Genomic DNA, 72,089 nt, shown 5'->3' with positions numbered 1-72,089 from the left:
AGAGAATTTTTGCCAAGATCCTTAAGTGGGAAAGGAGTGGGACAATTGTCAGCCTGAGATACAAACTAACGAAGTTCCAAAGATTCTTAAGATTATATCCTGTTTCACTACAGATGCAAAATTAGACAGTATGTAGACAAAAAAATTCCCAGAGTCAAATTCTTCCCCAGAAGGAAGAAGGTGACTTCTACCATCTTCTGGATGATAAGAACCGGATCCTCAGATTTTCATACTTGGCTGGAAAAAAAAATGCAAACAAGAGAAACCTTATATTTAGATTGCATCCAAGGCCCCATCGTTTTTCTTGTATGGCCCTGCTCCTGCAATGGCAAGGCACAGTGTATCTCTGTGCCCACACAGAGAGCTCTTGAAGTCATTCTGCCCAGGTGCCATCAATGGTATATCTGTTCCTTAGGTCCTCAGAGCAATTACTCTATCTTCCAGTGTGTTTGCCCAACTCCTAGCACAATGGAATTCTGTGGCACTGAGCTCTGCCACAGTAACACTTATTGTTTCCCCACATCTTTCCTGTCTGAAAGAAATATGCTTGTCCTTATAACAAACTAGATTACTTATAACTAGCTCAAAGCTAGAGAAGCAAAATCATAGAAACTAGGAAAAGGATGCAGATAAACATGACTATAAGGATGACATTTAAAAAAACCCCAAGAATGCGTAAACCTTATCTTTGCAAGGAGTCTCTGATTGTCCAGTTGAGCTATAAAGTGGCACATACGTTCCATTTCGGGGATATATACCATGTCAGAACACTAAACAGACTGTGTCCTACACCTAGCTCCAGAAGAACCTATCTAAGGGCTTTTTAGTAAATCCACTTCACCAGCTGGGGTGCCATTCCTTTTCATTAAAAAAAGATGGAAGCCTCTAATTGGCTACGTCTACACTACAGCGATCTTTCAAAAGAAGCTGTTCCGGAAGATCTCTTCTGAAAGAACTTCTTTCAAAGGATTGCATCCACACACAAAAAAGCAGATCAAAAGAGTGATCTGTTCTTTCGAAAGAGAGCAGCCACACAGCCCCCACTCTTTCGAAAGAATGGGACAAGAATTGAAGACTCAGGAGCCATGAGGAATGCTTTTTCAAAAGAAGGGCCTTGAAGAGTATCTACATACATTTTCTTTCAAAAGAATCTTTCGAAAGGGGTTGCTCTTCCTGAAGTGGGAGTGGAAGAGTGTTTTCGAAAGAGGCGCCTCATTCTTTCAATTTACCTGCGAAAGAACGCTTTTTGTGTGCAGATGTTCTGTGGGATCTTTCGAAAGAGGTCCCTTCTTTTTAAAAATCTTTCAAAAGAACTTGCTAGTATAGCCGCAGCCATTATGTGTGGAGTATTGAGCCCTGCATCAAGCCACCATTAGAAATTAATGTCCTTGCCACTAATCTCTCAGCTAATGGATTGCAATGAGCAATTCCCAGGTATGCACAAAGCTAAACTGAAGGGAGGAATATTGCTTAATACATGTTAGAGCTGTGGATCAATGGAAGACTTCCTTTCAAATATGTTACCATCACCTTGAATATCTCATACTGCCTTTTGGTTTTACAAATGAGCCTATGACAGTCCATCATTTTATTAATGAAGTAAGCCAAGACATTCTGGACAAATACACATTAGCTTACCTGGATGACATACTGATTTTTTTGGACGATGCCAAACACCACACCATGTATGTCTGTTTTGTCCTAAAGAGCGTATGTCAACATGGCCTGTATGCTAAGTTAGCAAAAATATACCTTTGCTTAGTCATCCATACAAATCATAGAGTTTATTCTGTCTACTAATGGTAGTGGGATCAACGCAGCCAAAGTAAGGGCAGTCCTCAAGCAGGCGGAGCCATGGAATGTTCATGACCTACATTTCCTGGAGTTCATGAGCTTCTGTTAGTGATTCATCCTGAAGTTCTTGGAGCAATCATCCCTCTCACCGTCCCGCCCCTCAAAAACATTAAGTTCCTCTGGTGTCCGGAGACCCAGCAGGCCTTCAGGGAATTGAAACGCATTTTTACTACCACTTCCATATTGGTTCACTCCAACACTTCCCATGTCTTCATCACTGAAATGAATGTGTCCAGCTTGGCATTTGGACTAGTGCTACCCCAAAGATAAGATCCTCAACAACTGTTAACATTCATGTGCTTTCTTTTCCAGGAAACTCACCCACTTTAGAGTAAATATGGCACTCACCTAAATGACTCAGAATTGAACACTTCCAGAGCCTTTAAGTGTCAGAATTTTTTAAGTACCACTCCCTGCCAAGATCTTCTTACCCCTACCCATGGCCCACAAGATCCCTCCAGTTGAGCAGGAAGCTGTAACTTAGGAATCCGATGATATTCAAGTTGTGGTAACCTATATGAAAGGGCATACAGGTGGTCCCACAGAATCTCTGAGGACAATAGCCTTACACATATGTATGAGTCTCCTCTCACAGGACATTTTGAATGCTTTAAAACTCAGCACCTCATTTCTGTGGGGGGGCAGGTCTTGCATATGGGCCAAAGTACAGACCTCATATATGCACCTGCTCCAAGGTGCTGCACAATAAACCAATAGGATTCCTTTGACCCCTCAAGACTCCATGTAGACCCTGGACAGTCATCTCCTTAGATTTTGTAGCAGAATTATGCAACCACAATGAATTCATGACCATTCTAATGGTAGTGGACCACCTCACAAAGATGGCACAGTTCATCCCCTACACTCCTCCTAGGAAAGAGCCTTCCCTGTGTGGACCATATTGTCCGTCTTCATGGCCTCAGAGAGCACATTGTCTATGACTATGGTGCACAATTTGTCTCCTGCTTGTGGCAAGATGCCTTCTGGATTTTGGGCATTGGTTCCCGCCTCTCCTCCATCTACCACCCTCAGATAAATGATCAAGATGAGAGGATCAACCAGATCCTGGAACAGTGTCTTTGATGATACATGAAATTCTATCTACAAGAAGGATTGATTGCTCCTCACTGTTACCTCAGCTACAGGTTCCATACAATAACGAAGAACAAGCATCTAAAGGGCAACACTTTAAAAAAAATGGGGTCCTACCCTCAGTTTTCCCCACAACTTCCCACAACTCAATAGCCCTGGACTGGATACAACACATATGCTAAAATCAGGAAGACCTAAAAGTTCACCTTGCCAAGAAGAGGCACAAACAATATATGGACCATTAATGATACGAGGAATCCACCATTTTGGTAGGCCAGGAAGTATAGCTCTTTACAAAAAGCCTACATATAATCAGGACATTTGGCAAATTAGACTACCAGCTCCTTGGCCTCCCCTGTGTTCCCTGGCGAATTAACCCATTCACACTCGAACTTGACTTCTCCATTCCATTTTCTCTGAATACATTCAGTTTTCTACATACTGATCCTGAATCCCTGCACTGGGGGTCCATTCTCTCACTGCTCCCAACCACATGCTTCTACCCCTTGGGTATGTGTTCAAGACCATTCATGAGCTCCTTGATGTCAGAATCAGACAGGGTAGACTCTGATATCTTGTGAATTGGGAAGGCTATAGTCCTGAAGAGCATTCTTGGAAACTCAGAGAGAATGTCCATGATCCTGGCCTGGTCAATGCCTTCCACAAAATCCTCCCTGGAAAACCTGGCCTACCACCAACTGGAGGGGGCCTTAGTGTATAGGGTGATATGAAGAACTGGGGGCCTTGAATGTGGAATGCAGGGCAGTAGCCCCAGACCCTGAACCACTGCTGCATAAGTCCAGCTGGTGATTCTGGACCCTCAGTCCCTGAATCTGTAGAGCTGTGAGGCAGCCCACACCCCAACCCTGCTGTATAGTGCTGAACCTGGATTTTCTGGACAGATCTTTGGGTGGGAGACAGTGAGCATAGGGTGTTTGGGGGATTACTCGGGGGAGGGAGACTGTGGTTCTCAACCTGAGGCCCGGGTAACACATTGTGGGCCACATATAAATAAATTAAGAACTACTGAACTAAAGGAATCTTTGGCTGTCTGCCACCAGGCACCCTGCCTACTTATCTGACTCTTGAGCCCTGTCTTCTCGCCTTTTTCAGGTTCCTGCCTCCCAGCCTATTCCCGGTTCCTGCTTTCTTGCCTTGTTCCAAATCCCTGTTCTATGCCTGCCCTGGATGCTGACCTTTGGCTTCGACCCCTAGCTCCTGACTGTGGCTCCAGCTATGACTTTTGGCTTGGCACCTGATGCTGACCCCAGCTCTGGTCCCAGCTGTCTGACTCTGACCACTAGCCATGATTGCCCCTACCCCTTTACCTATTGGGGAAGCTTCAAGGGAATCCCAAGGAAGCGGAACAAGACTTTTGCCTGGGAGGCAGCAGTCCTCACCCCAGGGATGGGAGGGAGGGAGAGTTGCCCTAAGTAAAGCTCTTTCTGTGGTACACTGGTCCATTTTGAAGAATGAGTTGCAAACTGTTTGTTCCTACGTTGGCCTCACCAGCTGTGAACTTGTATATCAGCACCCCATTTTTATTTTGGGTTTCCTACTTGCATTCTGGGATGAAAAATGACAAATGGCTGAAATCTAAACAAGCATGTGAAATCTCAGTCTCTCTTGACCTATATCACATTGCCTCCAAGCCAGGCTGCCAAACAATGCCTCCGAGATAAAAAGCTGTCAGTGAATCAACAGCATGAGCTGGTGCATACAAGGAGTTTCCTTGACAGGTGAAATTGCTGCTCGTGTTCTGCCCAGTGGGTCACACCCAGATGACATGTTGCAAACTTTGAACGCAGTGTGTGTGAGTGAGAGATCACGTTTTTAGGTTAACGAGGTGAAAGAAATTCTAGATGACAGGCTCATCCTAGCAAGGCACTCCTGTGTATTTACTCCATCTGGAGCTAAATTGGGTCACACTTGAATAAGGAAAAGGTAAGTAGCTAAAACCTGATCTTGCCTACAGTGAAAGAAGGATAAAATGACTATTGCCATGTACAGTTGAACATGGCAGCAATATGTTTGTACAGGTTGAACCTCTCCAGCACCCTGAGGACCTGACCAGTGCTGGACAAGAGACTCTGCCAGACCACAGGAGGTCATATTATCCAGCAGTATTACCAACACTTCCACTTTTTACTGGGCTCTTAGTGACATTAAGGGGTAAATTACAGCGAAATAACAGCACAGAACATGGAGAGCCAGGAGTGGTGGCTGGAAACAAACTTTATGGGACATGGGAAACATGGCCACCCCCATGCTAAGGTTCATCCAGCGAATTAAAATCATGCTGGATTATGGAGTTTGCTGACTGAGAGTTCTGGATTAGAGAGGTTTAACTTGTATATGGAAGAGGCAGAGCATTACATTCTGAAGTGATGGGTAAGTTTTATGAATTGATTTATGGGTGGGAGGAAGTCGAGGTGACTGTAAGGATTCAAGATTGGTGTAACTTACCTGTTGTGGGGCTGATGGAAGGTATAAACTAAAGGAAAGAGGGGGCACTAACAATGCGGAGAAAAGGTTGTACGATAATTGAGAAACAATATGAGCCCATAAGTAAATACTGTTGTGCAATGTGAACAGGCAGGTGGCTGGAGTCAGCATACTCAGCCTTAACTTGGGTATTTCTTATTTTGTAATGTCCATGTGTGTGCCAGACACTTCGTTTACATTAAAAACCCTTAGTCCCTGCTCCAAGAGAGCATACAGTTTATGTACAGAGAAGAGAGGGAGGAAGGGCAAAATACAAAGGGGAAGAGGGGTATAGGAAGAAGATCATGGTCCTTGACCCTCACCCCCACTGAGCCCTCTCCCTCCTAGCCCTATCCAAGCTAACGCTCCCTGTCTCCCCAAAACAGTGCCCTGCTCAGTGTCTCATATCCTCCCCCTCACAAGAGCTACACCTACATTCCCCCCTCAGTTGCCCTCATGCCACCCAACTCTGGAGCTCAACACTGGGCCAGACGGCTCGGGGTGGCCAGTCACTTGGAGACGCGTGTGCTGGCCCAGTGTCAGGACCCAGGGGACATGGAAGAGTTCCTTACTGCCTTTGAGCGAGCCTGTGAGTTGCACAAGGTTCCCCCAGCTGAGTGGCTCCGGCATGTCACCCCCTTGCTGGGCCAGAAGGCCGCAGTGGTGCTCAGCCAGCTGGAGGGGCTACAGCCTGGGGACTATGAACAGTTCAAACAGGCCCTACTGCATAAGTTCGGGCTGACTCTGGAGATGTACAAGAAGAAGTTCCAGGAGGCGCAGAAGAGGCCAGAGGAAACCTATGTAGATACAACCTCCCGCCTGAGGCAATACTACCGGAAGTGGGTGTTCGGGATGGGAGTCCAGTCCTTAGAAGACCTGATCGAGCTGGCGGTCCTGGAGCGATTCTACGAGATGTGCTCACCTGACCTGAGGGTGTGGCTTGTGGACCGGAGGCCAGGGGATTCACACAATGCAGGGAAACTGGCAGATGACTTCACAAACAGCCAGGCCAGGTTTGAAAGTGAGCCCCACAAAGAGAGGGAGTCCCGGAGGGAGAGGGAGTCCCGGAGGGACCGAGAATCTCAGAGAGACCGGTTCCTGACCGTACGACAGAGGGGACCACCTCTTGGGCGAGCCCAGGAAAGAGAGGCCAGCCACCCACCCCCCAGAGAGCCAAGCAGAGCCTAGACAGAGCAGCCGGCCCGAGGGACACAACAAGATCCAGGCTGTTATCACTGTGGGTGAAAGGGGCATAGAGCAGCCCAGTACCCCAAGCTCCCAGACAGGTTGAGCAGGCTGGGGGGTCATGGAGTCAACTGGGTGGAGTCCCAGAAGCCAGAGGGGCTGGCAGCCAAGGCGGGTGGTGCTGACAGTGGGCACTCGGATTGAGCCGAGTCCGCCCCACAGACCAGCTCCTCAGGGAGACCAAATGCTCAGAGGTCAGTTTACAGAGTGGGGGCGGCACTGCCTCTGCGGAGCAAGTGTCTCAAACACCTCGAGGTAGACGGGAAAAAAGTCACAGGGTTCTGGGACACAGGCGCTGACGTGACGCTGGCCCGACCCGGGATGGTGGCACCGGGCCGCATGATACCCAATTCCCACCTGACGATAACAGGAATTGATGGGACCCCTTTCAAGGTGCCCATGGCAAGGGTGCACCTGAAATGGGGGAACAAGGAAGGCCCCAAGGAGGTGGGCGTGCACAGCCATTTGCCGGCGGATGTACTGATGGGGGGTGACCTGGAGAACTGGCCAGGTGAATGCCCTCGTGCCCTGGTCCTGACCCATAGCCAAAGAAAACGAGGGGTGCGTTCCCCAGATTCAGGGGCACAGGCCCAGCCAAAGTCACAGGAGCCACAGGGGCCAACCCTGAGAGAAAGGGGCCCCCCAAAAACCAGATCTCACAGGCCAGGGGTGCCAGCCTGTCTCCCTAAAGTGACAAGCTGGGTGAGGTAACATCTTTTATTGGACCAGCTGCTGTTGACAAGAGAGACAAGTTTTGAGTTTCCGGAGCTCTTCTTCAGATTTCTCAGACCAGAGGGAGAGTTTTATGTAAGTTTGAAAGCTTGTTTCTCCTCCTCAACAGAAGCTGGTGCAATAACAGACTGCCTCACCTACCTTGTGTCCCTGATATTCTGGGACCAACGTGGCCATAGCATCCCTTCACTAGTCAAGGGTAGAGAAGTTTTGTTAAGCTTTGATGAAAACAAAAGTCAAATGAAAATGATAAATGTTAACTGCTCATGTTGCGCATGAAGTGAAGAAAGCAGGCTGGCAGCATCCAAAACTAAAAGTAGTTGATGGAGCTGAGTGGTGCCATTTGTTAAACTTGGCAAATCTCCATTGGTTTGTGGCTAAGTAAGAGAATAGCACTGTTTGAGCTTGACTGTGCCTTTGAGGTAATTGTGCAGCTGCACCGTAACAGGAACATCTCCAGAAAGGCACCATGCTTCAGAGACACTTCTGGACTGCCTCTTGTGAGTGTATCACAGCCACCGAGCAGCATGTTTGCCCTGATCATGTCCAGCCACCGTGACAGAAACTGGGAGTTGTGGATAACCCTAGTTCCCATCCTTCCCCTGTCCATTTCCTTACAATAAGAAGTATTGGACCCACAATTCACAGCTCTCCTTCCTGCATCGAGAGACACGTTTGAAGACTTGCCTGCCTGGTGCGAAGGTTGCGGATCTCTCGAGGCATCTAGACAGACTTATGGGCAGTGCTGGGGAGGAGCCGGTCGTCGTGGTACATGTTGGTACCAATGACATAGGGAAGGGTAGAAGAGATGTTCTGGAGGCCAAATTTAGGTTACTAGGAAGGAGACTGAAATCCAGAACATCTTTGGTGGCATTCTCTGAAATGCTTCCAGTTCCACGCGCAGGGCCAGATAGACAGGCAGAACTTCAGAGTCTCAATGCGTGGATGAGACGATGGTGTAGGGAAGAGGGGTTTAGATTTATTAGGAACTGGGGACACTTTTGGGGTAGGGGGAGCCTATACAGGAAGGATGGGCTCCACCTAAATCAAGGTGGATCCAGACTGCTGGCATTAAACATTAAAAAGGACATAGAGCAGTTTTTAAACTAAGAGGTGGGGGAAAGCCGATTGGTGCGGGGGAGCACCTGGATCGGACGGAGACTTCTCTTACACGAGGCTCCATAGACAGGGATTCCCTAGAAGTTAGTCAGATAGGGAACGTGGGAAATAATATATGGGCAAGATCAGATGTGAAACAATCGTGCATAAAAAAATCCACCACGTCTGTGAAAGGCGGACATATAAATAGTGGTAGTTTTCTAACATGCTTTTACACTAATGCTAGGAGTCTGTCTAATAAGATGGGTGAACTGGAGTACCTCATATCAAAGGAGGAAGTTGACATAATAGGCATCTCAGAAACATGGTGGAATGAGGACAATCAGTGGGACACTATCATACCGGGATATAAATTATATCGGAAAGACAGAACAGGTCGTGCGGGTGGCGGAGTGGTACTATATGTGAAGGATAATATAGAATCAAATGAAGTAAAAATCCTAAAGGAATCAAAATGTTCCATAGAATCATTATGGATAACAATTCATTCCTCTAATATGAATATGGCATTAGGAATATATTACCGACCACCTAACCAGGACAGTGATAGTGATGCTGAAATGATGAGGGAGATTAGAGAGGCTATCAAAATAAAAAACACAGTAATAATAGGAGATTTCAATTATCCCCATATTGATTGGGTGCATGTCACCTCAGGACGGGATTCAGAGATTAAATTTCTTGATGCCTTAAATGACTGCTTCTTGGAGCAGCTAGTACAGGAACCCACAAGGGGAGAGTCGATTCTCGATCTAGTCTTGACTGGAACGCAGGATCTGGTCCAAGAGGTAACTGTTACTGGACCGCTTGGAAATAGTGACCACAATATAATAACTTTTAATATTCCTGTGTTGGGAAGAACACCGCAGCGGTCAAACACTCTGGCATTTAATTTCAAAAAGGGGAATTACACTAAAATGAGGAAGCTAGTTAAACAGAAACTAAAAGGTAGAGTAATTAAACTAAAATCCCTGGAAGCTGCATGGAAACTGTTTAAAGACACCATACTAGAGGCCCAACTTAAATGTATACCCCAAATAAAAAAACACAGTAAGAGACCTAACAAAGAACCACCATGGCTAAACAGCCATGTTAAAAAGGCAGTGAGAGAGAAAAGGGCAGCTTTTAAAAAGTGGAAGTCAAATCCTAGTGAGGAAAATAGAAAGGAACATAAACACTCCCAAATTAACTGTCATAATGTAGTAAGAAAAGCCAAAAAAGAGTTTGAGGAACAGCTAGCCAAAAATTCAAAAAACAATAGTAAAATGTTTTTTAAATACATTAGAAGCAGGAAGCCTGCTAAAAAAGCAGTGGGGCCCTTGGATGATAAAGATATAAAAGGAGCGATCAAGGAAGACAGTGCCATTGCGGAGCGATTAAATGATTTCTTTGCTTCAGTCTTCACGGCTGAAGATGTTACAGAGGTTCCTAAATCTGAGCCAGCCTTTTTAGGCGACAAATCTGAGGAACTCACTCAGATTGAAGTGACATTAGAGGAGGTTTTGGAATTAATTGATAAGCTGAATAGTAACAAGTCCCCAGGACCAGATGGCATTCACCCAAGGGTTCTGAAAGAACTCAAATGTGAAATTGCGGAGTTATTAACAGTGGTTTGTAACCTATCCTTTAAATCCACTTTGGTACCAAATGACTGGAAGACGGCCAATATAACACCAATATTTAAAAAAGGCTCTAGAGGAGATCCTGGCAATTATAGACCGATAAGTTTAACATCAGTACCAGGCAAATTAGTAGAAACACTAGTAAAGAGTAAAATTGCAAGGCACATAGAAGAGCACGAATTGTTGGGCAAAAGTCAGCATGGTTTCTGCAGAGGGAAGTCGTGTCTGTCTAATCTATTAGAATTCTTTGAAGGGGTTAATAAACATGCGGACAAGGGGCACCCAGTGGACATAATATACCTAGATTTCCAGAAAGCCTTTGACACGGTCCCACACCAAAGGCTTTTATGTAAATTAGGTGGTCATGGGATAGGAGGAAAGGTCCTTTCATGGATCGGGAATTGGTTAAAAGACAGAAAACAAAGGGTGGGAATAAATGGTAAATTTTCACAATGGAGGGGGGTAACTAGTGGTGTTCCCCAGGGCTCAGTCCTGGGACCGATCCTGTTCAACTTGTTCATCAATGATCTGGAAAATGAGGTAAGCAGTGAGGTGGCAAAGTTTGCAGATGACACCAAGTTGTTCAGGACAGTCAAAAGCAAAAGGGATTGTGAAGAACTACAAAAAGATCTCAGCAAACTGAGTGATTGGGCAGCAAAATGGCAAATGAAATTTAATGTGGGTAAGTGTAAGGTAATGCATGTTGGAAAAAATAACCCAAATTACACGTACTACATGATGGGGTCAAATTTAGCTACGACAGATCAGGAAAGGGATCTTGGAGTTATAGTGGATAGTTCTCTGAAGACATCCACGCAGTGTGCAGCGGCAGTTAGTAAGGCAAATAGGATGTTAGGAATTATTAAAAAAGGGATCGATAATAAGACAAAAGATATCATACTTCCCCTATATAAAACTATGGTACGCCCACATCTCGAGTACTGCGTGCAGATGTGGTCTCCTCACCTCAAAAAAGATATATTGGCATTAGAAAAGGTTCAGAAAAGGGCGACTAAGATGATTAGGGGCTTGGAAAGGGTCCCATATGGGGAGAGGCTAGAGAGACTGGGACTTTTCAGTTTGGAAAAGAGGCGATTGAGGGGCGATATGATAGAGGTATATAAAATCATGAATGGTGTGGAGAAAGTGAATATAGAAAAATTATTTACCTTTTCCCATAATACAAGAACTAGGGGACACCAAATGAAATTGATGGGTAGTGGGTTCAAAACTAATAAAAGGAAATTTTTCTTCACACAGCGCACAGTCAACCTGTGGAACTCCTTGCCCGAGGCGGCTGTGAAGGCCAGGACTCTATTAGGGTTTAAAAAAGAGCTTGATAAATTTTTGCAGGTCAGGTCCATAAATGGCTATTAGCCAGGGATAAAGTATGGTGCCCTAGCCTTCATAACAAGGGCAGGAGATGGATGGCAGGAGATAAATCACTTGTCTTCTGTTCTCCTTCTCTGGGGCGCCTGGCATTGGCCACCGTCGGCAGATGGGATGCTGGGCTTGATGGACCTTTGGTCTGACCCAGTATGGCCATTCTTATGTTCTTATGTTCTTATGACTAAATTCAATTAACGTATGAAGCAGATGTCTGTTAGTCCTGCTAGAAAAGAAATGCTCTCTTACATATGGAGTTGCTACTGTTACCACTATTTGATATGTACATTATGCGCACACACAGTAATTCCCATAAAAAAGCAATATTATCCATATGCAGTTACATTAATTATGATATTTCCCCCTGCAAGGGCAGGAAACACATAAATCCCTTGCACCAAATAAACCATGGCATAATAGGTTTTTTAAATAATTCTCACTAACAGGTATCCAGTTTCATTTGGGAAGAAAAGGCAGTATATAACGCTACAAACATGCATTATGGCAGGTGCATATTACCAAATTCATATTATTTGATGGAAAACTGTTTGTTACATGTAAAGAGATTTGGCTTATTACAATAAACAATACATCAGAAAATGAACAGAGTATAAGTTTATGTCACGTACATTTTATAGCACCCCATAGCAACATAACTTTTTGCACAAGTAAGTTGTGTACTCTCTCTCTCTCTCTCTCTCTCTCTCTCTCTCAGAGAAGAAGTGGAAGCACACAGCATGTTAGTCCTAGAATTCACATGACTTTGTGTTGACAAAAGTAAATGGATCTGTATGCTCAGTATTTGTCACCTATTGAACTGGAGTTAAATTGAATTTGCAAGACTGACACATTTAACTTGGGGCCTAACAGAGATCGCAATTATCTTACGCATTACAAGGGCAATTTCCCCACCTGGGATGTGCTCAGGAATGGCACACACCCCCACTTAATTTACTTCTTCCACCAGTCTTATTACTGACAGGTGACCCCCCCCGCCGGCCTCCTCCTCCTCCTCTTCATTCTTCTTCTTCCCCTCCCCACCCACTATATAAACCCTGGATACTTATTTTTGCTCCAGATCTGAAGAAGTTGGTCTTACCCATGAAAGCTCATTACCTAATACATACAATAGTTAGTCTTTAAGGTGCTACCTGACTGCTTGTGTTTTGTGATGCTATTCATGTTTTGGTCACTAGAGGGTACCCATGTGACTGTTCCAGAGGAACTCGTGCTGTATATACATGATGTTGAACACAACATTCTTTCAATGCAGTTTTTTTAAAAAAGATGTAAAGCAGGGTTCACAAACTTTTTGGCCTGAGGGCCACATTGGATGCAGAAATTGTACGGCAAGCTGGATGGCCCAGTTATGTTCACTTCGGAAATTTTAGCTGTCAAACTCTGTCTATACTGGCTATGTATAAATTGGAATTTTTCAGTGGTTTATAACTCAACCAGTAGATAGGGTTGCTCAGGCCCACTGATGGAGGTGTAGGGGCAAAGGGGACCATTCCCCCTGCTGCTTTGGCAGTGACAGGAGCTGGAGCTCCAGGCCCCTTTGAAATGCCACGACAGCAATGCGCCATGGCTTCATGGGGCTCTGACAGGGAGGAGGGGACAGCGCCATGGTCTCAGCGGCACTAAGGGCTGACTGCCCTAAGCCCCACCCCTTATGTATTTGGCCCCACTCGGACCACGCTGTTTGGCCTCCCCTTACACTTTTCTCCAGGGTCCATGGTGGCTCTCGGCCCTAATGGGATTGCCTACCCTCCTGGGTTCGCCTGGCTTCTCCTGCAATTGAGCTCAATCTCCTGGAGCTTAATGAACCCAATCTGGGAAATTATAGGCTGCTAAAAATCTGACGGCAGAGCAGAGTTATGGCAGGATCTCTGCCTGCCCTGGTCCTGAGCCACCCCATCTTCTGGGACTTGTCTGCAGCCACCCTTATGGGAACAAGGAGTGCACTGAGCACTCTCTGTAGCCACTCTGTGGCATGCAGCTGTCCGCACAGCACAGACAACAGCGAGGAAGAAATGCAGCCACATACCCAAGCAGTCAGCATCATGTGACCCTAAGGAAGTGGGGCCCATGATGATTAAATCATACTATACCCACTCAGCTACACGTAATGTCAGCTGGCCATACTCTGCAAAAAAACAATCTAAACAGACCAGTATTAGGCAGGTTACATTTTGACGAATCCCAGCCCACCAGCTTTCTAAACCGCCCTGCCTTCCGAGAGGTATGGGCGAAAGCAGCACTCAGAGGCTAGCTACTTGCTGGAAATGAATGAGAGACACACTTTTTTTCACAAGCTAAGCCCACAGCAAGATTTCATGTGCTTTGTACCCAGAACGCATGTTAGGATTACAAAGAAAGCTTTAACTAAATTTTAAGATGGCTAAAGAACCTATTACTCATAGTCTTAAATGTTAAGGGGGGCACTGACTGTCACACATCCCTAGTGACATTTATATGATATAGCAAAATCAAAAAAGTATCAAAACAAGCTCTAGGCAGCATTCAAAGTAACATGCCCCACAGAAGAGCAGTACACTATAGCTGCCTGAACAGTCTGCAAGCTTTTTTTCGATTGGCATTCCAATGCGGTTTGTGGAAGTTAGAACGCTTTCAAAAGTCTCCCGTGAAACAGAGTTCTTACTATGATAACACAGTCATCATTATTTTGTCTGCTCTGGCTTTGTAAAATCATTACTCTGCATTTAACACATTACAAATATCTTAAATGCATCCAGCCCTTGTGTAGACAGGTGCAATCTTACTACAGACCTAGCAGTTGCTATAAGACAAAGGTTACAGAAATTTACAGGACTTACATCTGTGTTGTGATGGACTGAGCAGAGGCTTTATAAAACAATAGGTAATCCACCCCATCTCCCAGGGAATCACCCGGCTATGATAAACCATGCCCAAATTACAGGAAGACTGGTTATGCTGAAGAATATTCGAACACTTTCAAAAGCGTGTGCAGAATACCCAAATTTTCTAATGATCAGGGAATTACTGTCTTTCTTCACAAAATGACTGGCAAAGGCTGACAAGTGTTCAATGACATGGTTGTAAATAAATCTTCAATGTATGATTGGTTGAAAAGAGCTGTATTAAAAAGGTTTCAGATTCACTCCAGCAGCATATCATCTGAAGTTCAGAAACTTCAAAATTCTTGGTCCATTAAATACAGGAACTATATACATAAAATGGGGGACTATATGAAAAAAAAATGGACAAAAAGTAAAGGAGCAGAAACTTTTGCTCAGACCCCATTCTTCAGTGTCTACTCTGATGTGGGGAAGCCAGCAGCATGGAAAAGGTGCCCAGCAACTATGGCAGGAGCAGCTACTTTGTGCCTGTGAGACCATTTATGGAGCACTGGTCCTAAAGAGAAGGGCAAAAGCCTGAGGTAAAAGAAGCTGCTTGGTCTGTTCCTGAGAAAAAAGGAGGAAGGTGAGCAGACCAACTACTCACCACCCAAGCACTGGTCACCCCTGTTAAACCTAATTATTGGACCTCAACCCCAGGGGACCAGCCACGAAAGTTCTTCTTATGTGGCTCCCTTGAACACATGCCCTAGAAACAATACCTTAGATATGGGAAGTCAAAATACAATGCCCAAGACACCCTCATTAATGCAGCTACCCCTGAGTTGGGCGAGAGCTGCACAGCAGTGTTATCCCTGAATAAACTATTGCAGAAGAAACAAGAAGTTTTGTTGTTTTTGAAGATACAGACTAACTTGGCTACCTCTCCGCTACTATTTCAGCAGAGGTATTCCAGAATAGCTTATTCCGAAATAGCACAGCTACACACAAAGGCCGTATCTACACATGCCCCTTCCTTTCAGAAGGGGCATTTAGATGACATGGATTGGAACTGTTTAATGAAGCACTGATAGGAATATTCAGCACCTCTTTAGCATAATGGTGGCCAGTTGCAGTTCAAATGTGCTGCTTTCAAAACGCAAACTGGCCATGTAGATGCGCGTGCTTTGAAATAAACCCCTGACTTCAAAATTCCCTAAACCAATTGGCAGCTATTTTGAAATAGAGCAGCTAAACACAACAGAGGCTATTTTGAAATAGAGTCCTTGGAAGCACTATGCCTTATTTCAAAATAGACTCTATTCCCTGGCTACAAAGTCTCTATTTCGAAATAGGCGCTGTTCTTCGTACAATGAGGTTTACAATTTAAAAATAAGGTATTTCAAAACAATCGCATTGTGTAGATGCTCACAAAGTTATTTCAAAATAGTGGCTGCTATTTCAAAGTAACTTTGGCTGTGCAGACATACCCTCGGGGACTTCAGAATGGCAAAAGGAGGTTCTGGTTAGTTTGATGAGGTTTGACTTCCTGGAGGTACACAAAGAGTTTAATAATAGGCTAAGATACATGATTAAGTGCACTGGGGTAAAGAGACATGATTACTGTCTCTGCCTCCTTTCACATACAGCATTCAATTGAAGGATCTTCTTTTGTAGGGATATTATTTCAGAGACGACAGAACAATAGAGCGCTGCTTCTTTTATTTCCATGGGATGCAAGAGCATGAAATAAAAAGACATTAGGTATAGAAAGCCATGACTCACCCTCTCCTATAGTGTTACAAGATATTTTGAAAATCACAAAGCAAGAAAATAACATCTTTGCTCATTGTAGCTGGGAGCATTTGTAATATTTACATAATGCCACAAGAGCGTACAAGACACTAGAGGCAAATAGAAAGGCCAGGCCCAACTTCCAGGATGGCAGGAGCACTCATGGGTGTAACTTATCTACCAAGAGGACAGAAGGGTGGAATTGTGGAAAGAGAATGACCAACAGGAGACTATAAAATAACATGCATATGGAGGAGCTGGTGAGGAACTATTTATTCTAGCAGCCCTGTTTTCAACCCCGACTGCTTATGACCAACGCGGAATTTCCATTGACATTTCTCACTGCTGAATTTAATCCCAAATCTTGTCTTGCGAGGCTTCATAACTGAAAGTTAGTCTGATAATATACTAATGCAGTACATAAGTGAAGGGACAGAAGTTAGCAGAAAGGAGGAATAGCAGCATTTTGGGGCCCTGGCTTTCCCTCAGAACTCTCAGCAGACTAGGTGGCAGCTGTCTTTTTATACTGTACTCAATCAGTAGTTTTATATATTTTGAAAAAGAAGAGTGGCATTCATTGCTTGAGTAACACTATCAAGATGGAGATGCAACATAAGGGATACTGCAAAGCCCCTTGAGCACAGATTGAGAGCAAAACAAGTGGATCCAGATAGAGATTTTATAGCATATTTGATTTCAAACGTAACCTGCTGAGAAATGTTATCAGAAAACCCTCAGTAGTGACAACAGAAGTGCAGGATAAACGGAGGGACAAAAAATGAACTAATTGTGCAGTTAGCAATATTCAAGCATTAAAGGCAGATGACATTTCTCAAAGCAGTAAATGCCATATCATCAGGATCCCCCATACCCTAGTAAGTCATTTGTAAGCCATAGAGATTCTGTCTCCATGTCTTACACTCTAACCTGTGGAGTGATCCCATTATCGAGATTTGCATTCAGGGAGGTGGCTACCTACCATCTGCTTCTGTATCTGCAATGGAGGAGAGGGGAGTGTGTCATAGCACATTATCTTCTGTGGCTGGGGAGGGACTGTGGGCACTGAGAAAAGTAAAGAGGCTATGGATCAGAAAAACAGAAAGATCTAGAAGAATATCCCTTGTTTATCAAATCAGGGCAGGTGCATAATTCGCAGTTGTTTCAAAAGAATGACAATTACTGCAAAGGGAGGTTTAGAGGGACTAGCAGGTGCAGTTTTCAGGGCTGTCTGGAATTTTTGTCAAGGTCATTGCTGGTTATGACTGCAGGCAAAAGCACATTCTTTTCCCACTGCACTCCTGCCTTCCTTGATAATAAGGGGAAATAATGATTAAATGTTACTTAGTACTGAACAGCATCATTTGTCAGCTGTTGTATGTCCTCTGGATAATGTCAGACTGTTGCCATCAGCTGTTCAACTGAAAGCCTATTGCTGCTTGCCTAAGGGGCTCTTCTCTTGTTACCAGGCAAGCTGTCCCCTTCAGAGCTGTACAGCTGCTCTGGTGGCAATGAACTCATGATGCCTCAAGCAACTGCAACAGAGGCTAAAGGAAAAGCCATGTGGCTCCCTGAAGTTCAACACAAGTTTACTAAAAACACCCACTGAAATTCTAAACGAGGCACCACAAATATTGGGGGAAAAACTTGAGGGAAACAGACTCAGATCTCAGGTCGATGCATTCTGAACTATCACACTGTGGAGTCACTGCTCATAGAATGCAATTCTGAAACTGCTCCCAGAGCAGTGCCCCGGGGGCCGGGGGGCGGGGGGGAAGACACTGCTGCAAATTAAATCACACTCCAGCCAGACTTTCTGCTGTCAGCACACTTCTCAATCCCTCTGCTGTCTTGCAGTTGCAGCCCAGCTACAAATCTGGTGACTTAAGGGGATGCTGCCTAGGGAGGAGTTATCTAGGTGTCGGAGTCATTCAGCTAAATTAAAACTTTAGGGCCCAATTCTCATTTATGCTAAGCCCCTTTACACCTCTCTGGCAATGTAAAGGGGACTTAAGGAGAACGTAAATTAAGTTTATACCTGTCTTAAGACCATGTTGTAGTGACAGTGGTGTAAAGGGGCATTTGCTATGTGAGAATTGGTCCTTAAACCGATATACAGTTCTCCCCCTCCCCCTACAATTAACTGCTTCCTGTCGATTGTGCTCGTTATGAGCACAAGCCTCGTCTTACGGGCATGAGGAGGGTCAGCACAAAGATTTTTTTAGTCCCCTGCACCTAACTTGACTCATTTGACATAAAGGGAGTATGGAAGAGGAGAGCAACAGGCCACCAGCAGTTTCCTCTGGTGCAAGAGGAGTGGAACTCAGGACGTACAGCCACCAACACTGACACTACTTCAATGACAAATTGTAATAGGGTAAGAGGGAAGGTTGTCTCACGGATCAGTAACTAGTTAAAAGATAGGAAACAAAGCATAGGAATAAATGGTCAATTATCAGAATGGAGAGGGGCAAATCGTGTTGTCCCCCAGATGTCCATACCAGGACCAATCCTATTCAACCTATTCCTAAATAATGTGGAAAAAAGGGGTAAACTGTGAGGTGGCAAAATTTGTAGGCAATACAAAACTGAACTACTCAAGATAGTTAGGTCCACAGAGGTATAAAAGGCTACAAAGGCTATGTCTACACTAGCCAAAAACTTCGAAATGGCCACGCAAATGGCCATTTCGAAGTTTACTAATGAAGCGCTGAAATACATATTCAGCGCCTCATTAGCATGCGGGCGGCCGCAGCACTTCAAAATTGACACGGCTCACCGCCACGCGGCTTGTCCAGACGGGGCTCCTTTTCGAAAGGACCCCGCCTACTTCGAAGTCCCCTTATTCCCATGAGCAGATGGGAATAAAGGGACTTCGAAGTAGACGGGCTCCTTTTGAAAAGGAGCCCTGTCGGGATGAACCACGCAGCAGCGAGCCGTGTCAATTTCGAAGCGCCACAGCCGTGCACGTGCTAATGAAGCACTAAATATGCATTTCAGCGCTTCATTAGTAAACTTCGAAATGGCCATTTGCGTGGCCATTTGGAAGTTTGGGGCTAGTGTAGACATAGCCTGCGTGGCCCTTCTTATAACAAACCTCAAAGGAGCTCAGGTGGAAGGCCCCACCTTACTTCATGCATTCTCTGTGCATCTAGTATGGGCCACATCTCTCCACGTTGCCGGTTCTCACACTATACTCTCCCATTGATCTGCCTCTCCTCTCTTCTTCCTGTGTGCATTTCACCTTTTTAGCCTAGTTCTCCTTCTTAAGCCTGGTCCTCTGATTTTAGCCTGGTCCTCCACCTCTTTCTGATACCAATGAATTTTCCTGAGAGAGGTCAACAAAACTTTCACGAAGACACTCTGTAATAGTCTTTGGCTATGTCTACACAAGTTACAGTCAGAAGAGATGTTCCAACCAAGCTTCTGTCGACAGATTGTGTCTACCCGTAAAAGTGGATCAATCTTTTGATTTGCTCTGTTGACAAAATGTACTTCGTGTGTGGAAGCTCTGCAACATCAGTTTTGTCGACAAAACTCTCTAGTGTAGATATAGCCTTTGAGGCAGCTTTATGGCAACCTTGTGCTGACCTAACTTTCTAGAATAGACACCTGAGTGTTAAGTAGCTTTCTTCATATTCACCTACAATTATTCTTGAAATACTATTAACCACAAAAGAATGAAGTTTTCCACATGGGAAAAGTAGCTTAGAGGGATACTCTTCTAGTGTATTTTACTTAGACATTGAGAAAAAACAACAAAAAACAAAAACCCCAAAACCTGAGCACTCCAATCCCTGACTCTGCAGTGCATGGCTGTGTCTACACTAGAAGCATCTATCTACAGAAGAGATGTTCCTACAAAACTTTTGTCAACAGATGGCATCTACTCATAAAAGCGGATAGACCTTTTAATCCACTCAGCGAAAAAAACGGCTCCTGGAGTGTCTACCCAGACTTTTGGGTGTAGATGCTTCACAAGTTTTGTCTACAAAGCTCCAGGTTCGTCTACAAAACTCTCTACTATAGACGTAGCCGATGAGAACAGAACTAGTAATAGGGGACCATTATAAAAAAAAAACCTTCAGAATAGTAATTTAAATTTAGCTTAGTAGGTCACTGCATTAGAACTCCGGTACCAAACACTACGCTACAAAGAATAAAACTAGACACAGTTATGTGATCAGTATCTTTTGCTTGAGAGAGAAAAATTTCTACTTCACCTTTATTAGGACTAAAATTTAAGGCCTTAATTCACTATATATTATTCACATTGTTACATTTTAATTGAGTAGAGAGGTAATCAATCAGCTCATTAGCTCTGAAAAGCATTTAACGATATACTTTGCTGTGACTTCATATAAAAATAACTGAGCTGTTACATCCTTTAATTACCAGTTCAGAAGTAACAAATCTAAGACATTGTAACTGCTGCTTTTTCCAAGACAAACCAAGAGCACTTCAACCTTTGCCACCTCCAACGGTTCTTTTGCGAGCAATGCTCAGTAAACAATTCTCCCTTATACCAAGCAGTCTGCCAGTGAGCTTCTGGAATTACATCCAGATACTGCAGGACTTTTCTTTTTTTTTTCCAGACAGCAGCCGGTGTCCAATTTGGCACTGATTCTCCTTTTTTTAACTTCACAGATGTACCTCCTTTCCCCTGCCACAGGTGGCTACCTAAAAAAATACTGTGGCTGGATTTAGAACAAGAGACACCATAACTTTATGGCCATCGTTAATTATTCTGGCAGTGCAAGTTCAGACACAGTTATATTTAAAATTCATCCTTTACAAGGTGCCATGGAGCTCAAACAGCCAAATATATGACACTGTGAATCCTAAAATGCAACTATTTGGTCTCTCCTCTGTCACTTACTGCAGGGTGGGGACCAAGCTTATCAACACATTTTTATTGCTGGTGAACTCAAAACACAAAGATGTCTCTTAATCAGGTAAGAACAATGCATACACAGGCAACTACTAGGGTTGTGTTAATTTCATTTTGATTTTTAAAAAGTATACATCAGTGTGATTTCTGAACTCCTGGCAAGCTGCCAAAGCTGGAGGCATAAAGGTTGGGCACCTTTAATTTTTACAGCATTATGCCAGTGGGACACCTGGAAGAGTCAGGAATGAATCTTCCCATTCAGAACTGTGGACGTACTTGAGAAGGGACTTCTTTTCCTTGGAATCCTCAGGTATTGATCACTGCTGGCAGCAGGATACTGGAGTGGATGGACAATTGGTCCAATTGATTATGGCAATCAGTATATTCTTATGCTTTCTTACTTTCATGGCTTAATTAATGTTTGTAACAGCCTGCAACATGAGAAAATCAACCCTGTAAAATGCACAGTATTTAAAAAGCATGTATTGACTCCTACATTTGTTCTTGCAAATACAATCCATCATTTGTTTTTAATTTGTTGTCCTCAAGGTTTCCCCAGCAATCCTTTCATGCTTCTTGTTGGGATCTGTGCTATCTCAAGTTTTCACACAATTGGAAATGAACAATTCTTAAATGAATACTTATTTAGCTTGAGAGACCAGTAGAACGTACAGGTAACACCATGGCACAAAATAAAAACTAACAGCCTCTGGAATGTACCCTTTTTGGACAGGATGGAAGGTTCTGCCAATTTAGACTCAATTCATGTGTATTATGAAAAACAGCTTTAGCTTAGTACAGCCCTTATAGCAGCTGCACAGTAGAAGCTTGACATCTTCTGCTTGCCTAGTGCATCATAAGTTTCTAGTCCTCCATAGGTAATGAGAGACTCCACATTTCCTGCTGTAAGCATCAGGTCCCCTTACACTTCACAAAGTTACTCTACAGCAAAACTGACATCTTTACAAATGCTTTACAACATTTTAAATTGCATTCTATTTGATCTTCTTTTATAGCTTATATTGTTTCCTCTTTTTCTTTGGGAAGAGGGGATAAGTGACAGTCTATATGTTGGACGACGGAGTTGCATTCACAACACAAGACTGCAATGTCATACACTGAAAACATGGGCAGTGGCTAACAGTCAAGCATCCCTAATTGCTCATGTGACAAACATTACACTGAAAAATGGAGCAAGTTCACGTGACAAATATTACACTGAAAAACGGAGCAAGATCAAAAAGCTAGAAAACAATGATACAGTACTGTTAATCTCAGTTCTGTCAGTGCTGCAGCTGGTATTCAGATGCTTTAGTTTAATCTGATAGACATGTCTTCACAGTCTCTAGGCAATCAGTTTAGCAAGAAATCTGGTTCACGATATCCAAAGAGTTTAAAGTCTCCTTCAAAGCGGGCATACAGGCGCCTTATATCTCTCTTGCTAATTCCTGAGAAATAATGCTCTACCTTTGTTTTGTTGTATACTGTTATTCCTGGTGGGATTGTGGGATATGATACCAGATGATCTATTCCTGCTTCTTTCAAGATGTATGGAGCATCATCCTCCAGGGTTTCGTGGTGTCCGATCACACTATACATTATTTCACATGGGGCACAAAGTTCTACATATGTAACCCAATGAATAATGTGATCACCAAACTGAACATCTAGCCATCGGTGGTTAGGGTCCCCCAAATAGCGCACAAAGTCCTCAAACTGCAGCCCCCGGGTCTCTGTGCGATTCTTCCTGTATTTCCGAATAATGCCAGGAGCAATTTCATGCCTGTACCAAGGTTCAAATCGAGGATTGTGGACAAACTTGTCCTTAAATGCAGAAATAAGTCTTTCAAATGGATCTCTCACAATAAAAAACTTAAAGTATAAATTCAGCCTAAAACAAAACAGAAGTGGAAGGGATTAAACAGGTAGAAAAAGTGAACTAGATAATTAAGAGGTACAAAACTGGGATAAAATACAACCTCTAAAATACCAAGAATATGACCTATGTAGCCCACTTTTCATCCATCTCTGAATATCATGCCAATACCACTTGAAATACATTTTACTTGATTTAACAGAACAGTAGGTATAAATGGTCATCAATTAAGCAGAGTTATTCATAGGTGACGAAACAGCTGAATCTATGTCCCTTAGAGCAGGTAGTGATGTTTCCATAATGGAGCTTATTGAGAATTACTCTTAGAAAGCACACATTTCCAGGGTCCTGATTCATGGACATTAAAAGCAATGGGAATCATTCCACTAACTTCCACTGAGTGTGTTTTGGAACTTGCTTCAAATGAGAGGTCAGCTTTCTGCTAAAGACCTATCCCTTCTCAAAATCAACTTTTTAAGGTGGGTTATAATAAATGCTCTTCTTATCCCCAACTAAAAGCTATACAGAACTGTGCAAATGGAAGGGACCTAGATAAAACATCAAGTCCTGTCCCCTGCACTCATGGCAAGACTAAGCACCATCCCAGTGGTTCCCACCTTTTTGAGATGGCAACCCATTCTGATAATTCAGTGAGACTTTGGCTACGTCTACACGTGAAGCCAACATCGAAATAGCTTATTTCGATGTAGCAACATCGAAATAGGCTATTTCGATGAATAACGTCTACACGTCCTCCAGGGCTGGCAACGTCGATGTTCAACTTCGACGTTGCTCAGCCCAACATCGAAATAGGCACTGCGAGGGTACGTCTACACGCCAAAGTAGCACACATCGAAATAAGGGTGCCAGGCACAGCTGCAGACAGGGTCACAGGGCGGACTCAACAGCAAGCCGCTCCCTTAAAGGGCCCCTCCCAGACACAGTTGCACTAAACAACACAAGATACACAGAGCCGACAACTGGTTGCAGACCCTGTGCCTGCAGCATGGATCCCCAGCTGCCGCAGCAGCAGGCAGAAACCCTGGGTTAAGGGCTGCTGCCCACGGTGACCATAGAGCCCTGCAGGGGCTGGAGAGAGAGCATCTCTCAACCCCTCAGCTGATGGCCACCATGGAGGACCCAGCAATTTCGACGTTGCGGGACGCGGATCGTCTACACGGTCCCTACTTCGACGTTGAACGTCGAAGTAGGGCGCTATTCCGATCCCCTCATGAGGTTAGCGACTTCGATGTCTCGCCGCCTAACGTCGAAGTTAACTTCGAAATAGCGCCCGACGCGTGTGGCCGCGATGGGTGCTATTTCGAAGTTAGCGCAGCTACTTCGAAGTAGCGTGCACGTGTAGACACAGCTTTTGTGACACAAGGCAATTCAAAAACAGAGATGAGAGCTGGGGGAAAGGGAGGCTCTCCCCTGGGATTTTTTTTTTTAAATAAACCTTGATTCCCACTGCCCCCAGGCTTAAACTCCCTGGCACCTCCGAACTGCCCCCAAGCTTAAACCCCTCACAGCCCCTAAACAAGCACTGCTGCTGCCCCCCACTGCTCCTTTGCTAGGCTGCTGTTGCTTCTCCATGTGGCTCACTGTAGCCCTTCTACTCCCTTCCCCCATCTGCAGAGTGGGCAGTTCCCTGCCCTGCCATGCTGAAATGGGACTTAATTTAATTGGTTTAATGGCTGGATCCCTCCTGTTGGCCTTTAAACCAATTAAATTGAGTTCCATTTCAGCACAGCAGGGCAGGGACCAGGAGCTGGAGGAGTGAGCGGTGGCAGCTGCAAATGGCTCCTTAAAGAGCCACATGCAGTTCGGAGCCACCCAACCAGTGACCCTTAGAAAATCTAATGGTGTTTGTGTCCCGACCCAGATGCTGGGAACGCCCGATCCAGTTCATCCCTACAGATTATGTTGAATCTCCAATGCTAGAAAATCCACAATTTCCCTAGTCAATATATTCCAATGGTTAATCACCTACAGTTAGGGATTTTTTCCTAATGTCCCACCTTGCTGTGATTTAGAAAATTGTTTTTTGCCCTATCATCAGCGATTAAGGAGAACTTTTCTCCCTCCTCCTTGTAACCCCCTTTTATGTACTTGAAAAATGTTATGTCCCCTCTCACAGTCTTCTATCTTCCAGACCAAACACACACATTTTTTTTCTAATCTTCCCTCACAGATTGTATTTTTAAACCTTTAATCATTTTTGTTGCTCTTCTCTTGACTTCTTCCAGTTTGTCCATATCTTTTCTGAAACGTGGCACCCAGAACTGGACACATTATTCCAGCTGAGGACTAAACAGCACAGAGTAGAGCAGAAGCATTACTTCCATGTCTTACAACACTCCTGATAGTACAACCCAGAATCACATTTGCTTTTTTTTGCAACAGAGCTACACCATTGCCTCATATTTAGCTTGTGTTTCACTGTGACTCCCAGATCAATTTATGCAGTACTCCTTCCTAAACAATGATTTCCCATTGTGTATGTGTGCAACTGATTGTTCCTTCCCAACTGAGGTACTTTGTATTTCGTGAATTTCATCCTATTTATCTCAGACCATTTCTCCAGATCTTTTTGAATTGAAGTCCGATCCTCCAAAGCACTTGCAACACCTCCCAGTCTGGTGTTATTCTCAAACTTTGTAAGTGTACTCCCTATGCCATTATCTAAATCACTGATGAAGATATTGAACAGAACTGGACCTAGAATTGATCTCTGAGTGAAGCCACTCATTATGACTTTCTGGCATAATTATGAACCATTTATAATTACTATCTGGGAATGATTTTCCAACCAGTTATGCACCCACCTTAGCGTAGCTCCATCTAGGTTGTATTTTCCTAGTTTGTTTATGAGATGGTCATGCAAGACTTCTCAAATGCCTTACTAAAAAGTCAAGATATACCACATCTACCACTTCCCTCTATCCATAAGGCTTGTTATCTTGTTGTATTTTCATAATCGGACAGGCACAAGCCTTATAAGTGATCACAATAATTTTGTCTCTCAGACTCCCTTTTCCTCAACCCCAACTAATTTCAGTGGCATTACTTATGGAGTAAGGCTCTTGTTGATGTGAATAAAGGTGGCACAATCTAACCCAAAGATAGCACATTTTCCTGATAAAGAAATCTTTGTTTATCTTTTATTTAAAACACTTATGTGTGTATATGCAAGTAACAGACAAACCAAAAGATATCCCTAAGCACACCCACCTATAGCCTGGGTTTGATTCTCCACTCCATTTCATCAATAATGTTGGTTTTACTTCTCTGACGTTAATACCAGCAACAATAACACCAACATCAATGGAATCAGTAGAGTGACACCAGTGGCAACTGCATTTTAATGTGAGATCCCGTTAATTTTCCTCTGTGGGTCAGAAACCTAACTATCTCCATGGGAAATCACCTCTTACCGTTTTTGAATTTCAAAATCACTGAAAGAGGATAAGCGTGGAAGGCCGTTCTTCTCATGGTCATGCACAATGTTCTCGGGGATCTCTTCTATAGAAGAAAATGCTCCTAGATAAACACCACCGAAAGAAAAGTTACTTTAAAGGGGATGGGGAAGGGTATTTGTCCCACAATGGTGTTTTTATTTGACTTTTCTCTCTTCCGTGGCATTAGCATCTATTGTTACAAGGTACAAACACTGTTAAATAAGGGAAGATTCTTACTGCAACAGTAACAGCTGTTCAATACTGAAAAGAATGCAGATTTGGAGATTTGTTACATGACAAATCTTCTCTAAATTAAACCAGCATTCAGGCACTCTCAATAGTGCATGTTAAATAAGCCTTATCAATCAGCCCTCTGAAACACTGTAAAGCATCTACCTGAACCATGCCATGACCCTGGCAAGCCTTCTTTGTTTGGGTTCTTTTTGAATGAAACAAAACACTACATTGAGAACTACCAAACCTCAAATCCTTCCGTGTTATATAAGAGAATAAAATACAAAATGGTGAGCATCTGGGTTTTAATCTACCAGAGGTTCTGTAGGCACACAAGGATGCAGGAGAGGGTAACAACTAGTTTAAGATTCCAGTCCTGCAGTGACATGCCAATAAAGAGAACCATGGAACTCAGTGGGACTCCATGTGGGTGCAAGGACAAGTGCATGGTCATCAAATCATCAAGTCTCCATGAAAGCCACCAATGCCCATCTTTGCTTGAGTGCTTCCAGCACTGGAGTCACTCTGTGCCAGGAAAAGCTAGTGTTCATAAGGCTGCAGTGACTACACACAGCTCGGGATCTTAATGTCCTTGGTCTTGTCCACTCTATAATGAATGCTTTTTTTGTCCTCCTCATTTCTTGAATGACTTTAATGCTGGCAAAAAGGTGCCAGGCTTAACAGATTAGGAGACTGAAGTCCTCTAGCTGTTCAGAGCTAAGGGCTAAGATACAGTCCATGCAATAGCAGTGTCATTTACTCCATATTGCCTTAGGAGCACATGTCAGCCCTGATCTGCAGTGGTCACCTCTTGGGCTTCACTCTATTGTTAGGCTGGTCTGCTAAGACTGCTCTCTGAGGGTGTGATTAAATCCAAGTGTGGTGGTGCTGCTTGTCAGCAGGCACTTGCCTACTGGGAACTGGGACAAATCCACCAAATGCTGCTTACATAAGCCACCCATAATCAAATGGTAACAACTTTCTGTCACTATCACTACTGCACATATCTAATTATCAACCCGGTTGCTTAGAGTCCATAAAGCTTTGTAATAAAACACATCTAAATCTAAGTCTAAGGGTCCCTTCCCATTCTCGTGTTTTAAGAGTCTATATAATTTATGTTCACTGATCAGGCTACAATTCAACACACTTAAGTATATGATAGGATTTTCTCCCCCCACAAGTTCATGCCTTGTCTACGAATAATGAATATACAAAATCCCAGTGTTACAGACCTGCAGCAGCTGCCAACTGAAAACAGAGAATTGCTGTTACAATACAAATTCCACCTTCATGCCACAAGAACCTTATAGTACTGCTGAAAAATGAAAGTTTTTCTTATGGCTAGACACTTGAAGTCACAATTGTTCCTTTTGCTATTGGGTTCAAGTGACAGGTTTTAAATTACCCCAGTTTAAGACACTGTGAGCCTTTACGATTCATCTGTTTAAAAATTCCACTCACAGGGTTCGCAGCCTGCAATGGGAATAAATCCACCAAATAAATCTTCAATGGCTCAGATACATCTTTTCTGAGGTAAAGTGACACCGACATTTATTCTAGTAGAAAGACAGTAATTTTTTATTTTTCAAAAAGGAGACTACATGGAACTAAAAAGGACTCAATGGAACTGCCCCAAATGAGTGACCGGAACTAACTATCTGTCTGTAAAGAGGAATGTAAAGAAATTAGTTTTATTGCTTCCCTAATTTTAGTGATTCTGTCCTTTCCTCCTCAAACTACAGCATTATGGTCATTAGAGCAAGTAAGTACCATTTAAAACAATCAAGACTTTTTTCCATTGAGTGTTGCCCACTTTTGGCGTCTGACAGAACAGAATCTTGTGCTTGTCACAAACAAATATTCGATCCAAAACAAACTTGGAAATGGTTGTATGGGAGAGATTTCTCAATGTTGCATCTCTGCACACATTCCTGAGAAGCTCAATCCTTTTCATATGGACCTGGGGTTGGTGCATCAGATCTTCAGAAATAACTTTTCCTGTTGGCTTTAAAATAAACAAAACAAAGAAGATAAGCAAAAGTTTAACTTCTAGATCAAATCACTCTTGGGAAATAGGAGACCAAACAATCAAATTTATTATCCAAGTATCTATTATGTTCCTGGCTCTTCTACAAATATTACTAAATTTACATCATCCCAGTTGGTTTCCTCAGTGTTGACATAGGGATGCTACAGATTTTCAATCATTATCTAGAAGGGTAAGAACCTTTACAGCATTTTGTATCATGTATAGAGAGGAACAAACCATGTTTTTACCTGAATTTAGAACCCCTTATTTAAGCGCTGAGGCAAGTGGGAAATTTTACAGGTTGGGGGAAGGTAGAGCTAAGGCATCAGTTTCAGCTGAAATTAACTTTTCACTTGAAACATATTCAAGATTTTTAGCCCTTATGGATGGGAAGGTAATTGCTTGGAGGCAAACAGATGCTGCACCTGCACACACACAGGAAGCTCCAAGCTGCATCAAAATGAAGTTGACCCAATGCTACTCAGTTTCACAAACACTCTTCAGAACCCAAGCGGCAGCAATGAAGCAAACATTAACATCCTTTCTCATTGCAGCTGCTTGGAAAAGCTGTGCACAGCAGCAGCAGACCCCAGCAGTATTCCGGGTGGGGAGGAAGATCTACTTAATCAAATGGCAACCCATCAATTGGAAAGACAAGCAGAGAGGATAGAGGAGCAGTAATGTCTTGAGAACACAACAGGGTAAATAGTTAAGCTCTGTTTTGTGGAAACGGTCATCTCTAGAATTGTTCCATTCAGTGTTCAGTGTTGGCTTTCCAGAATGCTTGCAAGGCATTCTTATTCCATTAAAATGAGATACAGGAATACTCAGGGAAATTCCTTAAAAAACCCCCACAGATCAACAGTTTAAAGTAAAGCAGCTTGAGCAGTTTATGAGTCCGAAAGCAGCTACAGCCTTAAAGAGCGTGTGGGGTAGCAAAGCTTATGGCCTTTCTTCATTAGCCTAAGAACAAGGGTACTACCCAGAGAAGACACTTAAGGTCAAGCATGGGAGAGAATCTAAACTTAAATGATTTAACCCTCAGAAGAAGGGTGTCTGCAACAAACACCCTATACCTCTTCAAGGATGAGAGAGGCCTCCATGAGCAGCTTACAGGGAAAGAGCAAAAAAAGTACCATCTAAAGCACATTCTGGCCTCTTCTTAATGCTCGTTATGCTCTCCTTCCGACAGTCTGTCCTGCTATCCAACCTACAATTTCGCCCTCCCTGATGCAACCTCACCTTTCTATTGCAGTTTCCATGGCCATCTTTCCCACTGCCCCTATAAGCTCCATGTTCACCTTACCCTACCCATCTCCACTGGGCCTCTTAAGACCCAGAGGAAAGGAGCACCTTATAAGGTCTGCAGGAAGGGAATGCTGGGGTTAGCAGGGACAATGGGTCCAACATTCAACCTCTCCTCTTGAACAGGTGAATTACGATCCCTCCATTTTAACTGCCTCCCACTTTCTGGTCCCAAGCCGGGATCTGACAGAACTATGTTGATCACTAATCTTTAAGGAAAAAAAGAGGGAGCGCATTATTTATAAATAGCTCGGCTGGTTAATTTCAGTTTTGGTGGGGTGGGAAATCTATGTTTTTCCTACTATGAAGCTTCCCTAGTGATTAATTTACACTGTGAGGCCTGACTTTTCCAGCAAAAGTGCTAGAAACTGTCACTTAAAAATGACGGCGGGGGTGGGATGGGGTGAGATTAAAAGAAAAGGAAGGAAGAAGTGTGTTTACATCTCCAGCAGTCATTTTAAGTGAATCTAACCCACAGAGCCATCTTGATAGTGTTATTTCAAATGACTTTGGAAGCTGGTGTTCAATATTTGATCCTACACACTCGAGCTCTACTCAGTGAGTCCTGAGAACTAAATTTATCTAGAGTGGTTGGATAATGAGGAAAAACAATCACAAACTAATTTCCTCTTGTTTCTGCTCCCTTTTATTTCTTGGCACAAAGTAGTAACAAGTTGGAAAGCTTTGTTGACTCTGCCGAACACCTCCATTTCTAGGCTATCAGGAACCATTAACTTCAAATGCAGGAGAAAAATGTACCTTTGCACTAGGCATCACCTATCAGCTTTTGGATTTTAGAAAGGAATGAGCCAAAATCTGATTTATAAGGAAAATTCAGTTACAATCTTACCTAGGGGTGGCTGCTCATAGCCCATGATCTCCCATATGATTGGTTCCAGCTGCATTCTATCCTTATAGATTTTTTTATTGTCACGGCCTGTCTCTGCACAAATGTTTAGAAACATTGTGAAAGAAGAGGCCCTACTCTCCTTATTCTGTTGAGTAAGTCCATTCTTCGCATTGAACTGTAGATAGCTGGTTGCCTCACAGGCATCATTCAGCAGGATTTTATTAAGGGAGCTCAGAAGCTCAAGCACTGTTATCCAAGTTAGCTGTCGAAGTGTCAAAAGCTTCAAGCAGAGTGTCTGTGAAACAGACAGAAGGAGGCTAATTAAAAGCCTTTTTGTTTTCCACCCCAAATCTCCATGGGAAAACAGGGTTCTGCTTTCAGCTGCTACTCTTCTCCAATCTCCCTCAGCCACGACTGAAAAAACCCAGCCAATTGCTCGTCTGACTGCAAACATTACCTTCACATGTATTCTGAATTAACGCACTGCCCTGCACTTCGAGCTGTCAAAGTCAAGGGGGAAGATAGTTTTGGACCCTGGGCGTTCCATTACTCTTTCCCAGATGCTCAAAGGCAGATTTTATACACTTTCAAAATTGCCAGCCTTACATCAAAGTACTGTCCGAAACCCAGGGCTTTCTCAGTTTAAGCATTCTGATAACAGCTTCAATTTCAACCTCTACATACAAAAGACCAGCCATGAAATTATTTATTAGGGACAGAGGAGAAAAATATGTTTCCCTCAGAACATCACCAGAACAGCCTCCTTCATCGAGGCTTTATTCCGTGACACAGGTTCCTGGCATATCTCTGTAAATTAGACAGTAGCAGGCTTCTTGTGCTTAATTTCCAATCAGGCTAGAAAGTTCAACTCGAAATTAAGTCTATTGGGTTTGTGTTCTGCAAAACTCAAACCTTGAAATTGTGGAGCAGAGCATGCACAATGCATGCAAAAAGGGGACTGCTGGGGAAAGGTGGAATTGGATCAGCCAGAGAAAGACAAAAACAGAGATACTACACAGAGAACTAAAGGAATCAATGGGTGGCAGGGGTAGCGGGTGGAGTAGGACGAGATGCAACACACCTTAATTAAAAAAAAATAAATGCAGTGGGCCAAATTTTGCCTGAGCAAAAGAACTGAGCAATCCAACTGAGTGCGACAGAGGGTGCCCAGAATTTGGGGTGGTACGTGTGTCACAGACGGCTAACCACTTTTGTGGCGTTATGAGACGCACAAAGGCTATTCTCTCCTGAACACACAGGACACATTTCCCTTTGCGTATAAGGGCAGTGTCACAGCCGACTCATTATTAAAAAACAATGGCATCATACCATTTGGGGAAAGAGGTTTATATCCACAAACCAATTTTGTGATCTCTGTGATAGGGCACCTGTCCCATACCAGGCCTGAAAAGGCAGAGCAGGCCAATTAACCAGATAGGCTGCATCCTGAGAAAAGCCAGGGGCTGATGAGGCCTAATAGCTGATGAAGCCCAAATGGGGGGGGAAAGCTGGGACAGACTTGTAAAGAGAGGAAGCTAATGGTAAGAGGAGCTTTGTGGGAAGAAGTACTGCAGTTAGTGACTACAGATGTAGGAAAGACCTACAGAAACAGCAATGGGGGCAGAGTTTGAGCAGAGCACGATTGCTGGGCTCAGGGTCCCTGATGTACTTTCTGGGTCTGGATTGCCCTGCCAGGTACTGGGAAAGCGGCACAAGCTTGACAGTGAATCAGAAGCCTGCTTGAAACAGCTTGTCCAGCAGAATTTTGACACCCCGAAAGGGGAGGACTAAACAACGACTGGCTGGAGGACTGAGACATGAAGAGGAAGCATCCTGACTTCTGAGACAACAGGGCAGGTCGCAAAGAGGGAGTAACTTAAGAGGAGAAAAAGAAACTGGCCAGGGGTGAGCTATCAAAGCAGGTGATACCAGACCAACATAGAACTAATCCCTAGACACAGTAATAAGGTGTCAGAGGGGTAGCCATGTTAGTCTGGATCTGTAGCAGCAACGAAGGGTCCTGTGGCACCTTATAGACTAACAGAAAAGTTTAGAGCATGAGCTTTCGTGAAAAGCTCACGAAAGCTCAAGTAATAAGGTGGTGTCCCAGCGGTGAGTGAACCCCATGACAACTCTGAGAAGAAGTGTATAAAATTCACCTAACTTTTATTCTAAATAAAAGAGAATAAGTACATATTTCTTTTCCAGCAATTCCTCATGCCCTGAAACAGGACCTCTCTTTCATTAACTCCATGTTTTCCACTCATTTTTCAGCAAACAAGTCATTTCAAAAGGCACCTGGAATTTTTCAGGCAAACATTCCTCTTCTGGCACTTGTATCTTTTCAACTTTTGTCATAGCCGTCAGCACTAATGGCTCTTGCTTGACACCATATACTAGATAAGAATGAGAGAGAGAAGATAAATTAGAAAAAAGGGCAGTTATTTCTACATTACAGCCAAACATTGCTATCAATTCTTGAATCAGCCAATCATATTTTAGGGCTGGTTTCAAAATGAGAGGTCACTGAAACAAACATAGCACAACATTGATTATAAATATTTTGCAGGATATCCTCTTCTGTGTTCTGCTTGCTATGGGCCAAATCTACCCTGCTATAATTTCAGTAGAAATACCCCAGGCATTAACATTGCCCTATTTCTTTCTTAGCTTTTTATTAACACACAGCATAAGAAAGAGCAGAGAAACACAAGAATTCATAAATTCAACACTGTAAAAAAGATTCGAGTCATTTCACATATTAATTGAGACACTAACATCTGATACTTAAATTATGCTCAGTAGACAAATGACTTCAGTAGACTATAGGGGTTTGACGGCAGGAGATTTTTACATTCAAGAAGCTCAACTAAGTGTAGCCAAAAAGAAAATTAATCCATCAATGTCTGTTCATCTTAGCATGCAGCCTTTTCCTGTTGCAAATGTCACCATTCAGGGCAACACTGCCTGTATTCCTTCTTGAGGGCCATCAGGGTGCCAACTCCAGGCTCATGGCTCCTCAGCCATCACTTCACTTAGGCCGACACCCTACGTCCTTCTCCCTCTCGACCAGGGCTTTTCCAGGCTGCACAGTTCATGATATTTGTAGCAAACTAGACTGTCCAAAAGGGTCTGCACTGCACTGTCCGCACTTGGCTTTCTCTCCAGAGGCTAGAACCAGAATATTGCCTACAGTTATGTGCTGTCGCTTCTTAAATAAGCACGTTTTGTTTTTAAAGTGAAAGCATTACACAGGAAAGCATACTAAAAACAATGAAGGTATTTACACACATGCCAAAAATCTTATCAGAGGCCATCTAGCTGCAAGAAGGAATCTGGTAGATGTCACCCCTTCAGGACTCAGAACTGGGTATTCCCCAGGGTAACAAGTCTGTGACAGTCTCAGATTCAGACACAGATACACCATGAACGTTTCAGTCTCTCTTTTACCCAGCTTGGGCCTTTGATCACATAAAAGGTGATCAGCAGACAATGGCACACTCCTGAAGGACTGGTTTCAGAAGAGTTTTGCACAACCAAGGGCAGGGAAATTTCCATTTACTTTCTCCTAGAGTGGGGTGGGGAAAAGTTTTTGGGGTTGGGGCCACTAACCCACAGGAAATAAATCAGTCAGGGGGTCATACAAAAGTGAGAATAATAATAAAAAAGATGTTATGGTCATCTCTAGGCTCTGCGGTGGGGCCAAAAATGAAGGGTTGTAAGTGTGGGGGGGAGCTTCCAGGAAGTAGGCTGGGGGTGTGGGGTGTCTGGGTGGCAGGTTGGATGCAGGAACAGGATGGGGTGGGGTGGGGTGCCTTGGCAGGAGGGAGGGTGCAGAGGTGATCAGGGGATGCTTACCTGCAGCTCCCTGCGGACGCTCGTGGCTCCCTGCCTGCTCCTCTGCTACTCCCAGACACTGGCTCCTGCTGGTCTTATTGGCTGTGATTCCAGCCAATGGGAGCAGTGCTTTCCCTCATTGACTTTTCCCAGTTGGAAGAGGAAGGAGAAGTGGCAGCACTTGGAGCCACTTCTTCCTCCCCCTGCCAGGCAAGCCACATGCCAGATGTAGCCCTGGCTTGCCTGGCCCGTTCCTGACTGCTCAGGCCCCCTCCCCACAGAAAGGAGCTGGCAGTGGCATTCCAGTACAGGCTCCCAGATGCTGGGGGAAGGAGCCCCCAATCTCACAGGATGGACCCAGGCAATCCGTGGGCTAGATCCATCTGACAGAGCCCTAAGCCTCAGGGGGCTGGAGCCAAGCAAGCTGTGGAACAGATCCAGAATGCAGACTGTAGGTCAAGCCCTAGACCCCGTGTATTCAAGTATCAGAGGGGTACTTGTGTTAGTCTGTATCCACAAAACCAACAAGAAGTCCTGTGGTACCTTAGACTAACAGATTTTTTTGGAGCATAAGCTTTTATGGGCAAAAACCTGCTTTGTCATATGCATGTTGTGGTCTTTGCCCACAAAAGCTTATGCTCCAAAAAAATCTGTTAGTCTATAATGTACCACAGGACTTCTTGTTGTTTCAGTGTATTCAAAGGAGTATTTGGTTGAGGGCAGAATGAAAGAATGCCATACCCATAAAACGTGGAAAACAAATAACTGCTTCAAAGAACAATTTCTAAACAAAATAAATTAATACAAATAAACCCCTTGTCAATTCAGTAAAATATTTGAGGATAATCCTCACTGTGTGTATTGATTGTGAGGGGATGGGTCGAACTAGCTCCTTCCAGGTGTAAACCCTATTTTTTTCCCTATCAAGACATTAACTTGTCTTCGTTTGTCATAATACAAATATAGACACCTTCCAGCACTTTCAGCTCCACTCACATGCCTGTACTGCAAAGTGAAATTTATAAGATCTTTTCACTTTAATTTTACTGTTTGCACAGGGAGCAAAGTAGCAATCTGAAACTGTGTTAAAGTACATATAGTACATTAATACAACATGAGTTGGTAGATACTGACATAGATTCACTCCCCCACAGGGGTATTCTCCTATTTGAAAGTTCAAATATGGTAACCCCCATAAGTGAGAATATTTTTTCATAAATAAATCAGTAATAAGACAGTTTTTCTATCACTATTAAGTATTTAAGGGACAAAACAGCTCAGGGACAAAAGTATGCTCCCTCTCTCCAGCCATCATTCTTGTAGGTCATATGCAAAATCAATGTCTGTGATCTGTTTCCAGCAATTTTTAGCTAATGAACATTGTTCTTACAGCTGTCTGCATTCCATACAATATCTCTGGAAGGCACTTACTCAGCACAATAAATAAGGCTCCGATTCTGCAGAGGAATGTGTGTACTGTGTGTGAATAGTCCCAATAAAATCAATAGGGCTACTCACCGCATATAAAGTTAATTAAGTTGCTTAAGGCTTGCAGGATTGGAGCCTAAGGAATTATACTGTTGACTGCTCCAAGGGCAATTCTGGGCAGAATAAAATCAGTGCCAATCCAAAGAAAAACAGGGAAAACTGGCAGAGACGAAGAAAAGGGGTGAGTGGGTATTCCAAATAAAAGATTAATAATCAAAAATTACATATGAATTTTCCTGACATTTCTTCACGGAAATCTGGGGCATGCAGCTTCATTTATAACTGATGGGAAATGAGTGTTCCCCTTTATTTCATTCACTGCTTCAAGCATCAGCAGAGTACAAAATAATAAAAATTATTTACCATCTTAATGTCAGATCAGCTCATTTGCAGCCTTATCACAGCCCAGAAACAGCCTGATGTGAGAACAGCTACAAAACATTCACTTCTGTAAACCTGGCTCAGTAAGACCAGAGACACACCAAGCATGCCTTTTAAATGAACTAACTCTGCCATTTATCCTTTGGCAAGTTACTGAACTGATGACCTTACTCCCCACAGGTATATTTCTTTAAGTGTCTTAACAAGAATACAGGTATCTTCTAATGTATGTCCGTCCGTCCGTCCGTCCCCCCCCCGCATAGATATATCATGTCCACGTTTTCATCATACACTCCCTGCAGGTCTGCTTCTTAACAGCAACATGTAAGTGTACAGAGAATGTGGCATGTTATGTACTGTCAAGTGGCTTTAAACTCCTTATCAGTCTAATACCATCTGGGCTACTTTGGCTAAGCCAAAGTAGCCTTGAAGCTATTTGTCAATCAAACAGCAGAAGATAAAACTGAAGGAGCAAAGGAGCAAAGCAGGAGAGGTAGAGGGTACATGCGTCGTAAATCAAACTTCACATAGTGTCTCCTGAATGCTACCACTGGATGGCCAGTATTTAAAATAGTACAGAAAATAAAGATTACACAGTTACTGTGAAGTTTCTTATCTCTCTAATACTGAATGAAACAATTCAGGTGGCTGTTTTGCATTGCTTCAAACACGCACTACTTTGTTCACAGATGCGGTGTGTTTATGTTGCAGGGGGTTTTTTTGACGATACTTATTCTGACGTTCTAACGTCTAAATAAGGAATGTTGGAAAATTGTGTTCACACAGCCATGACATTTTGAAAAGGAACGTTCACATTGCGAGAGCCCAATTTCGAAAAAAGAGCCATGGATTTTGGGCATCCTATTGTGCCCGGCATCTCATTCCCTTGCTAGGCATCGTGGGAAGTCAACAAGAAGCACAAGGTTTCCTGGGTATGGGGAAATTGTCCCTTCAGTCGCTGCTCTTCCCGCAATTTCCAGTTCCTTTGCGTGTCACTTGAAACTGCCAGAGCTAGCCCAGCACACCAGAGCCTGCCAGGAGCACTCCTGGATTTTGCATGCCAAGCTTTCCTGTGAGAACAATCACAGACTTGGGATGCTGCACAACAGGTGGTGTAGCCAACATGCAATGCAGCAGCCCTAATGCTGAGTTTTCCGTCCGAGTGGACAGAGTCAGAGAAGGAGCAGGAGGAAGAAGAGGAGGCAGAGGAGAGCCGTGGCCGCCTCATCTCCCAAGGCTCAGACAGCAGCAGAGGATTCCTGTTCAGTCACAGGGCCTGGGCATTGTGGACTGTTGCTTGTGGGTCAGCGGGACCAGGATGGAGTGGTGGGATCGCACTGTCCTGCAGGTGTGGGCTGACAAATAGTGACTGTAGAACTTCAGGATGCATAAAGCCACCTTCCTTGAGCTCTGTGCTGAGCTGTCACCAGAACTGCAACACAAGGACACCCAAATGAGAGCTGCTTTGTCCGTGCAGAAGGGTGTTGCTGTTGCTCTGTGGAAGCTGACTACCCTTGATTGGCAACCAAGCGAGAGCAATCAGTGTGGAGTGGGGAAGTCTACTGTTGGGACAGTGCTTCTGCAGATGTACAGGGCAATCAATTGTGGTTTGCTTCACAGGACTGTGACTCTGGGGAATGTGAATGAGACTGTGGATTACTTTGCAGAAATGGGGTTCCCTAAGTGTGGAGAGGTGATCCGTGGGACCCATATTCCAATCGTCATCCCACTCCACCTGGTCTCAGAGTACATCAACCGTAAGGGGTCCTTCTTGATGTTGCTTGTAGATCACTGTGGTTGTTTTACAGACATAAATGCAGGGTGGTCTGGGTATGTGCATGATGCAGCATTTTCAGAAACATGAAAGGCACTTTCTTTCCAGATTGCAAGATAAGGTTGGGGGTGGGGAGGAAATGCCCATTGTGATCCTGAAGGAACCCGTCTACCCCTATAGCCCTAGTTCATGAAGAGTTACACCAGGCAGCTAGACAGCAGGAAGGAGTGATTCAACAACAGACTCAGCACATGCCACATGGTTGCTGAATGTGCATTTGGATGCTTTAAGGGAAGGTGATGGTGCTGCATGGGATGCTTGACCTGCTTTAGGACCATATCCTGACTTTGTGTTGCTCCTTCACCTGTGTGAGAGTGAGGGGGAAGCATTTGCTCGCGGCTAGAGTGCAGAGAATCTGGCCAATGGGTTTAATCAGCCAGACACTCATGCTGTCAGGGCGGCCCATTAATATCAGGGAGGCCCTGTGGACCCACTCTGACAACAACGAACACTGAGATTACTGTGGGAACGGGGATTGGATGACACACACACCCTGGCTCCTTGCATCCTGTGTTCCCCAAACTAGTTCTTAGATTAGAGGTACTGAACACCTTTATGTTTTCTTTAATCAGACTGGTACCATTCACAAGACAGCAGCAATGGGATAAATGCTGGGACGAGAGGGAGAAGGGAAAGAGTAACACCTGAGTTTTCCTTAATCCAACTCCGCAAGTTTAAAACATGGCAACAATGGATAAGGTATTGGAAACAGAGGGAAGAAAGAAAGGATCACAGCAGTGCCAGGGCCTAGCTACCACCCTGTCCATAGCTGTGGCATGGGGCTGAGTGGTTTGGGTCAGGAAGTGGGAACAGGGAGACAACATGATATCAAGGAGGGCTTTGTATGGGGGTGCACAGAGGGATTATGGCTGCAGAAATATGTTCGCTGTGAAGGCGGGGCCACCTTTGCCAGTGCTGCTTATTGGTCCAGGCTATGGAGCATACTGAGTCAGTCTGTTCTTCTACAGCCCAACCAATTCTTTCAGGGGCTTGGTCTCTCTGATGCATCTGTGCTGCCCTCAGGCCTTGCCTCACATCTGTCAATGCTTTGCGGTCTTCCCTAACTTCCTGCCACAGCACTGCCATTTTCTGGCTATAGGTCTCCATGATTTCCTTGAAGACTCTTTTCTGGACCTCTTCCTGTTTTGCCTTAGCTTAGTGAGGCAGCTAGAGGGGTTGATCAAAGCAATGGCTGTGAGAAGCAGGAAAAACCAAACCAAACCAAAAAAAAAAAACCCGAAACAAATTAACCCGGTGTACCCCATAACAATGCCTGCCTGTTATGAGAGACCTTGAGAGATCACAACATTTTATCATGCCTGCATTCCAGTCTGTCCTGTCTGGAGATGCTGTCTCTTTCCACTGCACTCTCTGCTGTAAACCCATGGAAGACATCAAGGTCCCAAAGAGGGTGAGCATTTAGCCCTGCAGTTGGGAGGGATGGGGGGAAACAGGAGGCAATAGGAGTTTGGGTTGAGGGCAAAAGGTGATGAGAGGGATTTGACTAGGTGTTAATAGTGGGCAGTTCTGCAGATGCATGGAGCAGCCACTAACACTCCAACCCTCCATTCCTGGTCCACAGGCTGCCATATCTATGCCATACCTTCTTCCCAGGTGGCCCAAGACACCTCCCGTCCACACAAGCTCCAGGAATATTAAAAGGTAATCAGAGCTGCAAGCTCTGCATTGGGGGACAGTTCTATGCTGAAAGTTGGCAAGGGGAGAAAAAAAAACAAAAAAAGACAGCTTCTCCTAGAGAGCAGCAAGCTCTCAATTGCCATGTAAGCTGCCACCCTCTGTGCAGCCCTGGTCCCCCCGGCAGGTGCAGCAGTGGATTGACATGGTAACTGACCATGGTGGCGTGGAGACCTTTGCACTCCCATGGAATCTTAGGGAGAAAATTCCAAATACCTCAGAGGATCCTTTGGGAGTATCTCAGCACATGATCAAATGGCAATATGTGACAGCATTAATGCACTTCCGGGATACCCGCCAGCTTCCCAAACTTTTCTTTAGCAAGCTACCAGAAGTACCTCTCACCAGCAGCACCCCCATCCTTAACCAGGCACCCCACTTCCCCAGCAACGCTGACACAAATGGGAACATACTCACAGCGTATGCCTTCACTGTAGTCTGCGTTGTGCTGTCCGCCTGCAACTCCACGCATGGCTGTGCATTGCTTTCATCCTGGGAGCTAAAGAGTTCCCGATTGCTCAGCAGGGGCTGGGACCCAGAGCCCATTCTTAGCTGCAGGGATCCTCAGCCAAAGCCTGCCGCCCCTCCTCATCAGGGCTGTGCTGTGACTCCAAAGCACAGGTATTCACAGGGCTCTTTGGTTCTAATGTGTGCTGCGCCCCCAGCATTGTGTCCAGCTGTTCATAAAACCGCATGTTTGGGGGGCAGCCCCAGAGTGTGTGTTTGCTTCCTGAGCCCTGTGGTATGATTGGTCTGGATCTCAGTTACAAACCTTTTCTCACAGGGTACATGAAATCAGTTCCATAGGCATCCTTGTTCCTCTGTTCCTCACGCAGCTGGGAAAAAAAAAAAAACTAACTCCTCACCCCACGCGCTCAAGAGATCCTTCAGTTCTGCGTGACTCCAAGCAGGAGTCCTTCTGGAAGGGTAGCCATCCTGCGAAGACTGGTCTGCAGAAGCCGTAAGGGCAGAGGAAGCTAGAAAGCCAGAAGATGTACTGCAAAGGGCAGGAAACCCAGCAAAGCCACAAAGCTGAGGCGGGAGGGAAGCAGGAAAGCCTTTTAAAATGTCTGGGGCAGGGGGATGGGGAAGTTAGTGCTCCCATAGAGAAAAACCCAACAGAGCTCACAGTGCTGACTCCCTATGGAAATGTTTTCCAAATTCTTGGGGTGTGCAGGGGAGTGCTGGGCAGTCCATTCCCTTAGCAGTTTGACTCCTCCAAGAGGAAAAAAAGGCAGAACTCAGAGCACTGGCTAACTTTTAAAATTCCCAGAGTTTGAAGGGGTGTGTGTCTCCTTAGAAACCTGGGAAAAAGGCAACAGAGCCTGCAGCACTGACTGGAGTGACTCCCTACCTGTGCATGATAGGAATCCTCCCAGGAGGCCAATAAAGTTGACAATACCTCTGCCTGGTACACAGTCATTTTCGACCTTGAAGTGGGGAGGCTGGCAAAAGTCATTAATGGGCTGGAGTAATTATTGTGAGACAAAAGCCCTCGTATTCTGCATCACTGAGCTTGGCTAAGTGAATGCTTGGGGTGGGAGTTGGAAAAAAAAGGGGTTTTATGGAAAAAAAACAACAACAAAACAAAACAAAACAAGTGTACACAGGCCCTAAGAGGCTGAAACTGAATCTGTTCAAGAAACTGTTTATTAGAAGGCAGACTTTCAAAAAGCGATCCCCTCTGTTCCCAAAGGTCAGACTCTAGGAGCAATGTTACTTTTTAAAATATTTATAAACATGAATGTAAGCTGTAGACCTATGAGCATTGTCACCCGCTAGCAAATAATAATATGCACTGCTCCAAGCTCTAATCCTCTAAAGTAAACAAAGTGATAAATGTATTGGGATCTGCTTTGGGCAGGTACACGGATGACACTACCACTTTTGGACAGAACACTGTTCAATAATCTGTATGATATCCAATTTAATTAAAAGTCAACTTACCATCTGGATCTTTAAAAGTCAGTGTGATGAACTTGCTAGCCACCATGAACATGAATATCACCCAAAAGCATGCAGCTAGCAGCAGCCACTGGTGGTGCATGTTGTCAGATGTGAGCCATATAAAATTCTTCTATCTTCCTGATTAAAAAAAAAAAAGTAAAACTTACGATATAAAAAATGTATTTTTTCTCTTTATAAAACCAATACTTTGTATAGCTGACATTAAAATATACATATTATATTTTTGCCTCACATCAAGTATGCCTAGAGGATTAAACTTTGTAACAGCAATAACCTTTAATATACTTAATACTTCTACAGTTAAGATATAATTTTATTACTAACAATAAGCAGGTTGAACCTCTGGCACCCTCAGGACCTCACCAGTGGTGAACCAGAGAATTTACTGGACCACAGGAGGTCACTATCGTCTAGCACATTATCAACACTTCCACTGCATACTGGGCTCTTAGAAGACATCGGGGAGTTAATTACAGCTAAATAACAGCACAGAATGCTGAGAGCCAGGACTGATGGCTGTAAACAAACTTTATGGGATCACAGGAAACTTGGCCACACCTGTGATAAGTGGCTGTCTGGCTAACTGACGTCGTGCCAGATTACAGATATTGCTGGAGGAGAGAGTTTCAACCTGTAGAGTTTCTAGAGACTCTAGCCTGGTCATGGCTGCCACCCTGCTGGGTGCTGTATGAAAGGGTACCCAAAGAATATCTCTGCCCCCCACACATCACTATTTCAGGCCCCCACCCTGGAATCGGATCCACCTGACACGCCTCTTTTCTCTTACAAGGCCCCAGCAAAATCAACAGGGCTCCAGGAAAGCGCAAAACTTCACCAGGAGTATGCAGGATCCAGTTCTTGGTTTTAAGGCAAAGCATGGCAGGTGGTGAACCAAACAGGGAAGGCAGAGAGGACGGAGTAACACCAGTCGGCTAACTACACAGGCAGATTGCAGATATGTTGGGATAGGGAGGTTGCGTGTTGGTTTTGTTTAGTTTTGACTGGCAACCAACATTACAGCAAAAAAAGTTGCCCAGAAAGATGGAATGTGATGGTTCTAAAAATGAAACCCAAAAATATTAACTGAATGCACATTTTTAAAATGTCAGCATTTGGAAGGTGGAATTTCCAAATGGACTCAGCGCGGGCATAACCCTGGGTTGGTAAAACACCCATTGACTTCCATGGGAGCTGCAAGGCCAACGCTGAACACTTTTACAAATCCCTAGGGTTGCCAACTGTCTAATCACACAAAACCCCTAATACCATTGCCCCGCCTCTTCTCTGACGTCTTCTCCATCCTCCTCCCACCATCATTTGCTCTCCCCCACTCTCACTCACGTTCAGCCAGCTGGGGCGGGGGCCGGGTGCAGGAAAGGATGAAAGCTCTGGGCTGGGACCAAAGGGTTTGAATTGGGGACTGGGCTCTGGGCTGACCCTGTGGCAGGTTCTTATGGTACAGGAGGGGGCACCTGCTCTGGGAGGAAGCTGAGATGAGAGAGGAGAGTCAGTAGCATGGCAGGGGGGTTTGGTGCAGGACGGAGCACATGTTCTGGCTGGGCAGCACTTACTATGGGCAGCTCCCAGAAGCTACCAACATGTCCAGCTCCTGGGTTTAGGGGTGGCCAGGCAGTTTTGGAAACATCCCGTTTCTGCAGCCACCACCGCTGCAGCTCCCATAGACTGCAGTTCCCAGCCAACGAGAGCTGCAGAGATGAGGCTCAGGGCAGGCGGCAGAGACAGTGTACACAACCTCTGTGATTTAGCCCTGTATCTGAGAACTCTCTGTGCCAACCACTTCCAGGAGCCACAAAGAGCCAAGGTAGGCAAGGAGCCTGCCTTAGCCCCACTACACTGTGGACCCAACTTTCAGCAGCCTTTTAAAATCTCCTGGATTGATTCCTGTCCAAGCTAGGAGAACTGGCAACCCTACAAATCCCACCCATAAAGGTTAAGCCTATACAGCTTTTAAAATTCTAGTTCCAGGTCTGTTAACTAGCCAACAGCTAAGGGGCCTCAGGTGTTGGCGTTTCGTTACAAAAACAAAGCAGACACTGCATTTCTAACCCTGCTTTCAGTATCTGGACTGCCTCAGCAAAAAGACACCAAGGGCCTGAATTCTGGTATGTGCACTTCAACTGTAAGATAAATGAACATGAATATGCTCATGAAATTTTGATAGCTCTTGGCTCTTAGCAAAAAAAGAGGATCTAACATGCACATGTCAAACACTAATATTACTTCAAAACGACGCGTTGAGGGTTAGTCGTCCCCTCCCTGCACTGCCCTTGATCTCCCATGAAAACTAAGACCTGACCAAATTCAATCAGAGGATAATCACATGTAACCTTTCATTCAGTTGAATGAGAAAGTCAGATTCTTAGCCTAGGGATTTTACACCCTGTTAAGCAAGTTGCCAAAGGTGTCATGGTGAAAGAGTGAGCAACAGGGCTGAAAACAGACTAGTAATCCTGATTCCCTGTCCTTGGTCAGATTGTAAGGCTACACTATTTATCTACCTAAAACAATCTAAAAAAAAATCGCATTCTGGATTATTGTTATTGAACAGTTCATTCACTTATTATATAGCACAAGAAAAGCATCTTTAAAGTACTGTTTCTGAGATTCTATTTGCAAGATGGATAATCAATTATAAATGATGCTCTTCCCAACCCATACCTTTCTCATTTCTGTAAAGCTTACATGACAAACATTTTTCACACAGAGTTCAGCTGAGTCCCTTCCTTTCACCGGCTAACCTGCTGACATCCCCTGCGTTGACTGCTTTTCTATCAGTGTTTGACTGACTGTTTCTAGCAAAGCTCATCCAAGACGGCTTTGCTCCCGTCAGTGAGAGTGACAACCAAATTCAGTACCATTCTTGGGAACACTTGCAAGTAGAAGACATACATTTGGGAATTCTGGGACATAAGTAGGTGAAATGGGTGTGGGGAAAAGGAAGGAATATTATACCTCCAATTGACAAGAAAAATCCACAATCTTTTACCTTTTGGAGCTGGTGTTCAGAGCTGCTTTTGGAGGACGCATAGGGAAATCTACCTACGACTAGAAAGATTAATGTCTTTAGAACAATGAATTTGATATATTAAAAAGACAGTTTCTTAGTTGCTTTAAATATTCACCAGGAACAGACACATTCATAACCTAGTGGATACTGAAGCATTAGCACTGATTTTTACAGTAATGGAGGAAATCACATTAAAAACTCTCCTACACCACACAAAGCTCTCCAAAAAATTGGGCAATGCCATTTTTGTTGGTTAATCGATTTAGGCCCTGACCCTGCAGTATGATCTGTATGTGTACACCAGGATCTGCTTGTGTGGAAATTTAGGGTACGTAGACTCAGGAGTCCTGCCATAAACTGCTCAATGACAATCTTACAGAAGTTCTCAGTTTCTTTAATGTATTGGTTTTAATTTGGCTACTGAAAGAGACAGTCTCCTTCGTTATTGTACTTTGAAAAAGTTCTCTTCTTAAAAAAACACGCTCAGTCTCATTCCAGTATTCTTTGGGTTTTTGTAGACTCTCTAGAAGACTCATCTTTGCTACACTCCCAGAAGGACAAATATCTTGTCTTCCATTCCTAGTTGAATTCCCATCTTCTATGCACAACATTTTTGAATCATGTTTTACTCCATCACCAAAAATTGAAGGCCAGAAAGAGTAAGTACCATGAATGGAATTCTACAGCAAGTTCGCACTGATTCTTTGGCAATAGTTCAAAAATAGGTTTCATCCTAGCACATTATTACAGCCCCTTTTCTAAAATTTGTGCTAGAAAGTCTCAAGTCTCAGAGGCAACTTTTTCCAAGTTATCCCAATGCCTGTGACACCAATATCCATGGATACTTTTCTTTTACTCCACTATTTTACTTTTACCCTTGTTTTCAGACTTCCTAATAATCTCACCAAACACTTGAAAAATTACAGATTTTTACTGATCAGAGACAAATATGAGCCAGTACTCAAAGACCATTCACCAATGTAGCCCCAGTTTCTGGAACTCTTACTCATGTTTAATAGTACCTTACTCCTTGATTAGCTCTGCAGAACATAACAGAATTACTCAGAGTAAGGTACTGCTGAACACAAATATGAATGACAGAATTTGTCATTTTATATTCATAAAACCTGTGAGGCAGACAAGTTTTGTTTTTGTGATGAATATGTGGTGCTCAGTAAGAGAATATTGACCTGTATCCTCAAATGTAATTTATGTATTAAATTTCTAAGATGATGCAGTAGGCTATCAGAGAGAGATGAGCAGACAGTTTCAATGTACTCAGAAGGGCAGAGTTGTAGCAGTTGGTATACATAGGAAACCATAGCCAAAGTCTGGCCTAATAGAGGAAGAATCATGATTACACCCCAAGACAGGAAAAGGTAAGAGGCCTACCCCTGAAAGGGGACACTCAGAGACCAGAAAGGGTACAGAGGTACAGCTAGCTCTGTACCCATTATACTTATTCTCATTTGACACCAGGCGAAGTTAAGCGATTTTCATCTAATCTTTTGGTAGACACACTATCTACCTTCTCCAACCACAGGCACGTACTGATCTATAGCTTTCACAAAAGATTCACCATAACTTATAAAGAGTGGCCTCTGGAGGTTTCCTCCAGCCAGCTAATCAAACTGCCTCTATATTAACCAGCTCTTTAACTATCGCAGAAGAAAGAGTGCTAAGGATTCCAACTAAAGGGAGATGACTCAGTAAACCCTATTCAGAGACTGTGCTCATTCCGAATAATACCATGTAAGAACTTACAAAGAACAAATTCTTACATTTTCCTTCTCCCTAAACCCTTCCATACAGATGCTTCGATTATGCTCCACACCACAGTACCTGAAAAACAAGATATTTCCAATCTGTCCTCTTCATCTTTGTTTTCCATTCTGCTGCTTGTTTATTCATATATTTAACAGCTTCCTCTGCCTCCTTAGTTTTGTTTGTTTGATGCAATTCTTTTATTCAGAGATGTTTTCCTTTCCAATCTCTTTTGCTTCCCTGTGCATTTAGTTTTTATCCCTTTATTTCTTCTTGTCTGTAGTTTTAAATCTCTTCTGGGTCTTTTCTTCCTGGAGCACAGGGACTTTCCAGCTTCTTCCCTGTCTCTTGTCCCTTTGCTTCAATACTGCTAATTTGTTCTGTAAGCTGATGAGATCAGAGAAGCTTTCTCACCATCTGCTTGGCTGCCTTCCATTCCCTGTGCTCAACTATCTGCCCTAACTTTGAATGAACCCTAAAGTCAGCCAGCTATAATATTCTGTCACCAGTTCTAAAAGTACCATCTCATTTTTAGCTCTTTAATGTATTTATATACACAACCCATAGCAGGTCACAGAACGAGGCAGAGTGGAGGTACAGCATGTATACCCAATCTCTGGAAAAAAGGTACGTACTTTTTGGAAGACAGTTATTCTTCACATTGGGTAATTAGACAGCCCAGTGCGAAATACTCCACTGAAATAAACACGCTATCATAGGCCTCAATTCTGCAATTTACTCTGCCTGAATGTAGTCCCATGGACTTTAACAGCGTGCAGCATAGATACAGCAATAGGCCAAAGCACAGTAAATTAAAGTATCAAGGCCACTATTTGCAACTAACATGTACCCCTGTGAACCATTAAAATGTAAAACAAAAAGAAGCTCAGATGCTGTAAGAGAAGGAAGCCATACAGGCACCTAATCAGATACAAATCTTATTACTACTAGACAAGAAAATATTTTATTCCTTTACTTCATTCCATTGCATCACGCTGTCTGGAGAGGCTCATGACTATGAGTGCCAGGACAGCCACACCAAACTGTTAATGAGTCCTACGATTAGACTTCACCAATCAAGCAACAAAGGTGAACACCTAAATCACTTTAACAGACTTATCATGGAGCCCCCTTGGACACACCCGTCTATCTTGTCCCTCAGGGAAGATGGACATAGTAGTAAATGGAAACTTGCAGCAAACATTCACAACACATTCAGGTTGCTTCCAGTCCCAAGAGACCAGTCATTTCCCCCAGATCAAATTCTATGTTAGATCTTGCACATAAGACAATGCCTGAAGTTAATTCTGTAATAAACTAACTAAAGGTTTATTAACTAGGAAAAAGAAGAGAGTTACTTATAAGTTAAAGCAAGGCAGCACATAGCACAAATGAGTTGCAGTATAGATCCTAAAAGAGATTTGTAGCTATGTTTTGTGATCCTGTTTTTTCATATTTAGTCTTCCAGTCTGCAAAGCCAAGCTCCCTCGCACATAGCATCTCCAAGGTGGAACAGGGTCATTCACCAATCCTTTGCATTGCAATGTTCATTAATGGCTCATTAAATATTCCTATGTCTCTGAATCGCGCCTGAGACAGGGGAGAGGCTGATTTGACAATTTCTTCCCACGGCTTTACAAGCTCAGGGCGAGTATCTTCCTCTTACGTATCTCCTTGGTGCCTGGGATACAGGTCCTCTCTCGGAATGTGTGGCATGTGTCAGTTTAGATGACAACACTGAGATTCCTAAAGTCCACACAAAACTTCACAGTTATATGTTTTTTTAAGGATCACCACAATAAGAGGTGTTTTGACTTAGTAGAGACCCCCCCATCACTTGGCAGGCTCCCTTCAACCTCTTACACTTCTGGCATAAGGCACAACTCTTACAGTAATCTTTTACTGGTGAGACCAATAGGAATTCTTTTTAAGCCTGTCACAGATTCTCTCCACTCCTATGCATCCTGCAAATGGACAATCATGAGCTAAATGGAGCAATTATCTCCTGTACCTCTCTGGCGCAACTACCTGCTTGCAAACCTCAGCAGGACACCTCTTTCTCCCTGTGGGAGCCTGCCTATACAACAAACCCATGATGAAAAAAATCTACCTTCTACTCCCCCTGCTCGGTGTTATTCTGAGCTGCAACCCTTTCCTGGGCCAGAGAATGGTCATCTTGTTAAGCCTTCACAAATTCCTTTTGAGCCTGACTTAAACAAAGGAACAGATAGTTCAGTGGTTTGAGCACTGGCCTGCTAAATCTATGGTTGTGAGCTCAATCCCTGATGGGGCCATGAGGAATTTGGGGCAAATAGGAGGGGAAGAAAAAAAAGGGGGGGTAGCGCTTGGTCCTCCCAAGAGGGCAGGACTCAATGACCTCCTGAGGTTCCTTTCAGCTCTATGAAATGTGTGTAGCGTTGGCACAGGAAACATTATTATATTCTGATCTCATAGAGACATTGTTTTGTAAATGAATGCTTATTGATGTTCTCATAAGGTTCAATATTGAATTTAGCATTGTTAGTGAATCCTCCTTAATTTTCAGTATTGTTTTGTTAATGAGATCCTGTTCATGTTCTATACGACCAAATAACTCTACCTTCCTGTAATTTACTTTTTGTTAATAATCTATTGGTACTTGACTTCCTGCTCAATAGGGAATTACCAGAGCGGAATGGCATAAGACCAGTAAGAATTCAGTTTGAGCTGGGGGAGCGGATAAGGGAATTATGAGAAACTCTCCCCTGGTTTGTTGGGAGGGGGTGAACAAAGGAGGAGAGAGGTATAAGTGTTGCACACTGCTTGTTGCAAGGGGTGCAGGCTTTGAGGAGAGATCCCCCTGCACCTTACTTGGCATGCCAAATAAAGATTCTTCTTCCACTCTCGGTGTGTTATTGGGCCAGCGTTGCATACCGGGCACAAACTGCCACTGTGCCACCTTAAGAAGGAGGCATCAGTAGAGTAGACTTTAGCACTGCAGAAGAATTTTCACTCTCCCTCTGAAGTTGAGGATCCTCTCAATAGACAAAGGATTGAGGATACCCTCCCTTTGGTAGCATTTCCTGCTGTCCATAGATGGAGCAGGTGAGTCAGAGCCACACTCTCTCTATGGCTGCATGTTAGAACATGGCTAAAATGTTATTACCTACTAAACACCAGCAGGCAGCAAATTTCTGATTTCCACAACTACCTGATCCTCAAAATCCTCTGACTGAAGGAAAATCTTAACAGAGCCACAGAGAACTCAACCAAAGCTAGCATGTTTAAATGCTTACCACTCTCCTTCATTACAGTGACTTGGGATGTCATCTCTCTCCAGCCTACCAAACTATGCAATTCCTCTAACTTTCTTCGTAAGCTCCTCACTACCTTTCCATGACAGGGCCCTAATGTTGTTAAATGCCATCCACCTCCTCTGCTATCCCTCTGGGTCATGGGAGTAGCTCTGACATGTGGCATGTAGGAGTGTCATGTAGCACTTGGGGGGAACAGTTCCTGGAGTGACCTTAAATCTGAGGCAATTTGATCAAGATACCCACAGTGATGGCTGACTACCTGCCTTGCCCTAGACAAGGGGTTTTAAAATCAGGGCTTCCTTGAGGGTTTTTTTTGTTTTTTGTTTGGTTTTTTTTTAAATTAAAGTTGACATTCCATTTATTCCTAGATTACTTTTTCTTCTTCACTTTGGGAAAAGGGAGATTGCCCATCCACCAATTTCTGCTGCTTCCAAAACAGTGGAAGTTTCTCCCCACCTGAAACAGATGGCTGCTTTTACCTCACTAGTCACCATTCACTATTGTTCTTGCACCATCCGATCAAACAGTTTTTCATAGTTACCTCCAAGCTTCTTTTCATCCACTTTTTTTTCATAACTACATATTTTATGCACATATTCACCATGGCTACGTCTACACGTGCCCCAAACTTCGAAATGGCCATGCAAATGGCCATTTCGAAGTTTACTAATGAAGCGCTGACATGCATATTCAGCGCTTCATTAGCATGCGGGCGGCAGCGGCGCTTCGAAATTGACGAGCCTTGCCGCCGCGCGGCGCGTCCAGACGGGGCTCCTTTTCGAAAGCACGCCACCTACTTCGAAGTCCCCTTATTCCCGTGAGCTCATGGGAATAAGGGGACTTCGAAGTAGGCGGGGCCCTTTCGAAAAGGAGCCCCGTCTGGACACGCCGCGCGGCTGCAAGGCTCGTCAATTTCGAAGCGCCGCTGCCGCCCGCATGCTAATGAAGCGCTGAATATGCATTTCAGCGCTTCATTAGTAAACTTCGAAATGGCCATTTGCATGGCCATTTCGAAGTTTGGGGCACGTGTAGACACAGCCCATGTGTGATATCATCAAACACTGTTGGATTTCTATACTTCAATCAATAGGACTCAGAGGAAATCTTAAACCTTTTCAAAACATTCTCTTTAAATTTCTGATACACTGTTAGCATCATCCTGCTCTGTATCATTAAACAATTGTCTTTCTTTCCCAGATAATCTGGTCAAAAGGACTGGCATCCACTTGTCCTCTGGCGTCTCAGGGGGCTCAAAAAGTTTCTCAAAAGTGGACAGTCAGTTCATGCAGTCAGGCTCTTGATAAATTTAGCAGGCTTTTTCTCACTCCCCAGTGCTTTGGCTGACACATTCACAGGCTGAGGCTGCTGCTTTTGCTGCTCCAGGACTCTGAGCCACAAAGTAAGCTTCCATGGCTGTGTCTACACATTGCCAAAATTTTGAAATGGCCATGCTTATGGCCAAATCAGAGAATAAATACTAATAAGGTGCTGAAATGAATATTCAGCACCTCATTAGCATACTGCTTGCCATGGCACTTTGAAAGTGATAGGAATAAGGGGATTTCAATGTTTGCAGGGTGCTTTCTAAAAGGACCCCCGTGTAGACAAGCCGCGTTCCAGTGAAATGCAGCACTTTTGAAGTGCCGTGGCCAGCAGCATGCTAATGAGGCGCTGAATATTCATTTCAGCACTTCACTAGTATTCTCCAATTTGGCCATTAGCATGGCCATTTCAAAGCTTTCCCCTAGGATAGACATAGCCCATCTTTTTCTGGAGGGCTCACACCTTAGATGGTAGCTGTTCCATGCATCTGCAGTGACCTTCCTCCCCAGTTTCAGCATTGGCTTTGCATCTTTCACAGGCTCTCACCTCCCCCTCCTCAGTTTCTGCCTTTTCCTGGATCCAGAGTTCCACCCGCAGCACCTCATGCTGCCTGGTGTTTCAACCAAACCAGTTCCACTGCAGCAGTCTCTATGTGGCAGCTGGGAGTGGTGGGTGCCCCGACTCTGCTCCTTGGTCAAAATCTGTGAGCACAGCTCTCAATTTCTGACCCAAGGCTCTCTCTTTAGGATATGGCCTGTTTTGTGCATAATTTTTCCAAGGTTGTTTGTTTCAAGACCCTCATCTGACTGTGATTCACTCATTGTGACTAAGCTTAAACCCTTAAAAACCTCACAGTATAAAATTTAAATATAACAGCACTGAAGTTATGAGCTATAAACCCAGGTGACCTGTGATTCCTGCCAACACTGTGCTAATTGTCATGCTGTCTGGAGTGACTCACAAACACAAGTGTTAACCTCAGAGCAGACTGTCAAAAACAGGCAGATACAGGCTGCACCTTCTTGGTTGGGAATCCTCAGGGCCACAGTCTTCCTGAGCAAGGGATTCTGCTGGACCCAGGGAGGTTAAGGCCTGCGCCCCTGGCCACCCACATTGGCCAGCTGCAGCTCCCTGGCCCTGCAGATGCGGCTTGGCTACAGCGGGCTCCCCAGCCCTGGCCCTGCACAGCTGCTGGCTCCCCAGTCCCCCAGCCCCACACAGCTGTCAGGGGACACTGGCTCCCCGGCTCCAGCCCCGCACAGCTGCCAGGGGATGCCAGCTCCCTGGCCCCAGACCAGAGAGTGCCAGTTTTAGGAGGTGCAACCTGTACATCAAACTGATATGTTCTATAACTAGACTTCACCAATCAAGTAAGAAATGTGAACTCCTGGATCATAAGCACAGCTTTACATGGAGTCAAACACAATCTCCCTAAGCTCTCCAATTTGTCTTACCACACAGGCAAGTTGGACTTAGTGGTAAATGGTCACTTACACCAAATTCACAAAATATTTGGATTTCTTCCACTCCCCAAACTCCCCAGAGCAATGCATATATTAGATCTTGTGCCAAAGATAATGCCTATAGCCAATTCTGTAATAAACTAACTAAAGTTTATTAGCTAGAAAAAAAGAAATGAGAGAGTTATTTACAGTTGAAGCTAGCCAACACATAACTAGGGCCATACCACACTCACAGTCCATTTTCATCAATTTCATGGTCTTGGAATTTTAAAAATCATAAATTTCATGAACAGAGTTATTTAAATCTGAAATGTTAAGGTGATGTAACTGTAGGGATCCTGACCCAAAATGGAAGGCAGGGGCGCGGGGAATCATAAGGCTATTGTAGGAAGGTTGTGGTATTACCACTCTCACTTTTGTGCTACAACTGGAGGCTACACTGTTCTGAGCTGGTGGCCAGAGAGTGGCAGCTGCTGACTGGGAGCCCAGTTCTGAAATCAGCACCATCTCCAACGGCAGCAGAGAAATAAGGATCACATAGTACAGTATTGCTACTCTTGTTTCTGAACCACTCCCTTCACGTCTGGGCTTTTTACCAGCAGCCATCAATTTCTGGCCATCTGAAGGCTGTGCAGAAATAAGGATGACACTTACCATGACCTCTGCTCCAATAACCTTGCAACCCTCCTGCCGCCCCCTTTTGAGTCAGGACCTCCAGTTTGAGAAAAGCTGGTCTCCCGCTTTAACTCTGTATAGTGTAGGGCAGGGATCAGCACCCTTTCCGAGGCAGAGTGCTGAAATTTGACCTTTTGACCTCTATGTACTGTCCAAGTCCCACTGATACTTTCTAAGTCACTAACAGTCCTACTTACAACAGCTTCATTAATAAACACATGAAGCTGAAGAGCTTTACTGTTAGGTGGTGGTTGGTAGGATTAGCTGGTCTTTAGTTAATGCACAGGTGGCATGGCTTTGAGCAAGCGTCCCGCTGCATGGGGGAGAGGGAGCAGGGCTGAGTTCCTGCCCTGTGTGCCAATGAAAATCAACTTGTGCGCCACTCTTGACACCTGTGCCGGGGGTTGCTGACCCCTGATATAGGTTAAAAATACACAAAAGAACATGTTTGACAGTCTGTGAGACATTTTTCATGACCATGAATTTAGTAAACGCTTACATATAACATAAACAAGCTAAAAACTTAATCCTAAGAAAGACAGACTTGTAGGCTGTGGCCACACTTGGCCAAAACTTCAAAATGGCCATGCAAATGGCCATTTTGAAGATTACTAATGAGGCTTTGAATTGAATATTCAGCACCTCATTAGCATTAGGACGCTTCTGGCTACAGCACTTCGAATGAGCAGCTTTCGAATGCATGTGGCTTGGCGTGGCTACCTGGGGGTCCTTTTCAAAAGGACCCTGCACATTTTGAAATCCCCTTATTACTCTCAGTGGAGGGGAATAAGGGGATTTCTAAATGTATGGCATCCTTTCAAAAAGGACCCCCATTTAGCTGTGCCGAGCCGCACGCATTCAAAGGTGGTGCTTTCAAATCGCTGTGTCCAGAAGCATCCTAATGCTAATGAGGTACTGAATATTCGATTCAGCTCCTCATTAGTAATCTTTGAAACGGCCATTGGCATGGCCATTTCAAAGTTTTGGTCAAGTGTGGCCACAGCTGTAGTGATCTGTCAATTCAAAATGTTTCTTTCAGGGCAAACCAAGGGATAATGCTGGGGGGAATCTCCTGCTTCAGTTTAGAGTCTCTGACCCTGTGAAAGTTCAACCAACTAGTGAACCTGTTTAATCTTTTACATTTAAGCTGTCTCCACTACAGAGTTCTGTCAACAGAAGTCGCTGTCAACAGAAATTTCCCAACAGAACCTCTGTCTACAGAACACATCCACACCTAATACACGCTCTCCGTCAACGCCCTCTGTTGACAGAGAGCAGCCAGACTGCCCAGCCCTTCGTTGACAGAACAGCCAACCAGAAGATCTGTAAACAGGGCAGCCTGGTGAACCAGAAGCCCTCTCTGTTGACAGAGGCCCCTACCTAGAGCATCTACACCATTGTTTTTGTTGGTAGAATCTGACAACAGAGGCACTATGCCTCGTATGGTCATGACAGAACTCTGCTGGGAAAACTGCTGTGTTCTGTCAACAGAATCTCGACAGAACACATTTGTAGCGTAGACGCTCCTTGGTTTTGTTGACAGAAGGCCTCTTCTGTTGACAGAACCCTATAGCATAGACCCAGCTTTAGGGTATATCTACACTCCACAGCTTTCAGCAACAAGGTTACGTCGACACAGCCTTGCCTCTAAAAGTTAGTTTCTGTTTGTTGGCACTTTTGTTGACAAAACACTTCTACCCACAGCCAGGAGGTTTTGCTTTGTTGATAGCAGAGGGCTCCAGCCAAGAAAGCAGCATTCACACTTTCACCTGACAGGGCAAAACTTTGTCATTCATGGGAGTTGTGGGGAGAGGAGTTTAAGCACCCCTGAACAACGCAAGTTCTGTCAATCAAGTGCAAGTGTAGACACACACTTCCAGCCTATGAGATGAGCTACCTTGCCCGTAACATTTCTAAGGCAAGATAGGCACATACGCCAACCTTTTGTGTCACGATGTTCAAAAGTTGAATCTTGATAAGCCCCCTGAATGGATGCAAGGGACCATTCTCATGCTTGGATTCACAAGTTTAGAGAAAACTTATTTCCTTATAGTATGGAATACAGATTACAGACATTACAAATGAGATTAATGCAGGCTGCAATTTACACACGTTTCATAGAGATTAAACACTCAATACGTTCTTATAAGACTAATAGCTATTTACAAACAAAACTAACACCCCAAGGGAGCTGGTTTAGTTCCAGCTATGAGTTTGTCAATTCTTAGATAATCCTTATGGTCATGGCACTGGGTGTACCAGCATCACAACATGGATTGACAAATTCATTTCTACCCACCCCTTCCAAGCTCTCTCAACTATTCTTGTAAAGGGAAGAACATTCACAAAGGTCAGTAGAATTTCCTTCATTATATGCTAGGCAAATCTCCACAGACCCTCACTCATTTCTGACAGCGCCTCTTGACTGTGAACAAGAGAACTGAGAGTACCTCAGTTTTAACCTCCCAGCATTCTTAATAAAACTATTATGCATGGAAAACCTCTCCCACCAGGCATTTTAATCTTGATTACTCACTCATGAGAAGTTACAGAGATTCAGGATACATCTGGCTTGGATCCTCTCTTTGGAGATGAGCTTACTCTGATGCTCACTAAAATGTTACAAGGGAAAAAACCAACAGAAAAAAAGGAGACATCAATTATAAAAAAGAGCCCTGGAGAAGAGCTCTCAAAAGCTTCTCTCTTTCACTAACAGCAATTGGTCCAACAAAAGATATGTCATTCACCTTCAAATAAGGGAATATAAGTGATCACTGGATTCTACCCTCTTCTAAGGAATCCTCATTCTCCCAGACTGTCCTTCACATTGCATGCCCCTGAGGGTTGAGCAACACTAAAGTTGCTATATTACAACAGGCTGCTGTAGGGCTTAAGTAAAGATGCTTCTACACCAGTGGGAGAGAGCTCCCTCATCCATGTGCTTAATCCACCTTTCCAAGAGGTGGAAGCTAAGCTGATGGGGAAAACCACTCCCACAGCCATGCTGCTAACCACCTCTGGGGTCAGGCCGGTATAAGCAGGTCACACACTAACAAAGCTCTCTTAGGCAGACCTGGCCTGAGTCAGGCTATGTTTACGCTGGTCCTTACAGCAGCTCAGCTGTGCCATTGCAGCTGGAAGGTCATCTGTGGCCACCTTAGGCTGGCAGGAGAGGGCTTTGCTGCTGCCCCAATGAACCGCCCCCCCCCCCACAAGCGGCAGTCGCTACCTTAATGGGAGACCCACTCCTGCCAACCGAGCGCTGTCCACACCAGTGGTTTGGTCGGCGAAACTCATGTCTGCGCGGGGCGGGGGGGGGGTTCACACTCCTCCCCACCAAACTTGTGCAGACAACGCTGCCAGCGTGGACCCAGCCCTCGGGACCGGGGGGGAGGTGCTTTCGGGGCAGGGCGACCCCTCCTCCTTGGTCTTCTCCGGGCTTCGAACGCCCCACACAGGCTTTGGGGGCCGGGCAGAGAGGCGGCAGCAGGTTCCTGGGCGCTGCTCCCTGGGACTCGGGTCATCCCTGTCCATCACCCAACGCCCAGCCCGGCTGGGGGTGGGGGGTGCAAGCGGGGAGCGCAGCCGCAGCCCGGCCCTACAGGGAGCCGGACTCTCCGCCCGGGCTGCAGCGCTCCTGCCCCGCGGGGCCAAGGCTGCGGCTGAGGAGCCGCGAGCGGCGCAGCCTCCCGCTCTGCTCCCGGCCGCGCAGCCCGCCCTCCCGCGGCCCCCACCTACCGGGCCCTCCAGCGCCGCTCGCCGCAGCCTCGCTCACTCGGCGGCCGGGGGAAGCGGCACTGGCGGCTGCATCGCTTCCCCCGGCTCCGGCTCCTCCCTCTCCCGGCTCAGCGCCTGCCCAGCCCGGCCCCGCCGCCGCGGCTCCTCTCCCTGCCGTGGAGGGGGCGGGGGCGCCGGCCAGACCCCACCTCCCAGCGCAGCAGCGCCCCCGCTGGCGGCCTCTGCGCCTGCTCCCGCCCGGGGCCCGGCTCTGTCCCGCGGGGGGCGGCCCCAGCACAGCACCGGCGCCCAACGCGGCGCGGGGGAGCTGCGTTCTCAGCGCCCCGCTGACCGCAGTCATCCGCCTTCCCATCCCCCCGGCCGGCCCGCGGGGTCTTCCTCCGGCAGGACGTGCGGCAGCAGCTCAGGCGTCGGCCGGGGGTCGCGAGGCAGAATCCGGGCCTGAGTGCCAGGCCGCTCGTTCTCGCCAGCTTATCGGGAGTCTGGCGGTATTGGGTGTTTAGCCCAGCGCCTGGTGTCCGCGGGTTACAGGGGACGTTCCAGCTTCTCCCTGAACAAGTTCCTAGTGACCGTGTGGGAAGGGTTTCCTAGAGGGGAGGAGTAGCTCAGTGGTTTGAGCACTGGCCTGCTAAACCCAGGGTTGCCAGCTCCATCCTTGGAAGGGTGATTCAGAGATCTCAGGCAAATGAGGGAGAAGGATGGTGCTTGGTCCTGCCAAGAAGGCAGGGGACTGGACTCACTGACCTTCCAAATTCCCTTCGAGCTCTGTGAGATGTGTATTTGCACATACCCTAAAGTCATGTTAAAAACAACACACCTGTTACCTTTGCGCAGGGCTCCCCTAAGGGGTTATGATGCCCTTTGGAGTACTGTTAAACTGGTGCCCCTGTTCCAGATAGCAGCCAGGATGCATAGAGGTGGGTTTTTAGAGATGTGATTTTGTAATAGTCAGCAGCACAGTAATGAAATCTTTTGAAAGTAAATGTTAAATTAAAGTCCTGTAGACCAGGGGAGCATGAAGTGTGGAGCTCATGAAATTTCACAGTGCAATTGGCTGCTGGGTCTCAGGCGGGTCCATCTCATTCAAATGTTGAAATATGTTACTGTTTCAATGTATGTGTATTCACATTTATATATTTATTAATAGAGTTTTTACATTCTACAGCCTTTTTCTTACACATGCTGAAAGGATTTTTATTTTAATGAACATGACCAACATTTCTGTCAGTTTGGATTACGTTAGAGAGGTTGAGGGGCCCTGCTAATTGCAGGGATGAAAAGTGGGACTCAACATGAAAATTTTGCTTACCTCTGATCTAGGCTTACACAATAAATTCAGAAACTGATTATATACCTAGGGTTGGCAAATGCCCATTCGAAGGCTTCATTAGCAGTTGAATGGCTCTTTCGCAGGTTCAGCGTTCTAATAAATCAGACAGGCTTTTTCACTTTGAGGCTGCTTCTACACTTGTCCCCTACTGTGGGAGGTGGCATGGTAATGAGGCAATTTGGAGCAGGCTAATGAGGTGCAAATGTGCATTTTCAGTACCTCATTAGCATAATGTCGGCCACATGAATTTCAAAGTGCACACTCCAAATTGCAGACTGCTAGTGTAGATGGGGGCAGCTTTGAAATAAGTGCCCCACTTCGACATTTCCTTACTCCGGTCTAGTTCTGTGGGAGTTAAAGTCGACCTGGAATGTCTCAAAGGTGATTAGCTGGAAACAAGACAGGATTGAACACAAATGGAGGAGACCTCAGGGCCCTCTTTAAGCCCTTCCCCACGTGGAGGGAATTCCATTGTTCTCCCTGTGTGAAAGTATGTCTCAAGATGGAGTTTGTCACATCAGCAAGTCACCTTTCTGTGCATCACTAGTACCTTTTACGGCAGCAGCCGTTGCTTACATGCTGGGCTGAGTGTTCATAGCCGGACTCATCAGATGTGGATTGACACGACATGAGGTACATTTTCAGTCATGTACTGCTATTCACTTGGCTTGCAACCCTTTCACAATAGGTTGGACAGCCTGTTGATGTCTCCCAGAAGCAAACATGTGAAATATAAGTACCTAGCCAATATTTATAACTTCAACTGCAAAAATGATACATGCATATGAATAGTATAAATGGAATCAGTGAAGCATAAGCTTTTCATAGACACTTTACTCGGTCCACTTTGTACAAGATTTGGTGTGACCGTATAACAATGGTTGCAACAATGATTTGTATGTTCATCGTACAATCCAATAATGTGACATCTAGGTAGTACTATTTTTTCCTATCTACGTAGCCTTTAATAGAGTAGGACCCAGCTCCCTTGGCAGTTACTTCTCTCTTCAAGCAATAAGAATGGCAACTGCAACTACATGGATGCTAAAGTTAATAGGCATGGGCTACAGGCAACTTTACTGATAAAAAGCCTGTTACTGTAGAACCTGTTTTTGCTGGTTGCCGGGCTGGGCCCAAATACTTTGAGCTTCTGAATATACTGCTGTGCTATAACCAAACCAAAATATTATTCCTATTGAGCAGGTGAGACACTATGTCTTTTTTCTGTGGAAATGAAAGGGTCTGAAGAAATTGTTGCGGGCAGGTTCTAATTTGGATTAAACAATTGCAAGTTTAAGACAACACAGACCTCGACTATTCTCTTCTTAGTGCATAACATCAGTTGAGCTTGACTGATCTTCAGCCCTTTGAATAGACAGCATACTAGGCAAACTGGGCCAGAGTGTCATATATACTAAAACTTTTTTACTCCACCAGATAAGTGTAAAGGGGCCTTCTTCTGAATGAGAACTCAGGTCCTTATGATCTTTGAGAAGTTCCAAATAACTAGAATGCTGTTCAGAACAAGAAGTGGAGAAGGACAAACACAAAGTACTGTCCTTAAGAAGGAATAATTAATTGCAGAAATACAAAATGGGAAATGGCTGCATAGAAAGGAGTGCTGCAGAAAGGGATCTGGGAAGGACAGTATATAGCAAACTAAATATAAAACAACAAAGTGATACAATTGCAAAAAAAGCAAACATTCTAGGATATATTAGCAATAGTGTTGAAAGCTAGATCTGAGAAGTAATACTTCTACTCTACTCAGCACTGATAACAGCTCAACTTTTTGAGTTCAATTCTAGGGACCACACTTTGGGAGAAATGTGGGCAACTTGGAGAGCAGAAGAGAGCAGCAATCCAGAAGAGAGCAGCAAAATTACCAGTGTTCTGAAAAATATGACCCAGGAGGAAAGTTTGAAAAAAAATGGGTTTGTCTATTCTGGGGAAGAGACAACTGAGAAAGGACCCGATAGTAAAGTATATAAAAGGCTGTTATAAAGAGAAGAAAGATTAAATTTTCTCCTTGATCAAGGACAGTACAAGTAACAAGCTTAAATTGCGCAAGGGAAATTTAGGTTAGACAGTAGGAAGAATTTCCTACCTGTCAGGGTGGTTAAACACTGAAACAAATTACCTAGGGAGGTTGTGAATTCTACATCATTGGACATTTTTAAGACCAGGTTACGTAAACCTGTGTCAGGGGTGATCTAGATCATACTTAATCCTGCTTCTGTTCAGGGGACTAAAGTAGATGACCTACTGAGGTTCCCTCCCAAATTTCTATGAATGCTCTACCTGTTTCATGCCAAGTACCCCACATGTGGTGATACAACTATATCAGCAAGACCCCATAACTGCCAAAAGGACAATTTCTGCAAATGGAGGCAAGGGGTTTCGTTTTCTGGCAGGTCACTGATTTACGGGCTGCTCTTCTGAGAAGTGACTGAAGAATGAACGGAGACTAATGCAAGACAGCTGGCTTTCTTTTTACCAAACCCATCTGATGCCATTAATCTTTGGCATTTGACTGATTCCCCACTGACCTTAAGCGTTTCTGTCATACTAGACTCTTTGTACAGTAGAAAGTGGCCTCTTTCCATTTGGAGACTGGGAAAGTAGCTTGGACTGTTCAAGGCTAAAAGAAGCTTGTAACAGCTAAAAACTGGCAGAAGACACTTATGGCACTCTGACCACTGGTTGGATAAAAATGGAACATAAGCTTCTCAGTGTATTGCATTTAAAATGTGAAACATAATGTTTGACAAAGAACCAGAATGAGGGATACAAAAGTTATTCACAAAGTATGTGGGATTCAGTTTTATACCATAAATAAAAATTCCTCTAATTTTATAATTCTGTATTTCTTACATTATTTACAATAAACATGAGAGACACAGAGTGACCTGTGGTTAAATGTTATGTATATAATGAATGTAATGAAGGACATGGGAGAAAGATGAAAGTAAGACTTTGGGGCTATGTCTACACAAGAGGCTTTTCTTGTCAAAACTGAACTTTGGTTGGGAAAAACCGCAGAGCACCTACATGCAAAATGTGCTTTGTTGACAGTTTGTCGACAAACCCCAGCACATCTGTTAGCAGCATTATACCTCTCCCTGTTCAGGTATAACACCTTTCTCTACAGTGTTCTGGCAACAAAAGAGCCGTGTAGACACTCTGGGACTCTTTTGTCAACACACAGATCTTCCAGTTCATCAGACAGCCCTGTTTGCAGAGCTTACAGTCAGCCATTCTGCTGAGAGAGGGATAGGCAGTCTGGCTGCTCTCTGCCATCAGAATGGCTTGCTCTTTTGACTTGCTTTTATATGTAGATGCAATCTGTTGACCTAAGTTTTGCTGGAAAATCCTTCCTGACGGTGACTTCTGTCAACAGAGCCTTCTTGTGTAGATGTAGCCAGGAAGCAGTACTGTGGGCTTTATCTTACTACTGAAGTCCACAGCAGTTTAAAGACCCCCATCAAACATGGAGTTTTTACAGCTGTCCATCACAACTGCAAGCAACATGGTTTCAAAGACTTTTTAAGAGCAGGATAAACAGGAGACAATTCTGAGGAAACTGCTTCAGCCTCCCCCATTGGAGTGACAGGTCTAGGCTTCTAGTTGGCACCAGCACCCAGAGAAAGTCTTGACACATACATGAATCTAACCAATGGCTAATGACTAGTCATTGCCATTTGCCCAAACTCCTGTCTCTTTTCCACATTTCTTAAAATAAATTTATGTTGCTCTTGGGGTGAAAGGGAGCTTGGCAGCCAGTGGGTGCTCAGCACCCACTAATATTTTTACATGGGTGTTCCTGTCCTGGAGCATCCCTGAAGTTGGCACCTAAAGTGTTTATCATGAGGTAGCTAAGTGAGGTCATCAGTGTTATGCCCCTGCTCATGGTTGACCTCATCTACTTGCACCTTATCTCCACTCAAATGTTATATCAGGCAGAGTAGCTACCAAGTATCAGTTATCCAATGGTAAAAAAAAACATCTCCTTTTGGTGGTGAAGACAAAGCCTTTGTCAATAGCAGTTTAATACTGAGGAATTCTCGTGTGTCTTTCAGACAGTGAATGTTGCAGCAAAGATTCATTTTCATGGACGATAGCAGCCATAACTTTGATCTGCCAAGAATTCAGCAGACCATTAATATATTTGGCTGTACTATGAAGTGAATGGCTGATACATTTCTAAGAGTGGCTCCTACAGCAAGCACGTGATCCAAGTAATACAGAGGCTGTTTCAAGAAATACTTCGCAAAGAGCTATACAGGACACTGTTGTTCTCTTTGTGCTCTCTTATCCTTCCATGATTTGCTGCTTAAGCTTGGTTATAAATAGTGTTTTATTATATTCCTTATTAGCTTACTTAATGTTAACTCACATACGTTGCCATATTTTCACCTCCTTTTTATAATAAATGACCTGGACAGTAATTTTACAGCCTTCTCAAACAGCACATACAAAATCAACATAATAAAAACATTAATAAATAATCATAAACAGTTTTTGAGTGCAAATCTCCATTTGCTTTGCAAACCTTAGCCCAGGTTCAGCAAAATATTCCTGAACCTGAGATAAGGTTCAGGTTTGTGAACTACTGACCTGACTTCCCCACTGCCTCAACAATAAGCCCTTCAGCCCCATGTCCTATCCCAACCCAGGTATTCTAGGCTATGTTGGCGGTGGGGGTGGGGGTGGGGGGGAATCAGAGACATTTTTGCCAAAAAATCTAAGGGCTGTGCTTGGATAAGGGAAGATTCTGCACCTGGCACCCCAGGATTTCAGCAAGGAAGAGTGGATACTTCTGCATGGTGAGCCCAATCCCATTATCAGGAGAAAGTTGAACCTCATAACAGAGGTGTCCACTTCTTCAGCCTGACACATTTAGGTGGAATTTCCTCCAAGTACTGGAAACCCCATCAAATATAGACAGGATTTCCCTTCTCCCTGCCTGGAGCTGTTCTCCAGGCTGCTGTCTCCTCCTCTATTGTCTACCTAGAGATTGAACTTCTAAAACACAACTCTCATCTTCCTTCTACAGTTCCAGAAATGTGCTCCCCAGCCCTCTTCAGAGCAGAAGGCTCCTCTTTCCTTAGTTCACCTTCCCATCTTCCCCAGCATGGGTGTTTTATTAGGGGCCAGTCCATGCTAGAAAAAAGAGACCTATTGCTGATGATGGTTGCCAAGCAGGGGTTCAGTTGTCATGTCTCCATTTATGAAATGGTGTTGAAAGCTATTTTTCAAACACTTGCAGCTAAGCCATGTTCAGCACTGATTCAAATGCCCTTTTTCCTCACACCGGTCAACAACAGATAAGTCTTCTAGTAAAGAACAGACCACTAGATGGGTGCTGGAGCTTGTATATTTCAGGTAGCCCCTCAGCGATCGGTTCATTATCAGGTCTGATGAGAAACTTACTCACTTACTTAAATTATTGGACTCCAAGTGGAGCATAGGTCATTTACAGGGGTCCTCCACTTCACTCTGTCTCAGGACAAAACTTCTAGCTAACTCCAGGAGTATGTCAGTTGTTGTCCTTCAATCTCAGTAGATCTTCTCCATGTTGTCTTTTGTGTTTTCCTTGCAGGTTCCATGTGAGAGCTTGACGGACTATGCTGGATGGTGGTTTTCTGAGACCGTGGCCTACCCATCCTCACTTTCCTCTCTTGATTTGAACATCAAGTGATTCTTGTCCTGCTCTGTTCCAAAGCTTCATATACGTGACAAAGTCTTGCCATATGATGTGAAGGATGTAGCTCAGGCATCTGTTTACGAATGTCTGGAGCTTGTGATTTAAAGACTTTTTAGTACACCAGGTCTCACATCTATACAAGAGCACACTCTTCACATTTGTGTTGAAGATCTGCAGTTTTGTCTTTCGAGATGTTATTTGTGAACTCTATGTGTGATGGAGAGTCTTGAGTGCAGCTGTTGCTTTCCCTATCCTGACACTGATATCCTTGTCTGTTCCTCTGTCTCTGCCCATAATACTCCCCAAGTAAGTGAACTGCTTCACATCTTCCAGGTCATCCCCTCCTAGTGTGATGGTGTTGTTGTTGGACTGGTTGAACCTCATGGTCTTGATCTTTCCCTTGTTAATGTTCAGTTCAGTCATTGAGGCACTATGTCTAGTGTAGTGACCTTTTCTTCCATGTTTTCATGTCGGTGTGAAAGGAGGATCACATCATCAGCAAAATCAGTGTCCTCTAGTTGTTTGAGAAGTGTCCACTGCATGCCTCATTGATGGCCATTTGTTGTCCTGTTCAGAATCCAGTCCACTGTGAGCAAGAACCGGAAAGGTGACATTAGGCACCCTTGTCCCACTCCTGAGAGTATGCTGCAGGATTCTGTCAAGACACTGTTGCAAACAACTTGGTATATCAAGGGTCCATATGTTGATCAGATCAGGTTAATAATTTTGGACGGGATACCACAGTGTTCCAGCAGTTTCCACAAAGCGTCTCTATCAAAGATGTCAAAGGTTTTTTCAATGTCTATGAAGGCTGTGTACAGGGGGCAGCTCCACTCAATCGACTGTTCTGTGATCACTCTGAAAGTTGCCATTTCGTCAATACAAGGTCTCTCACTTCAGAAGCTGGCCTGTTCTTCCCGGAGCTGTCAGTCAATTTCTGTCTTCATTCTCTCCAAGGGAATCCTGTTGAACACTTTCCCTGGAACAGACAGTAATGTGATGCTCCTCCGGTTCTTGCATTCCTTCAGGTTGCCTTTCTTTGCAAGCTTGATAAGGTAGCCAGGTTTCCAGTCTTGTGGGATCTCCTCAGTGTCCGAAATAGATTATACATCATGTTGGCCATGTCTACACTAGCCCCAAACTTCGAAATGGCCATGCAAATGGCCATTTCAAAGTTTACTAATGAAGCACTGAAATACATATTCAGCGCTTCATTAGCATGCGGGTGGCCACGGCACTTCAAAATTGACGCGCCTCGCTGCCACGCAGCTTGTCCCAGTGGGGCTCCTTTTTGAAAGGACTCCACCTAGTTCGAAGTCCGCTTATTCCCATCTGCTCATAGGAATAAGGGGACTTCAAAGTAGGCAGGGTCCTTTCGAAAAGGAGCCCCGTCGGGACAAGCCACATGGCAGCGCGGTGCATCAATTTCAAAATACCGCAGCCACCCGCATGCTAATGAAGCGCTGAATATGTATTTCAGCGCTTCATTAGTAAACTTCGAAATGGCCATTTGCATGGCCATTTTGAAGTTTGGGGCTAGTGTAGACACGGCCGTTGACTGATGTCTTACTACCTGCCTTGATTGCTTCTTGGGGATGTTGGTAGACTGCTGCTGTGACTTGCATTTCAGCATAGCTCTCCAAAGGGGCTGCCTTTGCCTCCCTGAAATTCTCTCACCACTGCTGGTCATCCCAGGTGTGTAGAATGATCCTTTCCCACCAACTAATGCTGGTTTATCACACTCGGGGAGCATCTATGCTAGCCGGCTACTTCGAAGTAGCTAGCACAACGTCGAAATAGTACACGTTGCGTCTACACGTGCCATGAGCTATTTTGATGTTGAAATCGACATTAGGTGGCGAGACGTCGAAATCACTATTCCTATCCAAAGATGGGAACAGCGTCCTACTTTGATGTTTAACGTCGAAGTAGGGCGTGTGTAGACGATCCACGTCCTGCTACATCGAAATAGTGGGGTCCTCCATGGCGGCCATCAGCTGAGGGCTTGAGAGATGCTCTGTCCAGCCTCTGTGGGGCTCTATGGTCACCGCGTGTAGCAGCCATTAGCTCAGGGCTTCTGGCTGATGCTGCTGTTGCTGCTGCTGCAGCTGGGGGGTCCATGCTGTGTGCACGGGGTCTGCAACTAGTTGTCAGCTCTGTGAATCTCATGCTGTGCAGGCCGAGTGTGTCTGGGGGGGCCCTTTAACAGAGTGGCTTGGGGCTTTGCTGGCCCCTTATTTCGACGGAGAGCGCTTGTGTGTGTGGATGTTCCACATTTCCTTCCAGGGCGGCTGCTTTCGACATTCTCTGTCACTACTTCAATGTTGAACGTCGATGGCACCAGCCCTGGAGGATGTGTAGATGATACATGTCAAAGTAGCCTATTTCAATGTTCTTACGTCGAAATAGGCTATTTCGACGTAGTGTGCTAGTGTAGATGTAGCCTCAGAAACAGAACTGCATCGTTCCTATGACAGCTCCCATAAGAGAAGTTGCTTGGGAGTTATGGGACCTGTTTTTAGATATGTTTGGATTAAAGTTGTTGACTGCTCAAAGAATGCCAGACTTCCATTCCAACTAACCTCTCCTTTTCCCTGCCTTCCTAGTTCCTTTCTTTTCTTCTTTTCCTATTTATGTATGTCTTCACCTATTTTATTACTGTAATCCCCCTCTGCAATATGTTATGCTTTTGCAGTACTGTACACTTTTATATTGTGTGGTCTTGCAGCTTTGACAAGCTGTAAAAGTGCAAAATTCTATCAGTGAGCCCATGAAGGGCGTAGTATTTTGAAGCATGTCTTTTTGTGTTTTTACAGTCCATTTTTTTCATATAAAATCAATACAAAGAGAGAAATCTCCAGTAGCTAGTACTATTCAATATTTTTGTTATCAACATGGGTGATGGAATAGAGAGTGTTTTAATACACTTCGTGGATGCCACCAACCTGAAAGCAGGGCAGTTGCTAACACTTTGGAGGTCAGGAATAGAATTCAAATCGATCTTGACATACTGGAGAATTGGTCTGAAATGGATAAGATCCAAGACAGTAGAGCCCAGGGTAATTTATTACACTTTGGAAGGACAAACATCAAATGTGCCAACACAAAATGGGGAATACTGGCTAGTAACAGATCTGGGTGGTGGATCACAAATTGAATGAGTCTACAGTGTGATGCTGTTGTGAAAAAGACAAATACCATTCTCGGATGCCGTAATGGGACTGTTGCTTGTTGGGCAAGGCATGTAATTGTTCTATTCTACTTTCCACCAAGTAGGTCTCAGAAGGAGTAGTGTGTCCAGTTTGGAGCACTGGAATTTAAGAAAGATGTGGAGAAGCTGGAGGGAGTCCTGGGAAGAGCTCCAAATATGATAAGGGATTTAGCAAAAAACATGGCCTCTGAGGAAAGAGTGAAAGAATTGACCTTGTTTAGTTTTGTGACAAGAAGACCAACTATGTAGAAGGTTGGTAGGAAGAAGATGGTTCTTTTCGTCAACCGTGGGCAGGACAAGAACTAAATTGGCTTAGTTTGCGTCAAAGGAGATTTAACAATGATACCAGGAAAATCTTTCTACTATAAGGATAGGTATGCACTAGAACAGGTTACCTAGGGAGCTTGTGCAATCCCTGTCACTGGCTGTTTTTAAAAACAGTTTAGACAAATATCTATTAAGCATGGTCTAGGTTTGCTTAATGCTGTCTCACTTCTTGGGCCTGGAATAGATGACCTCTTAAAATCCCCCCAGCTCTACAATTCTATGATTCCTATTAGCTTTTTTTCCCCAAAGCACATAATTTGTTAAGATATTTGATTTTGAAAGAGACCTGATTGTGCAAAAGGAGAGGCTCTCTTTTAGTTAGGGTATTCCAACGAGAAGCAATGCATAGGATGAGTATTTTATTGGATCTGTAAATGAATCCCTGAACTATGCTACTAAGTTAGGACAGCATATGCTGCTTTGTGTCATCAGTCTATTTGTACGTGTGCCTACATTCATATTTGTCTCCAGCTGACATAAGTGGCCTGTTACGATGACTGAGTAAAACCACCTCTCTGAACAGCATGGTGTAGCCAGACAAACCCCACCCTGACTTCTCCTCTCACTGTAACTACTTCAAGGCACAGATGTGCTGAGTCATTGAAACCATGGGAAGCACAGAAGAATAAACAAAGAGGGTAACAGGCTGTTCCTGGAGCTGGGGGCCTCGGGCTACCCTTGAACAGTACTGATAGCGATACGCCCACATAACGTTCCAGGAGAGGAATCCTATGCCCATGTGAAAAGAATGTTCTGTCTTAATGATTTGGCTAACATTTGGCTATCTTCACCAAACAAATGCAAATTAATCTAGTAACCATCTTTTGAGACTGGCATCACTGAGACATACCAGCACAACTGGTGTTAAGGAAGATGTGTACGTGACCCAAGGGGTATAAAGTAGGGCCTAGCAGCAGTCATGAGCTGAGCTGCAATTGCCTGACCTGCTGGTCAGAACAGGCCTTTGCCTCCTGAGTTAAGGGGACGCCCTCGTACTCTTCTTCCTGAGGCATTGAGTGACAGACACTGGCAACACTGGATTCGGATGATGCAGGGGTGAGAATTATACCTGCTATGTATTATTTTGCTCGCATTTAATAGGTTAAGTGTCGTTGTTGTTGTTGTAACTAAAGTTAAGTTTAAAAATCTAAATTACCTGTAAGTTTACATCTCTTACATGCTAAACTTTTCACTGTAATAAATCATAGTAACCACGACTCTAAGCCTGACTCCTCCAGTGATTGCATCGAGCCATACACAACCAAAGAACCCTAGCCGGCTTCTGGCCAATTAACCCCGTAGGTGGTGCTAGTGTGCTGGAAACTAGGCGTTGAGTTTGGCCGCCTGCCAAGGGGCAAACTCCTGGGGCATCCGTCAGCCACCCTGGCTGCTTAATGCGAAGGGACAGTCTGTCCTAACAGTTAAAGACTTGGATGTAAAAGGGACTCCTTCTGGCACGAAGTACTACCTCGATCAGTCACCCCTTTAGTGTTGGCTAACACATGGAGCCAGGGTCGACCTACTGAGGTCAATAAAGTCTGACTGTAGACACTGTATAACCTGTGGATGAGGCTGAAGAAGAGGTAGGAACCTCAGGTAAGCGTGCACACACATTTTTCTTTACAATATTCAAATTTCAAGATGTCATCTAACCAGTTCCCAAGTTAATAACAAAAAGGTATGAACTCATCATTCTTTTAGTCATAAGAAAGGAAGTAAAGGTAGAGCAAACAGAGGCAGAGTTGTTATCTGTTGTTGTTATGTAGAGTTAGCTAGGATAGGTGGGGCACTATCCAACGGGGGATAGTTTGTGTATATAGGGCTGTCCCTTGTATCTTCCTGAGAGATCTTGATGGCACGTTCACCAATCCTCTCCCAGAGGTTGTTAGAGATGGCTGCCTCCTTTATTCCTCTATGAGAGGACACTTTTCCCCAACACTGTGCTGAGTTGGGCTGGCACCATTCTAACAATCAAACTAGGGGTTTCGGGTCACAATTGTCTTTGGTAGACACCAACTACAGTCATGTTCTCTCTGTCTCTCTCTTCTTTTCTTTTACCCTCAGGCATGAGAACAGCTAAAATCACCAATACCTGTTGAAAATAGTGTTAATATTCAGTTCCATTGCTCTATATGCATAGCCGGAGAATAGGGACCCACATTTTATTTTCATTCAACGCCTGCAGCATCTACCAGTGTGGCCTTGAGGGTTGCCCCCTCCACACCCACTGAATGCCTGATCCTGAGGAAGGCTTGGTGGGCCAACATGACAGAAGGAAAAAGGAAAGAGCTGACAGGAGGAAGTCCCATGAGTCTCATCAGGGAAAGGAGAGAGAGAAATGCCCAAGGACACAATGGGAGTTCTCAGGTAGCAAAACTAAATACTGCAGAGCTTGTTTGACCTCAGTAACAGCTCTCTACACCTGCAAACCACCTGGCATCACAGACCACACCCAGGCCCTCGCCTTTCCATGCCAAGGAAGAGTGAGGAAAACAGCTTCCCATGCACTGACCTCTCATAGAACTGAGTCTGATTTATCTGTAGCCACCAGGGATTATATTTGTGCACTGAAATGGATAAAAATGTTTGCTGTTTCTCCAATTTTAAAATCCCATTCCATTAATTTATGTTAAAAGTTTATATGACATTGCCCGTTGTTTTGTTTACATCATTGTTTTGCACTGGTGTTGCTGCTCAATACATTTATATTGTCAGAGAGTAAGAGTATCTACAGGTTGCACTTCCAAAAAAAGGCATTCTCTGGTCTTGCAACATCCCTCATCCGGCAGAACAAGAAGTACTCCTGCATCAGAGGGCCAGGGCAGGAGGGCACCCAAGCTGGCCTCCCAGCAGCCCCACAGGAGGCATGGAGCTGGGGCTGGATGTGGTGTCCCCTGGAAACCCCAGAGGGAGGCCAGGGCCAGGGTACCAGCAGGGCACTGGCACACCCTGGCAGCCCCACATGGAGATGGGGCTGGAGCCTGTGTGCTGGCAGCCCCCAGCAACTCCACACAGAGCTGGGGCCAGGGTGCTGGCATTCTCTGGCACAGAGCTGGGGCACTGGCATCCTCCAGCATGGAGCCTGGGCCAGGGAGCTGGCATCCCCCCACAGTCCAGCATGGAGCCGGGGCCGTGTTCCCCACCTGCCCTGCATGGAGCCAGGGAGCCCACTGTGGCAGTCAAGCAGGGGCAGCCAGAGACAGGGGGAGGTATTCACCTGCCCTGGTCTGGCAAAATCCCTCAGCCAGGACCACTGAGGTCCTGAAGATGACAGACCAGGGAGGTACAACCTGTATTAGTTCACAACACACTGCAGACTGCAAAGGTATGGGCAGCTCATGAACCTTGGCTGGGGGAGGCCAACCCCTAATCCCATCCCTTTGGCCCCAAACCTCAACCCTTCCAAGTGCTCCTGAATCCAGAGTCCTCCCACTATAGCCACCAGCCCACCCCAGGCTGGCTAGTGCCCACATCCTGCCCCCACGTCGCAGACAGCCAGGAGGGAAACCAATTAGCAGCAATGCTGCAGCCTCCCAGCCCAGCGCCAGAGCACTGGGAGGAGGAGCACGTGGTGGTGATGCTGCTGTATCCCCAGTCTGGAGAAGGCAGGAGGCATGGTCCCAGCCCCTGGAGCCCAGCAGCACCACTGAAGGCAGGCCCTGAAGGGGGAGTGTGGGTGTGGCCAGGCCTATTTTTCTGGGGAGTCTCAGCCTCCCCTACCTGTTGTCCAAACGCATAATAGTACTGAAAACACATAGTCATCGTAAATGTACAGCAAGCACCACATATTTCACAGCTGCAGAAAAACCATGTGGTCATATTTTATAAGTGCACTGCAAGCACTACCCCATCTCAGCACACCTGGAGCACTGGGGCGGGGGGGGGCAGAGAGGAGCCCAGCACGGAATGCTACTCAGTTGCTGGCCACAGAGCTTTATCAAAATTTCCCTCAACCTCATGACTGCACATTGAGCTCTTCTAATAGTCCTCAGGTCTGTCAGTGCAACCCCGTAGACAGCCTGCTCCACCTCTACCCTTCAGCCAAGCAGCAAATTGTCCCCGTTTGCCATCAGAGAGATTACTCAAGGCTCAAGAGTAAAATTCATCTGCTGGAATATCTTTCTCACTCAGACCCAGTCTAGTGCATGAATAACACCAGCGTCCCTTCAACCTGCCAATAGCACATTCAACAATCATCTGCACCTGCTGAGCAGGTAACTGAATCATCCCTTGA

At 44.7% G+C, this 72,089-nt stretch overlaps 1 protein-coding gene across 5 annotated transcripts; it reads right to left on the bottom strand.

The window, feature by feature from the left end:
* Positions 1 to 20,328: 20,328 nt before the first annotated feature.
* On the bottom strand, positions 20,329 to 57,415 carry CHST10 (carbohydrate sulfotransferase 10). 5 transcript variants are annotated; one of them, XM_074991608.1, is made up of 8 exons: positions 57,281 to 57,415; positions 56,079 to 56,154; positions 45,001 to 45,059; positions 41,973 to 42,110; positions 33,089 to 33,186; positions 28,377 to 28,611; positions 26,346 to 26,451; positions 20,329 to 22,926 (listed from the first exon to the last, which is right to left on the bottom strand). In XM_074991608.1, the coding sequence occupies exons 4-8, from the start codon at positions 42,070 to 42,072 to the stop codon at positions 22,389 to 22,391; spliced, it is 1,077 nt and encodes a 358-aa protein (XP_074847709.1). In that variant the 5' UTR covers positions 42,073 to 42,110; positions 45,001 to 45,059; positions 56,079 to 56,154; positions 57,281 to 57,415; the 3' UTR covers positions 20,329 to 22,388. The 5 variants fall into 5 exon arrangements, with proteins under 5 accessions (XP_074847709.1, XP_074847710.1, XP_074847712.1 ...); XM_074991609.1 differs by having other exon boundaries at positions 41,973 to 42,106; XM_074991611.1 differs by lacking the exon at positions 45,001 to 45,059 and adding an exon at positions 41,380 to 41,470.
* Positions 57,416 to 72,089: the final 14,674 nt, after the last annotated feature.

The sequence above is a fragment of the Carettochelys insculpta genome, chromosome 1 (genome assembly GCF_033958435.1).
Source record: "Carettochelys insculpta isolate YL-2023 chromosome 1, ASM3395843v1, whole genome shotgun sequence".
NCBI classification, from domain to species: Eukaryota; Metazoa; Chordata; order Testudines; family Carettochelyidae; genus Carettochelys; species Carettochelys insculpta.
The sequence above is the reverse complement of the archived record's forward strand: the minus strand, read 5'-3'. Positions and strand labels throughout refer to the sequence as shown.

Coding starts and splice junctions, on each gene's coding strand:
- CHST10 (XM_074991608.1), bottom strand. CDS start 42,072: ATGCACCACCAGTGGCTGCTGCTAGCTGCATGCTTTTGGGTGATATTC. Junction 28,612..33,088: donor GTTTGCCTGAAAAATTCCAG/GTGCCTTTTGAA, acceptor TTTATTTTAAAG/CCAACAGGAAAAGTTATTTC. Junction 22,927..26,345: donor GATTTTGAAATTCAAAAACG/GTAAGAGGTGAT, acceptor GTTTTGTTTTAG/GCTGAATTTATACTTTAAGT.